We start from the raw sequence: 72,089 nt of genomic DNA, 5'->3' as shown, positions 1-72,089 counted from the left end.
ATTGCTCAAGGTCACACCAGGAGTCATGGGCTGAGTCTTAGGATTTAATTTTCAACACCCTATCCAGTAGACTACACTACAGACTCACGTTATAAGTGACCAGAGGGCTACTGTCTGGTGTAGTTTGTCTCTGTTCTGGAGGGTTCTTCATTCTCTAAAATTCAAATGAAACCAAAGCAGGAACCTTGACAATAATTAAGAAGCATCTGGATGAGATATTGGGACAGCTTCGCCATTAGCTAAACAAACGAGCTTAATGAACTGGGTGGTCTCCTTTCATTTGTCCAATTTCTTATGTTCTATAACCCATTGCATTACCAAATACCATTCCGTTTCATTCTTTCAAGTGAGCCTACAACAATTTATTCAGAGAACATTCATGATGATTACTTCTGGGGAAGGGTGGTACATTGGATTGCACAGTTGCCTCATTGATACAACATCCTAGTTCTTGCACCCAGTCTTTTTTTGTGTGGGGGTTTATATGTTCATCCTATGTCTGTGGGTTTTTTTTTAAGTGTCCTACATCCCATAGGCCTTTTTGTTAGATTGATTAGCACTTCTAAATTGGCAATCCATGAGTGAACCCTGTGATGGAACTAGAGCTCCATTCAGTGTTAATTACTACCTTGCACCTAATGCTGAAAAGATAAGGTCCAGCTCCCCCTACAGCTCCTGGATCATCCTAACCATTCTTTAATTGTTTACTTTAAAGTTGATTTATTTCCACTATGACAAATGCTTTTCAAATTCTAATACAATTGTTAAGATATGTAGAATTTTGTGAGGATAATAGCACATAAAAACACATACAGTTGTGCTTGAAAGTTTGTGAACCCTTTAGAATTTTCTATATTTCTGCATAAATATGACCTAAAACATCATCAGATTTTCACTCAAGTCCTAAAAGTAGATAAAGAGAAACCAGCTAAACAAATGAGACAAAAATATTATACTTGGTTATTTATTTATTGAGGAAAATGATCGAATATTACATATTTGTGAGTGGCAAAACTATGTGAACCTCTAGGATTAGCAGTTAGTTTGAAGGCGAAATTAGAGTTAGGTGTTTTCAATCAATGGGATGACAATCAGGTGTGAGTGGGCACCCTGTGTTATTTAAAGAACAGGGATCTATCAAAGTCTGCTATTCACAACACATGTTTGTGGAAGTGTATCATGGCACGAACAAAGGAGATTTCTGAGGACCCCAGAAAGAGTTGTTGATGCTTGTCAGGCTGGAAAAGGTTACAAAACCATCTCTAAAGAGTTTGGACTCCACCAATCCACAGTCAGACAGATTGTGTACAAATGGAGGAAATTCAAGACCATTGTTACCCTCCCCAGGAGTAGTCGATCAACAAAGATCACTCCAAGAGCAAGGCGTGTAATAGTCGGCGAGGTCACAAAGGACCCCAGGGAAACTTCTAAGCAACTGAAGGCCTCTCTCACATTGGCTAATGTTCATGTTCATGAGTCCACCATCAGGAGAACACTGAACAACAATGGTGTGCATGGCAGGGTTGCAAGGAGAAAGCCACTGCTCTCCAAAAAAAACATTGCTGCTCATCTGCAGTTTGCTAAAGATCACGTGGACAAACCAGAAGGCTATTGGAAGAATGTTTTGTGGACGGATGAGACCAAAATAGAACTTTTTGGTTTAAATGAAAAGCGTTATGTTTGGAGAAAGGAAAACACTGCATTCCAGCCAGCATAAGAACCTTATCCCATCTGTGAAACATGGTGGTGGTACTATCATGGTTTGGGCCTGTTTTGCTGCATCTGGGTCAGGACGGCTTGCCTTCATTGATGGAACAATGAATTCTGAATTATATCAGAAAATTCTAAAGGAAAATGTCAGGACATCTGTCCATGAACTGAATCTCAAGAGAAGGTGGGTCATGCAGCAAAACAACGACCATAAGAACACAAGTCGTTCTACCAAAGAATGGCTAAAGAAGAATAAAGTTAATGTTTTGGAATGGCCAAGTCAAAGTCCTGACCTTAATCCAATCGAAATGTTGTGGAAGGACCTGAAGCGAGCAGTTAATGTGAGGAAACCCACCAACATCCCAGAGTTGAAGCTGTTGTGTACGGAGGAATGCACTAAAATTCCTCCAAGACGGAGTGCAGGACTGATCAACAGTTACTGGAAACGTTTAATTGCAGTTATTGCTGCAAAGGGGGGGTCACACCAGATACTGAAAGCAAAGGTTCACATACTTTTGCCACTCACAAATATGTAATATTCGATCATTTTCCTTAATTTGTTTAACTGGTTTCTCTTTATCTACTTTTAGGACTTGAGTGCAAATCTAATGATGTTTTAGGTCATATTTATGCAGAAATATAGAACATTCTAAAGGGTTCACAAACTTTCAAGCACAACTGTAAAGCAAACACACATAAAAACGTTGATTTTCTTTTAAAGCCTTTATGAGAGTCCGGCATTTTTCATATTCAATACACTGATCTCATGTAAGCATTGAATCATCTGGCAAATGTATCACATTCTCTGTATTCCAACAATGCTGTACTGGATTAAATGGTTTTGACAAAGGATGGACAAACGGTCTCTCATATGTGAAGCAAGCCAAGCCATTAAGTTGTTGACATCTCAAAAACACACAGGCTACTGCACAGCTATATTTTTTATCATACTTGCAATTATCTCTGGGGTTTTATTTAACAAACGTTGTGCTTCAGTAAATAGAGGAGCTTCCCAATGGTGAAGAGCCACAAATACTGATGCAAAAACATATCTGAAAGAGGCATTTTTTCTGGAAGAGGGGAAGGTGACTTTAGTCTAACAACCCTACAGCAACAAAAAGGAGTTACATTATTACAAAATCTTACACATATACATATATACACATACTCAAACTCACTTGATTTATGTCAGGGTGGTTTGGTGGCTGAGCCTGTCCTGGTAGCACTGGGTGAGTGATAGGAAACAGTGCACCGGTCCATAACATCTTTGGGGAGTATCTGAAGAAAACCCCATTGAGATACAGAGAGGACAAGCCCTCCTCACATAGACAGTGGCAAGCACAGAATTCCACCCTAGGGGTCTGGAGTCATGAGGCTCCTTTAACACCATTAGCCACTGCACCATCCCTAGCTTTGTCATATTTTAGCAAATGTACTGGCCAATGTACTGGACCAAGTGAATAATGATTAAATGAGTGTGTCACAAGTACATAAATAATGCTCCATTTCATTTTTAATATTTATTTCATATTGTTACTTCTATTTTAGCAACTTCATGCTGTTGCTATTTTGAAAGGTTATTTTTTACCATAAAAGATAACATTTTGTGTTTTTGATTTTTGCATATTTTTGCATATTTTGCATAGTCACACTGATGTGTTTGGTAGACATGTGATGCACATGTACTGTGAACTGTGATATCATAACATGCATGTTATAAAAGTCTTTGTGGCAAAATAAAGGAAAAACTTAGTGACACACCTTGGTCTCGAAGGTTTTTTGAAACTTTTAGTCTTAGCGCTAGTTTTATTAACAACACTGAATACAGTGATCTGCTTTTAACTGATTTACAGACCTTTAGTGTTTCGAATTTGACTATGACTGACTTCCATTCTATAACATCCTGCCATTCCTTTGCTACTCAATTTGAAATTTGTTCTATCCGGACAAATGAGAAAGCTATTCACCATCTTTAAAGAGTGGTAAAGTAATGAACACTTCTGCCTGGGCTGCGCTAATTAAAAGTGACAGTCCTCTAAACATACAGAAGCTTTTACTTCATATTTTGAAAAGGATTTTACATATTTTACTTCAAGATCTAGTGTAATATTTCAATCAACAACTCCAGATCTGATGTTTCTGCGCCAGTACCAACATGTAAAATTTATTTACAGGTAATTTTTTTAAGTTTATTTTTTATTTTTTATATGTATGTTGTTATGTAAATCTTAATACACAGTTGTTAGAGGCAGGGGAGATATGAGGAAGCGCAGATAAGCTTTTTGCTTCACCATTGGGTTTATTTGCTCCTGTGAAGCTCTCTTAGTTTAATGTTTTTTTTTATAGTTTTCTGGAAAGATTTTCTCCTTTTCTGAGTTTGGTTAGTGTTCTGGTTCTTGTTTTGTTTACAGTAAGTCTGTTTGATGAAGGTTTCCAAATTGTTCAAAATAGTTCAAATGCAGCTACCAGATAGACATTCCAGCACTAGTATGACTTACCGTACACCCAACAGTCCAAGTGTCTTGATTTTTAAAAATTTTAGAGCAATTCAAACCACATAAAAAAGAAAAAAATGAAGTAATATGGAAAAAAGAAGGAAAGCTTATTATATTTTTTAGATAGATAGATAGATAGATAGTAGTTGAATATCTAGGTTACATTCCTTAAGGTTTTTATGGTTTGCTCTTCGCAATGGTCAGAAAACTATATGTCCTTAATACCTTTCTGTCTGACTGTTCATGTTTCCTTCCAGCTGTCTAACTTCAATCTAAAGGCTGTTCTGCTCTCACACAGAGTTAAGATTATGAACATTCCATTTTCTGTAACGTATAGGCAGTTAAAGTGAATCTTTATTACCCAAACCACTGTTGATTAGATTAGATCTTTATTGTTACATACACTGTGAGAGCATAGTGAATATCTTGTGCCACAGTTGCTTGCAGGGAAGCATACAGGCAATAAGACAATAAGATGAAGTATAAATAAATAAATACAATAAATAAGAGTAGCAGAAGAATGGCATAATGTACAAAGAGCAAAACAGAACTGTACAAACATATAGATTGTATCAAGCAGTAGAAAGAAAAAAGAAGATGACACAGTACACATGTAACATACAGCAGAATTAGACATAAACCAGCAGGTGAGTACAGCACAGGGCAGGTATGTTCAGAGAATTCAGTGATCTTATGGCCTGGGGAAGAAGCTGTCAGTGAAGCAGGTGGAGTATGTGGTGAGGTTCTGGTAGTGTTTACCAGAAGGCAGAAGTGAAAATAGGGGACAAACTGGATGGCTGGCATCAGAGATAATGGACTAAGTGCTCCTTGGACATTGGGTCGAGTAGACGGTATGATAATTATCTATTTTAAGATATTTTATTTACGTTATTTGCCTACTTTTGAATTTGCTCTTCAATTTGTACCTTGTTCAAATATGGTATACTATTTTTATTGATGCATACATTATATTATACTTTTGTTTCTTCTTTCAAATGTGCATTCCATTGCCAGGATTAGTTTTGAGGATTTTTTATTATATGAAAAACTAGAAAACCTTTACTGTTATACATGGGCATTTTGTGCATTGTTTATAAGCATGGGTGCTCCCATTTTGAATTTTCCGTGGTCATTTTGTTGTTGATTTAGGTTCCCAATGCTATCCAGTGATGAAGTAAGGACACATTACATCTGTCAGTATAAATGACGGCGGTGCAGTAGCAGCTGTATCCAACTTTGTAGATGGAATGTAAAAGTCTTTGCGATCACTAGTTACCTGTAAAAAACCTTCTTGATATTTAGGAAGTTTCCTTTTTTTAACTTTGTCTTTGGCTTACCTATTGGCTATTTCATTTTGGTTTCTCTATCTTCTTTCATTTTCTCACCTGGTTTACTTCTGAATTAAGATCATCTAATTTACTGCTTGCCCATCTCTAAATAAAATATGACTGGCATTATTCCATTTCTTTGTTTCAACTGAGAGAGACAAACTACATAAGTAACACTGAAATGTTTGTAAAATTGCCATTTTGATATGCCACTCTTTCACCTGCACTCCTGTCCAGTGCAGACAAGTGACTGTATCCTTAGCACAAAAAACCTATACTCACAAAATACACACATTTCTTAAATTATTATCTGCCATGTCTCCTTTTTGGAATATAAAAATAATATAAGAAAACTTATTTTGAATTGCTATAATATCATTTGTGAAAGCACCAGGGGCAACTTTAATGAGAAAAAATTCAGCAATACTTGTCCGATTTTCTGCCATGAGTTTAATATTAATTTTTGAATACATGCAACTGTTATTATTGAGACAAATACATTCTTACTGTGTGAGTTTTGTTTCATCATAAATACAGTGGTGCCTTGTACTTTGAACTTAATTTACTTCAGGAGACTGTTTCAGCTCTGAATTGTTCAAAGTCTGAATCACTTATCCCCACTAAAATAATGGAAAGTGAATTAACCTGTTCCCAAACCCTAAACAATACCCATATTGATAAATCCATCCATTATCCAACCCACTATATCCTAACTACAGGGTCACGGGGGTCTGCTGGAGACAATCCTAGCCATCACAGGGCACAAGGCAGGAACAAATCCATGGGCAGGGCGCCAGCCCACCGTAGGGCACACACAGGGACAATTTAGGATTGCCAATCCACCTAACCTGCATGTCTTTGGACTGTAGGAGAAAACCGGAGCACCTGGAGGAAACCCACGCAGACACGGGGAGAACATGCAAACTCCATGCAAGGAGGACCCGGGAAGCGAACCCAGGCCTCCTTACTGCAAGGCAGCAGCGCTACCACTGTGCCACCCCTATTTTGATAAACCTAAAGAGCAAATACACATAAGGTAAGAAAAATACAATTAAATACCCTAAATAATACATTTAAACATGAAAACAATATATAAAATACATACTGTATAATAAAATGAAAATTACATTTACTGTACCTCTTTGAGGAGTGCTGATGTACCGTGTGGCTGGTGGAGAAAAACAGAGAGGTTACTGTTTGGAAAGAGAGTCTCCTTCCATAAACATGTTTTGCGATAATTTCCTTTATCACCTCATTTGTTGATACTACAACCTTCCTCTTAGGCTTTGTTGCATCCACATTCTTCTTGAATGTCATGTTTAATAGATAGGGATTATATATATATAACCAAATACACCAAAAATAAAGCAAAAAAAGCACTGAAAACACACGAGCGTAACGCAGAAGGTGCTTTAACAATGAGAGTGAGAGACAACTTGGGCACACAACAGATGACGTTTACGCTTGCTGTTTCTGACGAGTTTGCATACAGGTATAGATTTGGGTGCGACTGCCGATCCAAATGTGATGTGGGAGACCTTCCATGACATGGCCCTGAAGGTTGCTGAGGGTTGTGTTGGTGTTACTGGTCTTCCCAGAAGGAAGTGTTTCATTACGCAGGGCACTCTGAATAAGTTAAGGAGTGGCAATGCACGGTTTGATGGCAACTCTGGTCTATACCGAGAACTAAGAAGGACTGTTTTAAGGTCTCTGAGAGCAGATAAGGAAGCGTTTGTTAGAGGAAGCTGTGAGAAAGTGGCACACCTCTATGGTCTAGTGACCCACATCCTGCTTACAGAGGAATCGAAGCATTACGCACATCCGAATCTGTTCCTCGGAGAGTCAGGGCAGTTGATGGAGCGGTCCTTATGGATGACACTGCAGTTGTGACCTGCTGGTCTGGCTACTTTAAGCAGTTGTTTAAAGCTAATCCTCTGGCTTGGACTTTGGACATCTCTGGGTCCACGGTTCTTGAGGCTGATCCTCCAATTAGCTGTGAACCACCCAGTCTCACTGAGATTGTGAAGTGGTGAACCAGCTGAGGGTAGGGAAGGATGCAGGAATCTGTGGTATCCGGGGTGAATTTCTCCACGCTGGTGGTAAGGCTGTCGTCCTGGTATTGCAAGCAATCTTTGCTTCCATTTGGGAGACTGCTGGAAAATGAGAATTGTTGTTCCTATCTGGAAAGGGAAAAGTGATCACCTGGATTGCACTGCTCTCGGTGCCAGGTAAGGTCCTTGTTAGGGTCATCCTCAATAGGATCCGTTATCACTTGCTCACCTACCAGCGACTGGAGGAGTCTGGTTTTATGCCTAACAAGGCTACCATCGACCGCGTCCTGGAACTTAGGGTTCTCATTGAGCGCAAACAAGAATATTGGCAGAGTTTCTTTGTAGCCTTTCTTGATTTTCGTAAAGCATTCGACTCAGTTGATTGAGCTGCCCTGTGGGATCCTGAGACTTGTCAGGATCCCCTCAAGGTTACTGGATATCTGGTACTGTGAGTGCTGTGCAGAGTGGAGGCAGAACCTCTGCATTTTTTGCAGTTGATTCTGGGGTTTGTCAAGGGTGTATTCTTGCTCCTACTTTTTTCAACGCTTGCATGTACTGGGTGTTTTGCAAGGTCGTGTGGTCCAGCGGCTGTTGGGCATCTATTGGTGAAGAAAGATTCACTGATGTTGACTTTGCCGACGATGCTGTGATCTTTGCAGAGTCAATGGAAGCTCTGATCAGGCCTCTCGGGCTTGCGAATGTCCTGGAATAAAACCAAGATCCTGGCCTTTAAGGACCTCTTAGTCACAGCCATCAGCAGTGTGTCTGTCTGCGGAAAGAGTGTTGACCTTGTTGAGAGGTTTACTTACCTTGGCAGTAACATTCATGTCTCTGATGACCCTTCCTATGAAGTCAGTAGATGGATTGGGAGATCATGGGGGGTAATAGGTCACTGGAAAGTGGTGTGTGGCACTCCCGATAGCTATGCAAAAGGACGAAGGTCCAAGTCTTTAGATTCCTGGTGGTTCCTGTCTTACTATATGGTTGCAAGTCATGGACACTATCCAGTGACCTGAGATGAAAACTGGACTCCTTTGGTACTGAATCCTTGGGTACAGCTGGTTTGACATTGTGTTGAACAAGTGGTGGCTCATGGAATCCTGAATGAGGCACATTACCTGCATTCTGAGGGAGTATCAGTTATAGCACTACGGCCAGGGTGATCTCGCTCGCAGGATTCTCATTGTTGAGGACTCGAGTGGCTGGACCAGACCAAGGGGACGCCCACATAACACCTAACTGTGGCAGATAAAGGGTCATTTCCGGAGGTTGGGACTGGACTGTGTATCTGCCTTTGTCGTGTGGTGGGTGCAACAACACGCTGTTATCAGTGCATGCTTCCCAACCTGACCTGACCTTAAGGGTGTGACCTCTTCACCTCTTGGCATTCAATTTATTGTCATTCTGATGTCACTTTAAATATTCATTTTTAAAAATAACCAATCATCTAAGATGTACATTTTGATGATCCTGTGTCACATTCATGCATCGCAGTAATCATTCATGCAGAATCCCTAGCATCAGGTGTTTTGGAGCTTTCACTAGGTTTTGATGCAATTTTAGATCACAGCTGAAAGTCTGAGTAAAACTGTCACAGGGACAAACATCTTGACACACAAGTTCAACATGAGTTGATATTGTTTCTTGGATTAGCAAGGAGCATATCCTCAGCTAAATTTGGCTTGGCTGGGGAACACTAAACAAACATGTCACAACGAGCTAGAGGTAATTGCATGCTGTGTTCATTAGACCTTAAAACCCTCTGACATACAATATGTTGCTGCTCAGAAAGCTCTTTTCCATCTGACCGGTGAGATATGTTTGAGCTCCCCTTTTTTAACTGTGCTAAACTTTTACTATCCTTTCTACATCTGCCAGGTCCATTTTCTTGATATGCTTTGAATATCTGTCACTTGGAAATGACTGCATAAAAATAACTAACTGCATTACAACTGAATTTTGAATATGTAAGACAGAGTTTTAATAATGTAATATGTTACTAAAATGAAGAAGGTTTTAGACTGCATTTTTTAACTTAATAGGCAATTGGCATTCCCACATTTGTGCTGCAAATTTAGTCCTGACTGAACAAGAGTGACAAAGTCTTGTGTTTGAAATTATTATATTGTTTCTCTTGGATCCCTGCATGATCCCAAAAGCCAATGTACACCTCTGACCTGAACCATGTGTATCCGAAGTTATTCCATGTGCATGTTATGATTTTTTAAATGACAGTGAAAGTAAAAAAAGCCCCTCCTTTAACCGCCACTTTATCGTGGTGGAGGGGTTTGCATGTCCCAATGATCCTAGGAGCTCTGTTGTCCGGGGCTTTATGCCCCTGGTAGGGCCACCCAAGGCAAACTGGTCCTAGGTGAGGGATGAGACAAAGAGCGGTTAAAAAAACCTTCTATGATGAATGAAAACTTTGGACGGCGTTTTCCCTTGCCCGGACGCGGGTCACCGGGGCCCCCCTCTGGAGCCAGGCCTGGAGGTGGGGCTCGATGGCGAGTGCCTGGTGGCCGGTCCTGCACCCATGGGGCACAGCCCGAAGAGGCAACGTGGGTCCCCCTTCCCATGGGCTCACCACCTATGGGAGGGGCCAAGGAGGTCGGGTGCAATGTGAGTTGTGTGGTGGCCGAAAGCGGTGACCTTGGCGGTCCGATCCTCAGCTACAATAGCTGGCTCTTGGGACGTGGAATGTCACCTCTCTGAAGGGGAAGGAACCTGAGCTAGTGCACGAGGTCGAGAGGTTCTGGCTAGATATAGTCAGACTCACCTTGATGCAAAGCTTGGACTCTGAGAGGCGCCGAGTGGGTGTGGGTATACTTATTGCCCCCCGACTTGGAGACTGTTCATTGGGGTTTACCCCAGTGGACAAGAGGGTAGCCTCCCTCCACCTTCGGGTGGGGGGATGGGTCCTAACTGTTGTTTGTGCGTATGCAGTGAACAACAGTTCGGAGTACCCACCCTTTCTGGAGTCCCTGGAGGGGGTGCTAGAGGGCATACCTTCTGGGGACTCCCTCATACTACTGGGAGACTTCAATGCTCACGTGGGCAATGACAGTGAGACCTGGAAGGGCGTGACTGGGAGGAATGGCCCCCCTGATCTGAACCCGAGTGGTGTTTTGTTATTAGACTTCTGTGCTTGTCACGGATTGTCCATAACAAACACCATGTTCAAGCATAGGGGTGTTCATATGTGCACTTGGCACCAGGACACCCTAGGCCTCAGTTCGATGATCGACTTTGTGGTCGTGTCGTCGGACCTGCGGCCACATGTCTTGGACACTCGGTTGAAGAGAGGGGCGGAGCTTTCAACTGATCACCATCTAGTGGTGAGTTGGCTTCGATGGTGGGGGAGGATGCCGGTCAGGCCTGGTAGGCCCAAACGTGTTGTGAGGGTCTGCTGGGAACGTCTGGGAGAGCCCCCTGTCAGAAGTAGCTTCAACTCCCACCTCCGGCAGAACTTCGACCACATCCCGAGGTAGGTGGGGGACATTGAGTCCGAATGGGCCATGTTCCGTGCCTCTATTGTTGAGGCGGCTGACCAGAGCTTTGGCCGTAAGGTGGTTGGTGCCTGTCGTGGCGGCAATCCCCGAACCCGTTGGTGGACACCGGCGGTGAGGGATGCCGTCAAGCTGAAGAAGGAGTCCTACAGGACCATTTTGTCCTGTGGGACTCTGGAGGCAGCTGATAGGTACTGGCAGGCCAAGTGGAATGCGGCTTTGGTGGTTGCTGAGGCAAAAACTCGGGCATGGGAGGAGTTTGGGAAGGCCATGGAGAACGACTTTCGGACGGCTTCGAGGAGATTCTGGTCCACCATCCGGCGTCTCAGGAGGGGGAAGCAGTGCAGTGTCAACACTGTATATGGGGGGGATGGTGCACTGCTGACCTCGACTCGGGACGTTGTGGGTCGGTGGGGGGAGTACTTCGAAGACCTCCTCAATCCCACTAACATGACTTCCAATGAGGAAGCAGAGCCTGGGGACTCGGAGGTGGGCTCCCCCATCTCTGGGACTGAGGTCACCGAGGTGGTCAAAAAACTCCTTGGTGGCAGGGTCCGGGGGTGGATGAGATATGCCCGGAGTTCCTCAAGGCTCTGGATGTTGTAGGGCTGTCTTGGTTGACACATCTCTGCAACATCGCATGGACATCAGGGACAGTGCCTCTGGATTGGCAGACCGGGGTGGTGGTCCCCCTCTTTAAGAAGGGGGACCGGAGGGTGTGTTCCAAATACAGAGGGATAACACTCCCCAGCCTCCCTGGAAAAGTCAATTGGGGAGATCTGGAGAGGAGGGTCCGTCGGATAGTCGAGCGCTACACCCTTAGCAGGGGCCTGGAGGGTGCATGGGAGTTTGCCCAACCAGTCTACATGTGTTTTGTGGACTTGGAAAAGGCATTCGACCATGTCCCTCTGGGAATCCTGTGGAGGGTACTCCGAGAGTATGGGGTACCGGAGCCCCTGATAAGGGCTGTTCGGTCCCTGTACGATCGGTGCCAGAGCTTGGTCCGCATTGCCGGCAATAAGTCTAGACCTGGCCACTACATTGCATTACATTGCAAACAGGAAGCTCTTCCAGGCCAGGTGGAATATCTCTAAAGTGGAGACATCCTCTCCTGGCAGCTCCTTCTGGCAGCACTCAAGGAACCCAGCTGACTACAGGGACAACAACTTTCAGGCAGCCTTGTGGAAGGGCATACAGGAGTCCCAACTGAGGGATGGTGCCACCAGGCGCATTGGAGAAGCAAGCAATCCTATTAACAGTCTTGTACTGTCCTCCTGCTATACTGGCCTCCTGACAGGTCCTGACCTTATGAATGAAATCTAAATGCTTTTGTCCACTAATAACTCTTAAATATAGTTTTGTGCCGTAAAACCTTAAGTTATGTCTCCCATGGTCTCTTCCGTGCATCTCCTAGAAGTGTCCATTGGACTTTCCAGCATTATGATCAGCCTAGGTACAGACACAAACCTAAAATTCATGACATTGATTCACGTGATGAAAACAAGAGAACGTGGAAGAAATCACAACAGAAACAAATGAACTGAATATAAGCTATTGGAGTCCAAAAATAAGGACACCCTAACTTTGTGACTCTATTTACCTTAGCCGGATGTCTTTGAGTTGAAATAGGAAAACTGAAGGACCTTTGCTACAGAGTGAGAACTCTGCATAGTGTGACCATCAGGTGGTATAGCAGCAATCCAAACCCCTAAACACAACTACACAACACTGTCCAGATCTTCTTTATTTACAAAACCTCCACCATTCTCCGAATTTTCTTCTGTAGTAATACAAGACACGATAAATCTCTTTTCCTCCTTCTGCACTTCCCTTGAGGCCTCATCAACACTACTCCCGACTCTGGCTTCTTTTTTGCCCGGCCCAGGAGTATTTTCGGTACCACAGCATTGCACATTGGAAGCAATTCTGGGGCAGGGAGAGGTTAGAAGAACGATCCCCTGCAGCTCCTCCTGGCAGCACCCAAGAACCCCAATGGGGCTGTCCCATGAAACTGCAATTCCCAGCCTGCCCTGTGGATATTCCTAAGGGTGTCACACCAGTGGAATGCAGCCACTGTTTGTGTGGGAGGGAGGAATGTGACTTTGGGAGGCAGATACCTCCTATCTTTTCATTGTGGCCTTCCATCCTGGCTGGGACAACCATTCATTTATCATGGCATTCATTTTTGGTTTGTGAGGTTTAAACACTGCACCCCCAAGCCACGCCCTGAATATACCTATTATATACTTTAAGAACATATATCAAATTGTTTTTGAAAGACTTTGTGGATAATATTACAATCAATTCTTGTCATACTTGCATGTTTACAACATGTCACTTTCCTGATTATCAGTATCAAAACTGGCATAAATTTATATAAGGAAGGTCGGATCATTTTGTTTCTTGGACTTTAACATAGTTATTAATTGCACCCTATGATTTTGGAACACATTTCATTTTTCCCCTTTCTCATTTAGAACAAATGTGACTTTGGATCTTAGAAGTAAATATAAAAGTACTTTTGTGCAACAGTAAATTGTTCTATAGCTTTTAAAAAGTATGCCTTATGAGCTACATTTTAACCACGGGTGTGTTGAGAGAGCAGGACAGAATGAAACTAAGACTGACAGATGTGACTTTCATTGGAGAATATACGCCTTTTAAAGATCAGTGACCCACTCTTCTATTTAAACTCACAGTTTGACCTTTGTTAAGCTGTGGCCCATTGCTCACACATCAAATATGGTCAACGGTGCCAACTTCTTTCTACTTTTTCTATATTAGAGCTTCTGATTACTTCAGCAAAGACAGATAAACTGACATACCCAGCCTGTCATTGGTTAAGACTGTGGAAGTGAAAAGCTTCACCTGTGCCTCTCAATCACAAATTTGATCCTTGTGAGGCAACGCTGCACAGACCCACTCAGTCGTTTCATCAAGCTGCTCTGAGACAGTGTTCCTCGTTTACTGGGATTATAATTTATGCCGGAGGCAAAGGTTTTCTGGGATTTTTTTTTTCTTTTTAAAAGGACACTTTCACTTGGGAATGGAAAGAGGAACTGGGAATTTTGACTGTTAGTCTTCTTTGGAAAATACATTTAAAGTCAGTAGAGCTGGATTTACTTAAATAATTTTTAACCTACGTTGACTGGGATATTTAAAAGCTGCTTATTTAGAGAGGGGTCTGTTTTTTACTTTACTAATCATGGCCTCCCAGAAAGTATGGCTGCTGGGGCTGTTACTGACCCTGCTTTGCTCGTTCCAAACACCTTTGTTACCTGGAGCCCAAGCTCTCTTTGATGACTTTGAAGATGATGATGATGATGACATTTTTGATCATGATGATGACGATGCAGATGAAGAGGACGATAAAGATGATGATGACGACAACGACGATGATGGCCAAAAACACATAAAGCATCATGGGCACAATGATAACAATGATCATGGGCACAAATACAATAAACATCATGGGCACAATGATAATAATGATCATGGACATAATGATAACAACGATCATGGCCACAAACACAAAGCTCATGGACACAATAACAACGATCATGGACATAATGATAACAACGATCATGGCCACAATGATAATAATGATCATGGACATAACAATAATGATCATGGGCATAATGATAACAACGATCATGGGCACAATGATAATAATGATCATGGCCACAAACACAAAGCTCATGGACACAATAACAACGATCATGGACATAATGATAACAACGATCACGGCCACAATAATAATGATCATGGACATAACAACAATGATCATGGGCATAATGATAACAACGATCATGGGCACAATGATAATAATGATCATGGCCACAAACACAAAGCTCATGGACACAATAACAACGATCATGGACATAATGATAACAACGATCATGGCCACAATAATAATGATCATGGACATAACAACAACGATCATAGGCATAATGATAACAACGATCATGGGCACAATGATAATAATGATCATGGCCACAAACACAAAGCTCATGGACACAATAACAACGATCATGGACATAATGATAACAACGATCACGGCCACAATAATAATGATCATGGACATAACAACAATGATCATGGGCATAATGATAACAACGATCATGGGCACAATGATAATAATGATCATGGCCACAAACACAAAGCTCATGGACACAATAACAACGATCATGGACATAATGATAACAACGATCATGGCCACAATAATAATGATCATGGACATAACAACAATGATCATGGGCATAATGATAACAACGATCATGGGCACAATGATAATAATGATCATGGCCACAAACACAAAGCTCATGGACACAATAACAACGATCATGGACATAATGATAACAATGATCATGGCCACAATAATAATGATCATGGACATAACAACAATGATCATGGGCATAATGATAACAACGATCATGGGCACAATGATAATAATGATCATAGCCACAAACACAAAGCTCATGGACACAATAACAACGATCATGGACATAATGATAACAACGATCACGGCCACAATAATAATGATCATGGACATAACAACAATGATCATGGGCATAATGATAACAACGATCATGGGCACAATGATAATAATGATCATGGCCACAAACACAAAGCTCATGGACACAATAACAATGATCATGGACATAATGATAACAATGATCATGGCCACAATAATAATGATCATGGACATAACAACAACGATCATGGGCATAATGATAACAACGATCATGGGCACAATGATAATAATGATCATGGCCACAAACACAAAGCTCATGGACACAATAACAACGATCATGGACATAATGATAACAACGATCATGGCCACAATGATAATAATGATCATGGACATAACAACAACGATCATGGGCATAATGATAACAACGATCATGGCCACAATAATAATGATCATGGACATAACAACAATGATCATGGGCATAATGATAACAACGATCACGGACATAATGATAACAATGATCATGACCACAATGATAATAATGATCATGGACATAATGATAACAACGATCATGGAGACAATGACAACAATGACCACGATCACAATGATAACAATGACCATGATGACAATGATAACAATGACCATGATGACAATGATAATAACAATCATGGCCATAATAATAATGATGACAACAATGATGATGATGATGATAATGATGACGATGATGACAACGACAATGATGATGATGATGATGATGACAATGATGACGATGATGATGACGATGATGATGATGATGACGACGATGACGACGACGATGACAATGATGACGATGATGATGACGATGATGAGGATGAAGATGATGACGATGATGATGATGACCATGACGACGATGATGATGACGACGATGATGAACGTAAGTCTTATAATTCTTAAACTGAACTAGGAATGATAAATGCTTTTTGTATATGTGTATGGACGCTTTCAGGACATTTTATTAACTTTATCACTGCATTCTTTTACCCTTAACCTTTGAATTAATAAATTCACTACAGTTGGAAATGCATTACATGTTGTTTGTCCAGAGGGGATTACTGGACTGGAATGGAATTATTACAGGAATGAGCTAGCTATGTCTGATATAAACTAGAACTTTGAACAATTAAAAGAAATTATAAACTGTGGCAATGAAAAAAATGGGTCACCCTTTACAGTAAAGGATGAAAATAGAACATACCTCCAAAACAAACTTCATCCAGACATCTTTTGCCTCAGTTTTACCCTTCTTTGATTAGATTTAACTATTTAATAACTTTTTGTCTTGCTAATTTATATTTATTTATTCAGGAATATATTTAGAATTTCACTACTAATTTTAAGAATCCTGGATGTATACTAATTTTCACCTTGATAAACTACTTGCTCAGCAAGATCAATTGATTAAAACCATAAAATGCTTCCAAATAAAATTTCTCTTAAATGTATTGTTGAACTCCTATGCCCTATCCTGTTACTCCCAGACTTTGCTTACTTGGCCAGTTCTAGTTCTTTCTAAACAAGCTACTTTTTTGTCTTTGTCCTGAATTATCTGTTGTCACCAGTGGCAATAAGCAGTATAAATTGATCAAAATGGGAGAAAAACCTCAGGATTAGTGTACATGTCATCTTAACTAATTGTAATGTGAGATGAAGTGCAGTTATTATGGTGAAAAACAATTTATGGATGTGACAAAAACCTTTGTGGTGTCTGGTTTTGTTTTGTGGTTTAGATTTAAATGTAATATTTTATGAAGAGGTATAATATTTTTTGTGCTTTAAACTAATATGTTTAATACTGTCTTATTTTGAGAAAACTTTTACAAAATGACATTTAGCATTGCATTCCTTTACCCTTAACCTTTGAATGAATAAATTCATTACAGCTGGAAATGCATTACATGTTGTTTGTCCAGAGGGGATTACTGGAATTATTACAGAATTATGGAATTATTACATTGAATATAAAGAGCTGTTTAATAACCTAAGGGAATGAAAATAGCCTAAATTTAGCTTTCAAATGTATTATTTTATGTAAAGAAAATTGTTCAGCTTACTATCAAGCAACACCAATAAATGTTAATCTTTTTAAGATATTTATGGGGGCACTTTGTGGGACATTGCTATGTTAGAACCCAGAACTGTGTGTGGTGTACCAGCGAATTGAATAGAATCCTGTCTGCAGAGTAAATGTGAAAGCAAAATGTTTAAAGTGGTTGGATTTGAAAGAATAAGTAGGTGATAATGGCTTATAAGTTTGGTTTTTAACATTAAAATGGACTACAGTTTACATGTTCTTTCCCTTTGTAGGACACGAATCATGTGCACCTATAATTCTTTTTATTATACTTGTTGTTCTTGCTGTCTTCACTTGAATTCAGTTCCCATTTAAATCCTAAAACTGTCCCTGTTTAAATGAGTGTGGATGTGTGTGTGATTGTGCCCTGTGATGGACTAGCACCCCCATACAAGTTTGCTCCTGTTGTGGATAGGCCCTACATGGATGAATAAATTAGTATCTATCAGCACTTTCACACTACAGACAGCTGTACTAATCTCGCAATACTGAATATGATGTAGGGAACAGAGTGTTAACACTGGGAGGCAGTGCTCATTACCACTATATAACAATTACATAACATACTCACATCTTCTTATGTCCAGTTTGGGGAACAAGGCATGAGGCAATCCAGGGCAGAATGCCAGTCCATGACTGGACCCATTCAGGCACACCCATCATTAGAAAATCTCCGGCCCTACCGACAATGAGAGCATTGGGGGAGCTGATTAACCCTGCCATGGCAGCCATACTGCAACCCCTGCACCCTTCAGTTCCATGTGAAAGTGAATTCTAGTTTAAAAAACTCTTCTCTACAAACAGTATATAACATTTCAGATTAATTTTAGATATATGTAAATTTAGCTGGATTTTTTTCTCTTCATACAGTTTTGGCAAAATATGATTACACAAGTAAGCTTTTTTCACTTACTGTCCTATAACCATTTCTTCTTGAAGTATTCATTTATATAACAAAATGCTTCCTTTGGATTTATCCCGTGCAATTTTTTTATACATTCACACACCCACCCACACACACACACACACATACATATTCAAAACAGGCTACTCACAAATTTGACAAATTCTGTAGGGTCAAAATAAAAGTCTACGTAGATATTCATCCATGCTCATTTTAACTTAATTTAATTCAGTTTTATTGTCTACAGCAGGGGTAGGCAACGTCGGTCCTGGTGAGCCGCAGTATGTGCAGGTTTTTGTTCCAACCCAGTTCCTTAACGAGAACTCAATTATTGCTGATGAAGCACATATTGCTTAAGTGACATTTTGATGCTTCATTTTAGTGGTCTCGCTTGTTAAGGTTCTCCAACCTTAATTGCTTATTTCAATCTTAAACTGCTGCATTCAGTGTTTTAATTGCTCCTTATTAGCAATAAGATGTAAAACAGGGGTAGGCAATGTCGGTCCTGGTGAGCCGCAGTGGCTACAGGTTTTCATTCAACCCAATTGCTTAATTAGAAACCAATCATTGCCGATCTCAGACCTTATTTAATTTTATGGCTTGTTAGTCTGTGCAATGTAAGGCTTTTATATCGTAGATTTTTTTCCTTTCCAAAGATATCATCCAAATGATTTGAAGCCTAAAACAGATCATTTTCAGTCTGTCACATTTTTCTATTAAGTGTTTTATTAACTCAAACCGTGCATGATGAACACACACAGATGTAATTGGAAAAAAGCTAGCTGGAGAACTGCTGGCTGCTTTGTCTTTTACATCTTATTGCTAATAAGGAGCAATTAAAACACTGAATGCAGCAGTTTAAGATTGAAATAAGCAATTAAGGTTGGAGAACCTTAACAAGCGAGACCACTAAAATGAAGCATTAAAATGTCACTTAAGCAATATGTGCTTCATCAGCAGTAATTGAGTTCTCGTTAAGGAACTGGGTTGGAACAAAAACCTGCACATACTGCGGCACTCCAGGACCGACGTTGCCTACCCCTGGTCTACAGCACTCATCACTGGTACAGTCAATTATTAAACAATACAACCTTCATTTACGATATTCAATCCTGGCTAAGTCAAGGGATAGCCTGCTAGCAAGTGTGGTACAGGGCTTGGAACAGACTTAACAGAAAATCTATCTATCTATCTATCTATCTATCTATCTATCTATCTATCTATCTATCTATCTATCTATCTATCTATCTATCTATCTATCTATCTATCTATCTATCACAGAGCTCTTTGAGAAAGGTAACACACTGTTTGAGTGAGTAAGTTTAAGAATGATGTTATGCTTTATATGTATATTAAATGATATATTTTATATTATATAAGCAAGAACTGAGAGAGAGATCGTAAAAGGTTGGGGTATATCCAGGCACCCTGCTTTATGAGAGTGAAATAAAAATCAAAAGGAAAAGCAAACAGAAAATATCAGGTGTGCTAGCTCTGTGTGAGCCTGTTTTCCTCAATTAGATATTTCTCCTCTTTTCAGGATAGGGCTTTTCTAATGAACAAGTTCCAACATCGTCATTCTTTAAATTGGTCCTGGGGTGGAAGAGGCAGAACCTCCAGGCAAAACCTGGAAGAGACATAAGAGTTCATGTCTGAGGAGGCTGTAACTTGTCAGGTGATTGGGTCCAGAGTTCTCACCTCACTGAAAACCTTGTAGACGCTCCCTATGCACACAAAAAGTCAACCATATATATAAGATGCTAGGGGTCGCTATTGCTCCTTTAAACCCAACAGACAGAAGCTCTGGAAACAGGTTAAAAGCAACAAGAAGATCTTTTAATTCTTTTCTTCCTGTTATAGTGCCCTCAAGCACCTCTGCCACAATAATCAGGCAATTCAACAACAATAATAATAATAATAATAATAATAATAAACAACACAAATCACTCCTCTACATCTCCCAGCAAGCTCTGTCTTACTCCTTCCCGACTCCGGCTCACCTGCTGGGTCTTCAGCAGTCCTTTAAATAGTCCTTGACCTGGAAGTGCTTCTGTCCTTCCGTCCACGTGACTTGCTAGCACTTCCGGGTCAGATGGAAAACTGGCTTTTTCTTCAGCCCGGAAGTACTTCAGAGTTTCCGTCCTCATGACTTAGGAGTACTGTAGATGAGGCATGGCTCCTCCAGTCATTTCACAGCTCCTCCTGGCGGCACCCACAGTACCCAACAGGGTTGAAAAACTGAACTCCAAGTCCCAGGATGCCCTGTGGGAATCTGGGGCACTGCTACACTCCAGGGGAGCTGCCATCTAGCGTTTTGGGGAGGCAGTGTCCTGGAAAAGCTGCCTCTCCCCATCCTTCCATTCTCAGGGTGTCCTGGCTGGGTTGAGCTGCCGGCCGTATATCACAATATATATATATATATATATATATATTATTTATTGTGACCTCAAGGGAGCATAGCAGCACTCCAAACCCATGACACAACTGACATGACAACAGTCACTCAAATATAATACAAATTTTATTCTTTCCAGGGCCTTCACAGGCCCTTCTAGAATCATCCTGCATGGTACCCCACAACTATAAGATCAAAAGTCTTCCTCCTTCTCTGTCCTACTCCTCCAAGCAATTGTTGTCCTCTGCCTCCTGATTCCGACTCAGTGAACCTTTAACAAATCAAATTAAAACTGTTTGGCAAACATTTCAAAAATATATTTTGTCATTTATTGATTTGGGATGGGGTGGTGCTTTCATTGTTACAGATCCAGACACTGTCTTTCTGGAGTTTGCTTGTCTTTTTTTATGGGGTTTTCCCTTTTACTCCTGATCTCAAAGACATGCCGGACTGGTGGGACGGGTGAGACTGGAGGACTTGTGACTTTTAGTTGCCCCAGAATAGATGTGCAAGGGATTATGCCCTGTGATATCCTCATGTCCCATGCAGGGTGGATTCCTGCCTTTCCTCTGGTACTGCAGTTCTAGGCTCTGGGTTCAACCTATAATGGAATAATGAGGTATAGAAAATACAGTAGATGGGTTATTAAGTAAAGAAAAAAAAAGATCAATCAACTTTCACTGCTTTGTTTTAGTAAGTCGGTGTACCCTCTCAGTAATTTACAGTACTCCATTGATACAACCAATCGGAATTAAATGTCATCTGAAAAGATGTTAATCTTTGACATCTTCAAGGAGGAATTCTGATCGACTTTTCTTTAGAGAAATTTGAGATGATTGAAATTTTTCTCTTATGTATGTTTGAATCTTTTGAGTACACTGGTGATGAGTTCTTTTTCTTAGTAGGTATTTCTACAGAATGATGAACTTCATTTTGCTTGGCAATGGCGGTTTACACTTTCCCAGACTGAGAGACACCAATGTTAAATTAATCCACAGTCATAAATTTCTGTTGATTTGTTTATATAGTTAACATTATACTGCAAATGCGTTGGCTCTATTAGATAACTTGTGATGAATCAAGTTGTTTATGGCACAATACAAAATAATGATTGATTGGCTAGAAATTGATCTGGACATAACCACAAAGATGGTATATTTAACCAGAATCAGCCTTATGATCAACTCCTTCTACTTAGCGTCCTAACTAATATAATAAAAAGGGTTTATTTACTTTCACATAAATTTCCTCATGTGCCTCCTTGTGTTTGAACATGGTGTTTGTTATGGACAATCCACAACAACCTCAGAAATCCAATGACAACTCATCATTCACAATAAAAATAAGGGCTTCCAATTTTGCCCTTCCAGGTATCACTGTTATTGTCAATGTGAGCACTGAAGTCACCCAGTAAGATTAGTGAGTCAGTGCCAAGCAACATAATTTCAAGCACCTCACCTTCTTTCTTTAAGAAGGCTGACTGCTCTGATGAGCTATTTAGTGCTTATGCACAAACAACAGTCAATGTTTTCCTCTCTTTGACTCAAAGGCAACTTTCTCATCTACTACAGAAAACTCCAACTGCACATCCTTCAGCTAGGGGATTGTGGGTATCCCCACTCCCGCCCAAAGCCTTTCACATATTAGAACTCTAGAGTAGGAGAAAGACCACTCATATTATAAACTTTGATTACAGAAAAACTATGCATTGAGGTGATCCCAATTATATCTAGCTCATACTTTATCACGTCCCACACCAATCCAGGCTCCTTCCCCACCTGAGATGTAATATTTCAAAACACCCAAGTTTCCAAAGCCAGTCTCTGTGTCCATGGTCTAGTCCAGGGGTGTGCAAAGCCATTCCTGGAGGGCTGCAGTGGCCGCGGGTTTTTATTCCAACCCAGTTGTTTAATTAGAAAACAATCCTTGCCAATAATTACATTTCATGGCTTTTTAGTGCTTTAACTCTGCTATGTCAAGTCATTCTCAAATCCTAGATTTTTTTTTCCATTCTAAAGATATCCAAATATTTTGAAGTGTAAAACGGATGGGTAATTCTCAATCCTTGACTTTTTTGTCTTCTCTTTCCTTCCAAGTATTTAATTAAACCAAATAGTGCATGATAAATACACACAGGTGTAAAGGGTAACAAGCAAAATGGATAACTGCTGGTTTCTTTTGTCATTTGCATCTTATTGCTAATAAGGAGCAATTAAAAACCAAGAATGCAGCTGTTTAAGACTTAAATAAGCAATAAGGGTTCAAAATCTTAACGAGGGAGATAACTAAAATGAAGCAGAAGTGTTTCTAGAGCAATTAGTGCTTCTTATTAAGCAATTGGGTTGGAACAAAAGCCTGCAGCCACTGCGGCCCTCCAGGAATGACTTTGCACATCCCTGGCTAGTCTGTCTAGGACTTTCCATTTATGCCTGCCAATAAACTGGCATTGCACTTGACCTTCACCTTTCATCTTGTAGGTGGTGAGCCCAAAAGACAGCTCCTATTATCATTTTGGGCTGAGCCCAGCCAGATTGTGTGGAATGCCTGACCATTAGGCAATTGCAAACACCACTTCCAGGCCTAGCTGAGCAGGGTACACCATTTTTTAATTTGTACAAATCACAAAATTTTTATCTGACCATTTAGCTCGATTCTGTTCACAAAAGGAGACCCTACCAAGGGTACAAAACTCCAGATGTCCTAGCTTTGAGTATTACTAAGGTGCAAAAACCCCACCACGATAACAAGGTGATGGTCTAGGGATGGCGACGTCTACATACAGTACATGCATATTTTTGTGTACTTGGTACATTTTGTAACCTGCTTATTCATTTCAGGGTGATACAGCTTAGCACAATATTATATGTTATTATGTTTTCCTTCTTCTTCTTCTTCTTCACTCACTACTACTTTGACTAGTATTACTATTAGCACAACTATCTTCGTGATGAAGCCTTGGCATTAGTATCAAAACATCATCATGATTGCCAATTTGTAGCTTGGACTGCTGTTAAAATTTAAAGTCATTCATTCTTAAATGTGAACTCCTGCTCCTGCTTGTGAGAAGGGGTGGGACCCTTCATAACTACATCTCATGTCCTACCTCATTTTTGTCAGACTTTTAGAGCAGTTACTAGGAGTAATTCTGAAATGCCTGATAAATACTTGTACTGATTGTCATTTCAAAATGTTCTTCTCTCCAGCATGTCACTGAAAAGCTTTAGCACTCTTTTTCTTCCGTCTCAGAAACAACCCAATCAACCTTAACAACTGATACACCTTGGAGCAAAAGTGCAGTTATACAGACTGTACTGCTAGCTGTTACTTTAGAACAGTTATTGTGGACCGTGCAATTTATTTAAAGGAATACAGGTAATCCCCACAAGAAGCACCATGGAAGCAACCCTTCTATGTTTGCTGTGTTGGAATGCGGTTTTCTTTTGTGAAGGGTAATTAATGAGGGAATGAGATACTGGTATGAGCAGGATCCAATCAGGAAAGGCCCTCATAATAATCACAAACCAATCAGCATGTGATTAGAATCTGCGTTTTCACCTGTCCACATTGCCGAGCTGACTTTTTCAGTATACTGCTCTGGGAAGCATTTTCAAAAGTCTCTATTTTTGGGGGCTAAATATGTTGGGGTACTGTGGATTAAAGTGAAAATGGAGAATAATTTGTGTGTTCTTAAATGAAAATATTATAGTGCAGTCAAAGCCTACAGTACGTAGACAGAGACACATTTATTGTGTTCCTGAAAAGAGGAGGTCAGAGCAAATAGAGGGGATGAACAAGAGAGAGATATACAAATTACCTTCACAAATTAAAAGCTTAAGAAGATGATTTCTTTTCCTGAAGAATCAGGTTTACCTAAACTGGCCTTTTTAAAAGCAACACTGCCATGTCAAAGCACTTTATGCTGCGGGAAATCAACCACATGTTATGCAGACAGCACCGGAACACACAAGCTATTGGCCTTCTGTTGCTTCCTATAAGCTTTGCAGCCTACACTGCAAATTTTAAAGAGTTTATTGGCTTGTTTCAGCATAATAATGTTCAGTATTAATGAAAAAATATTAGCTGGTGACACTGTGTAAATTTTACAATGCCCAGATATCTCAGCTCAAGCATATCTACAAACAGGGGAGATGTAGAAGTGGAAATGAAAAAATACAGAGACCCGAACAGAAAGAGCAGACCTTGAAATATTACTCATTTTTCAGCTAATTCTAGATATTGGTTATTGGAATGTGTTTATGCACTGTAAAGTAGTTACATGTACATTTAGAAAGAAGACACTTAATGTATAAGACTTTACAAAACTCCATTTATCCATCCACTTTGTGAAAGCACATTTTTCACTACAGGATTGAGTTAAGGAAGAAAGTGAAGCACTAAGGAAGAAAGTGAAGCACAGCACTTCCAGATACAAGTCCTTACTCAGCACGGGACATGAGACCACCCTACAGCATACTGGCACTCACTCACACCATAATTTAGCCTGAAATACACTTTTATGGGAGGTGGGAACCTAACAGAATACCCTTGACAAGACACATAGAGAGGATTCAACAACATAAAGTGACCAGGTGGAGAATCTGAACCCACGTCTCTGGAGATGAGAGGTTGTAGTGCTAACCACTGTGCCCCAATCCGAACTCATTTTGGAATAAATAACCAGGGCTCCAGGCGAAAATTCACCTCAAGGAGTCAGTGGCTCCTAACAGAAAAAAAATTAGGAGCCAATAATGTTGATTTAGGTGCCAAATAATAAAATATGTGAAAAATTAATCTTTTAATTGCTTACCTTTCTAACCTCCATATATGTGTGCACAATTCTTTTCTTTCTCCTGTACAGTGCATCCTTCCCTTGTGTTTTTGTGTCCATATTGATGATTTGGCTATCTGAATGTCATTATACAGTGCATCCAGAAAGTATTCACAGCGCATCACTTTTTCCACATTTTGTTATGTTACAGCCTTATTCCAAAATGGATTAAATTCATTTTTTTCCTCAGAATTCTGCACACAGCACCCCATAATGACAACGTGAAAAAAGTTTACTTGAGGTTTTTGCAAATTTATTAAAAATAAAAAAACTGAGAAATCCCATGTACAATAAGTATTCACAGACTTTGCTCAATACTTTGTCGATGCACCTTTGGCAGCAATTACAGCCTCAAGTCTTGTTGAATATGATGCCACAAGCTTGGCACACCTATCCTTGGCCAGTTTCGCCCATTCCTCTTTGCAGCACCTCTCAAGCTCCATCAAGTTGGATGGGAAGTGTCGGTGCACAGCCATTTTAAGATCTCTCCAGAGATGTTCAATCGGATTCAAGTCTGGGCTCTGGCTGGGCCACTCAAGGACATTCACAGAGTGGTCCTGAAGCCACTCCTTTGATATCTTGGCTGTGTGCTTAGGGTTGTTGTCCTGCTGAAAGATGAACCGTTGCCCCAGTCTGAGGTCAAGAGCGCTCTGGAGCAGGTTTTCACCCAGGATGTCTCTGTACATTGGTGCAGTCATCTTTCCCTTTATCCTGACTAGTCTCCCAGTTCCTGCTGCTGAAAAACATCCCCACAGCATGATGCTGCCACCACCATGCTTCACTGTAGGGATGGTATTGGCCTGGTGATGAGCAGTGCCTGGTTTCCTCCAAACGTGACGCCTGGCATTCACACGAAAGAGTGCAATCTTTGTCTCATCAGACCAGAGAATTTTCTTTCTCATGGTCTGAGAGTCCTTCAGGTGCCTTTTGGCAAACTCCAGGCAGGCTGCCATGTGCCTTTTACTAAGGAGTGTCTTCCGTCTGGCCACTCTACCATACAGGCCTGATTGGTGGATTGCTGCAGAGATGGTTGTCCTTCTGGAAGGTTCTCCTCTCTCCACAGAGGACCTCTGGAGCTCTGACAGAGTGACCATCTTGGTCACCTCCCTGACTAAGGCCCTTCCCCTCCCGATCGCTCAGTTTAGATGGCCAGCCAGCTCTAGGAAGAGTCCTGGTGGTTTTGAACTTCTTCCACTTACGGATGATGGAGGCCACTGTGCTCACTGGGACCTTCAAAGCAGCAGACATTTTTCTGTAACCTTCCCCAGATTTATGCCTCGAGACAATCCTGTCTTGGAGGTCTACAGACAATTCTTTTGACTTCGTGCTTGGTTTGTGCTCTGACATGAACTGTCAACTGTGGGACCTTATATAGACAGGTGTGTGCCTTTCCAAATCATGTCCAGTCAACTGAATTTACCACAGGTAAATACCAACTAAGCTGCAGAAACATCTCAAGGATGATCAGGGGAAACAGGATGCACCTAAACTCAATTTTGAGCTTCATGGCAAAGGCTGTGAATACTTATGTACATGTGCTTTCTCAATTTTTTTATTTTTAGTAAATTTGCAAAAATCTCAAGTAAACTTTTTTCACATTGTCATTATGGGGTGTTGTGTGTAGAATTCTGAGGAAAAAAATGAATTTAATCCATTTTGGAATAAGGCTGTAACATAACAAAATGTGGAAAAAGTGATGCGCTGTGAATACTTTCCGGATGCACTGTAATTACGTGGTGAAACCCAGAACCAGTGTAGCATACAAGTGATAGGTGGGGATGTTTTCTGCGCAGAGCAAGAACGCATTCAGATTGATAACAAAACAAAATTATAAATTGTAAATTAGTTGTTTATCATCCTAGAAATTATTATCGGTGTAATATTTATGTTTATTTTTTTTATTGCCTCATAAATTTCAACTGCTGTGTCTGATGCTGTCACAGAAGGACAGTCTGAAAATTATTTTTGAAGCATTTGTGGATAAAACTCTTCAAAAATTCAAAAATTTCCATCTCCGATTTTCCACAGATCTTGACATTTTAAGGTCCCTTGATACCGACAACATCAATATGTCGATGATGGGTCTGTCTCTGTGTACGTGTGTGTCTCACACTTTCTTCAGAACGATCTACACCTAGACGGAAAAATGCCAAACTCGAAATTTAACCCTGTGGCGAATAATTTTTAGTCAACTCATGCAAGAGAAAGAGGCCCTAAAGAAGACCCCCTCAAATACCGTAATTCTGCAATTAATTTTGAAATCTTCTTGTCAACCTATTTTATGATCAGAAAGATCAGCATCAGACCCGTAATTACTGATTTTTTTTCACCAACAAGATCTGAAAGGTCAATTTGGTGAATGGCAGATCATCGTGTTATCATATAGGACACATTACATTTCATTTTAGCTCTTTTAATTCTTTATCCACTGTTTTTTTCACACTCGGTACACTGCCCATGCTAACAGAGATTTCTGAGGAGTATGCCTTGCGAGAACGCAATCCCAAGCATTTTTATGCTTTTGACTGTTGCTGTGCTTTTTCATTATTTCCTTTTTGAAATGCTTTGTTCTAGTTTCCCAGCTATTTTTTCCCGCTTTGGAACAAAAATCACAGTACATCATCTGCTTTATGTTACCATACCTCAGCCAGGAAAATTCCGGAAGCCAACAAGTTCTGACATTCCAGGTCTAATTGTAGATAAATTGGTTGAAACAGGAAGGCTGAGAAATGCCACATTTGTATTTCACTGCCTTACTCGTGTTTATAGTCAAACTGGGGTTTATCGGAAATCCTACTAGTGGCTGAATGTGAGAAAGATTGTTTTAAAAAGTTTTGATTAGCCATTTTGAAATTGTGGATGAGTCCCGTGCGCAGAATAAAGTTTTCTGGTTTTTGTGGCCGCTCAGTCTAGTTATCCAGTACTACAACGGTGTTGACAAGTTATATCAGCCTTCAACACCAGGAGCGGCTATAAAAAAAGGCACCTCTGAAAAGTTAATTTCCATCTTTTTATGGCTAAAAGCCAGTGTAACCTCTGTGTCATACACCCTTTTGCGATGTGATTTATTTGTTGTTGTTAGATGCACGACAGAAGCCACACAATCATTTAGGATAGCAAACTACTAAAAGAGCATAAAATGAACTGGAATCCATTGATTCAGCAAGGGCAGGCACTGGGCAACTTACGGTACTTATGAACTGCCGCATAGCAATTTACGTGAAGTTCAAACCCCACCACAGGTCGCACGGCCATTTATTGTCAAATCACCGTGGTGTTTGAGAGCTTCCATCCAACCCATTGCTTTACTGTTACTGCGTGAAGCCTGCGTACTAACAACTGAGTGCAATTGCAGACCGCACTGCAAAGCGCGTGCTTGGTGACTTCTTGTGGGCTGTCGGATCAGCGCGATGACAGTCTCCTAGTCAGTAAGTCAAGGACGTGCAGTCAGGGGAGGCAGGTGAGGCTGTCATCATGAAAAGTAAAAAAAAAAAAACTAATAATGATAAAATAAATTTGTCCACTGGTCTGTGCTATAAGTTTGTTTTCTGTATGATTTCAATAACTTTGATAAATTTTATAGTCAAAATCACTGAATCAGAGCATTTCCTGTTCAAATAATGGAGGAAAATGTGAGGTACGGCAGCAACGAGCCGAGCCTCACCTCGGATTGTGCTATCTTACCCTCACACACAGGGTTGATGCTGTCTCTCTGTATGTTGCCAATATAATGTCAGCGGACACATTTATTATACACCCTGACATTCCAGTCTGGCTGTTATCTTTAATGAATGTGTGTGACATATTCATTCTTGCTGATTGGACATAAAACCGCAGTGAAAAGGCACAGGGTGAGGCAGACAGTACTGTGTAGCACCAAAGGGGGCGCATGTGAGCCCAAAAGGTGCTCATTGCTGCTGCACTTCTACACAGAGTCTCTAAGCGCCAATAAGTTAGTGATATCAGAAAGTCAAGTGCACTGCAACGGTCAGTTTATTTTTATTTTTTGTTCTGAGTGACTGTCAAAATGGAAGATTAAGATTTTTTTAAACTAAAGGAAAATAAGGATGACTTTTACAAGAAACTGATGGAGATTTTCGTGAAGACCATAAACGGTTTTAAGGTCAAAATTGAAATCCGTTTTTTTGGTACACTACTCAGTACTTTCATTTGTATTGAATGAGTATGAATTGTGGTATTGCAATGGCGAATTTAAAACACATGGAGGGTGCAGAACAAATGTGCTCTCTCTGCTCTCTCTTGCCGCTATAAATGTATAGTTCTTTCTTAGTCAAATGTGTACCTTACTTATCTGTGTGTGTAAAGAAATGCTGATGAGATATGAAACATAACTAGTAGTCAATGTGCATACTGCCAACTGCATAGTGAATAAACTACTCTTTTGGGTTCATATATTTGTAAATCTGACTCTGAAGGAGTCAGTGCCTCAACAGCTCTGATCCTCACTGCATGTCACTGCAGTAAGTGACAGTGTTTTGTCAAAGTCGCATAGCTAACAATGTCACAGCAGAGGATCCGAGACTGATCTTAAGAGGAAATGAAGAGGAGGAAGAGCGTCAGAAGTTACTGACCAAAAGTGGCAAAGGAAAGGCAAGTGTAATATTCTCATAAGTGGGGGGATCTACATGATTGGCAGATCTATTTCAAATGTATTGCAATTCTTCCTTGTGTTTTATGACCCGTTGCGTCATATTCAGTCCTTCGTTCATCATTTTGGCACAAGCATAACCAGCTACTCCTTGAAATTCACCATTCACTGTATAGCAGAAGCGCCGCGTATTTAATTAGAAAGATTTTTGCGCGCACATTCTAAGTGTGACGTAACTTTTGACATGCAGCCCTCACACCCGGCGTCAAGTACAAACCAGCCTTTACTTGAATGTGGCTAATCCCCACCCAGTAGTGGCCCATATGTTGTTAGCACATCTGCTTAACAATAACAAGATATCCTTTCGCATCTGTTACAATATAACTAGTTTAAAATTGCAATGATTTCAGTAGCCACTGGCAAACAAGGTAGAAATGATAATCGCCAAAAATGCGACCACTTTAGTCGCATTCTGGAGCCCTGCAAATAACACGTAATTTATCTATCTGCTTTACTGGAAAAATGCAATTTTGTCTAAACTGAGCTTGGTGAACTGGGTGAGACCTGCGTTTTGTCAGGAGAACCAAATTCTCCCAGTGACCCAGCATTAGATAGGTTATTTTGAAAACAGATGATTGGGTGAACAGTAGGGCAGCAGGTGGGCAGGTTGCTCACTTTCCACACTTTTCTACAACTTTCTTTCAAGGTCAAGTAGACCAATACAAAGGTGACCAAGAAGACATTGGTCACTCAAAGAGAATTCCTCTGCTGAAGACGGGAGTTCCCCTCAGAAAGACAACCATCTTAGCAGCACTCCATTAATCAGGTATTTATAGCAGTGAAATTTTCTGAATGTCATTTAAAGGACTCTGTGATCATTAGACAAAAATTGAAGTCTTTGGGCAGAACTCCAAGCACCATGTCTTGTGAAGACCAGTCACTGGTCATCACCTGCTTAATACCATCTCAATGGTGAAGCATGGTGGGGGAGACTGCTTCACTGGGGCAGGGAGAAAATGAGTGGCCAGAGCAGAGGGAAGGATAAATGTATTCAAAGACAAGAAAGGTTATTGAAGAAAACCTACTCCAGAGTCCACACAACCTCAGACTGGGGTGAAGGTTTACTTTTCTGCATGGCACTGGCCCAAAGCATACAGTGATGGACAACATTGGACTGGTTTAAGGGAAAGTCTTTGACTGTCCTTGAATGGCCCAGACAAAGCCCAGACTTAAACACCTGTGAAGAGACCTGAGGATGGCAGTTTGAGGGCATGTCCCATCTAATCTAACAGAGACTGAGATGATCAGCCAGGAAGAATGGAATTAACTGCTCAAATCCAGGGGTGCAAAGCTTGTGGAGACTTAGCTAAGAAGACTGAACGCTGGAGTTGCTGCCAAAGGGGCTTCTATAAAGTCCTGAATTAAAGGTCTGTATACCTGTATGAGAGGTTTCAGTTTTTTATTTTTAATGAATCCGTACACCTTTCTGAAAACAAGTTTTCACTTTGTCTTTATGGGTTTTTTAAGTGTAGACTGATGGGGGAAAATGGTAAATGTATCCAATTAAAATTAAATCTACAACACAATAAGGTGTTCAGAAAGTGAACTGGGTCTGAATACTTTCTGAATCCACTGTGTATCTTTAAATTTTGATCACATTCTATCAATTAAACCTTGTTCCAGAAATAGATCTGGCAATAATAACTCATCTCAGAGTTTCCCATCTAAGAAATTAGTTTTTACAATAATTTTATGTTTACCATTAGTCAAAAATCTAAGGCAACAAGGGGAAATAATAGCTGTTCATTATAATAAAACTATTAGTAGACAGGAGGAGGATTAGGAGGAGGCTGGGAGCAGGCACTGATACAGCGCATTGCTGCACCCACCACACGACAAACCACCTCAGGATCCCAAATTAGGACCCAAGTGTAGCTTTGCAATGGGTGACACCTCAGCACTACACTAGTCTGAATGGAGTGGAACAGTAGGAGGTTTTTTACAGTGGCTGGAGTGCCAATCCTGCCATCAACCTTTGCAGACAGATATAATAAAACTAAAATTTAAAAGAAAACGAAAACAATTTAATATAAAGGGCAGATTTCATCCATGGAGCACACAGGTGTCACTAATGCCCCATGGATCTTTACAAAATAGGAGATATTAAAATAACACCATCTTTGCTTTACTGATTAGTGATGAACTGAGTCAGGTGAACAGGAAAGACAAGCCTGGGAGCTGCCCTGAGCTTTTCTCAGTATTTCTAACTGCAAGCATTAACTGCACAGAATTCTGGGAAGAGGAATTAAAAGCATGCAAAGCCGAAGAGCAACTAAACCTACAACGGAAGCTTATGTTTGACTTCACAAATGATTGAAACTGGCTGTCACTGAAAAAGCAGCCACCCAAATCTCTGCTAAGTATGGATCAGACTGTATTTCTTTGTCATGGGGCAGGTGCAGCTATAAAAATCCACTGGTCAGAGTTATACATCTATAACTAGGTGGTCTCACATGACTAGCTGAGCTCAAAAACTGTGAGCCCATCAAGACAATTGAACAAGAAGATTCAGGAAAAAGGCAAAATGTAGCAGACCATAGCACAAGCACACAGGAAGAATCAGTAAAAGGCACAGATGTTCTAAAGAGCAATTAGAAAACACAGCGGTGGAGGCTGAATTGTGCCTGCAGTTCAGACAGGAATATCGCTACCTTCGCATGTTATTGGAAAGATGGGAAATCCAAGTTTTCCAATGGGAAATTATATGTGAACACTAATTAAAATGATAATTCCCAGCGGACAATTTGTAGTAAACTATATTACCTAAAATTGATGACCTAATGCTGAAAGATCAGTTCATTTAATAAAAGAAAACAATTTCAGACCACAGAAATTGTATTTTGTGGATGAATTGCTTTTGCAGTGATGTGATATGTCCATCCATCCATCCATTTTCCAACCCGCTGAATCCGAACACAGGGTCACGGGGGTCTGCTGGAGCCAATCCCAGCCAACACAGGGCACAAGGCAGGAAACAATCCTGGGCAGGGTGCCAACCCACCGCAGGACACACACAAACACACCCACACACCAAGCACACACTAGGGCCAAGTTTGAGTCGCCAATCCACCTAACCAGCATGTCTTTGGACTGTGGGAGGAAACCGGAGCGCCCGGAGGAAACCCACGCAGACACGGGGAGAACATGCAAACTCCACGCAGGGAGGACCCGGGAATCGAACCCAGGTCCCCAGATCTCCCAACTGCGAGGCAGCAGCGCTACCCACTGCACCACCGTGCCGCCCAGATGTGATATGTGCTTGATGAATATAGAAATCTTGAATTTCTTTGTGTGCAGACCAAAGTTCAAATCAGTAAAGGCTTTGTACTTCTCTCAAAATGTCATTTTCTACCCTGTTTAGTCCAGCTCAAGGTTGTGGAGGATGCTAGAACCGAAGCTACTCTAGCTAGCATAAGGCGCACAGCAGGAACAAACTCTGGACAGGGTACAGGTCTATCACAGGGCAAACACATACTAGGGCCAATATAGAGTTGCCAATTCACCTAGCCTGCAAGTCTTTAGACAGTGGGAGGAAATGGGAGCACCCAGAGGAAACCCACACAGACATGGGGAGGACATGCAAATGCCACATTAGGAGGACCTGAGACATGAACCCTGGTCTCCTTACTGTGAGCCACTTCTCCCAAACTGCTGACGAGAAATCAAAGTGAATTTAATGAAGTTGGTAGATGAGTCTTGACAAAGAGTAAATCCAAAAAATCTCAATTAGCACATGAATGCAGCATACTACACCAGTGACCTAAGCTCTTCTGATGTGCCTGCTACTTTAAACTGACAGAAAGTCATCTTGCAGTTTTACAGCTACAGTGACTGGTAACAATAGCGGCACAGTGGTTACTGCTGCTACCTCACAGCTCCAGATCCTTTGGTCCAGCTCCTTGGCCTTATTACTATTCATTTATTTTAATGCAGGTTTTCAGGAAGCAAGAGCCTTGGTAGATTTACAGTGCATCCAGAAAGTATTCACAGTGCCTCACTTTTTCCACATTTTGTTATGTTACAGCCTTATTCTAAAATGGATTAAATTCATTTTTTTCCTCATAATTCTGCACACAACACCCCATAATGACAACGTGAAAAAAGTTTACTTGAGGTTTTTGCAAATTTATTAAAAATAAAAAAACTGAGAAATCACATGTACATAAGTATTCACAGCCTTTGCTCAATACTTTGTCGATGCACCTTTGGCAGCAATTACAGCCTCAAGTCTTTTTGAATATGATGCCACAAGCTTGGCACACCTATCCTTGGCCAGTTTCGCCCATTCCTCTTTGCAGCACCTCTCAAGCTCCATCAGGTTGGATGGGAAGCGTCGGTGCACAGCCATTTTAAGATCTCTCCAGAGATGTTCAATCGGATTCAAGTCTGGGCTCTGGCTGGGCCACTCAAGGACATTCACAGAGTTGTCCTGAAGCCACTCCTTTGATATCTTGGCTGTGTGCTTAGGGTCGTTGTCCTGCTGAAAGATGAACCGTCGCCCCAGTCTGAGGTCAAGAGCGCTCTGGAGCAGGTTTTCATCCAGGATGTCTCTGTACATTGCTGCAGTCATCTTTCCCTTTATCCTGACTAGTCTCCCAGTTCCTGCCACTGAAAAACATCTCCACAGCATGATGCTGCCACCACCATGCTTCACTGTAGGGATGGTGCCAGGTTTCCTCCAAGCGTGATGCCTGGCATTCACACAAAGAGTGCAATCTTTGTCTCATCAGACCAGAGAATTTTCTTTCTCATGGTCTGAGAGTCCTTCAGGTGCCTTTTGGCAAACTCCAGGCGGGCTGCCATTTGCCTTTTACTAAGGACTGGCTTCCGTCTGGCCACTCTACCATACAGGCCTGATTGGTGGATTGCTGCAGAGATGGTTGTCCTTCTGGAAGGTTTTCCTCTCTCCACAGAGGACCTCTGGAGCTCTGACAGAGTGACCATTGGGTTCTTGGTCACCTCCTTGACTAAGGCCCTTCTCCCCCGATCGCTCAGTTTAGATGGCCGGCCAGCTCTAGGAAGAGACCTGGTAGTTTCGAACTTCTTCCACTAACGGATGATGGAGGCCACTGTGCTCATTGGAACCTTCAAAGCAGCAGAAATTTTTCTGTAACCTTCCGCAGATTTGTGCCTCGAGACAATCCTGTCTCGGAGGTCTACAGACAATTCCTTTGACTTCATGCTTGGTTTGTGCTCTGACATGAACTGTCAACTGTGGGACCTTATATAGACAAGTGTGTGCCTTTCCAAATCATGTCCAATCAACTGAATTTACCACAGGTGGACTCCAATTAATCTCAAGGATGATCAGGGGAAACAGGATGCACCTGAACTCAATTTTGAGCTTAACGGCAAAGGCTGTGAATACTTATGTACATGTGCTTTCTCAATTTTTTTATTTTTAATAAATTTGCAAAAACCTCAAGTAAACTTTTTTCACATTGTCATTATGGGGTGTTGTGTGTAGAATTCTGAGGAAAAAAATAAATTTAATCCATTTTGGAATAAGGCTGTAACATAACAAATTGTGGAAAAAGTGATGCGCTGTAAATACTTTCCGGATGCACTGTAGAATCAAGACAGAAATCCAGACTAGAAATGAAATAGTAACACTGGGTCAAGTGAACTGTTACACAAGAAGAACATGAAAACACCACACCTAAACAGTTCCTAGGCTGGGAGTAGAATCCAGACAAAAGAAGCAGCCACTGTACCATCTCATCACTTTTTAAAACAAAATAATCAAATTTTAAAAGCTCATAAAATGTTATTCATTTGTGGAATATCTGTTCCTTGCAGATGGAGGGCGGGCACTTAGCAGTAAATGTTGCTTTTCTTACTCAGTTTTCAGTTCTGTTGCATGGTTACAGTTGTGTTGCTTTACACATGCTACTATGTATTTTTGGCATGTCATCTCTAGGCTCTCTCTGACAACCTGAAGAAAGTGGGTTCTATTGAAGAGCCACCGCAACAAAATGTGGACATTACACTGGAATTAAGCCAGTTAATTATTTTTTTTCATTGACAAATGACCTTAGTATATGACACTTCAAAATTACCATCAGTCAGTTTGCAAATATGTCTTATACAGTTATACAGCATCAGGTACCTGGCACAAATCAAATCTGCTTCATAGCAGCTGGCATTTCTGTAACTATGGGTTCTTCAAATCACATAGATTTTCTCCTTAGCTAGGAGGTAGTGATTGGCATTTCAATTCTTTCAAACTACTTGAATAAGTGAATCAATTAATTTGATTCATCCAAAATGAAAAATATTTTGGGAGAGGGGGTCCCATTGAAAGAACGGGAAATTATTTATTTAATTACAATATACTTTTAATATTTAATAAATAATAATAATTCATATCATATAATGTTAAAATCTTAGAAAGCACAAAACATGACTGTGTAGTGAAAATGCATAATTAAACTAAGAGACTAAGTTCAAGAATCATAAGTGAACAAGAATTGTGTGACTCGTTCTCAGGTAATGATTCAGGGATTCAGTTCATGTATCAAATTAAAGAGAACTGTGTAACTCACTCATGAATCAAATGAATGAGAATTGTGTAATTTGTTTGTGAATCAAATGAATGAGAACCATGTAACTTGTTCTAGGGTAATGTGATGGTCCAGGGGCATCATGTATAATGCCGTACGTGGAATTCACACTAAAACATGGCGTACAGACAAATGTGGAAATATATGAATGCACAAAAAATTCAGATGCACAAAACCATGCATATGCCAACTTTCACACACTTCCGCTCCATAAGTCCTGGTAAATGTGAAGTGAACGCACCTCCACGCACCTGCCACCCCACCCCAACTCCTCCCAGAATTTTGCCTATTTGAATATGGTTGAGTCTTTTGTTGAAAGACGATGGCAAAAGCACGTATAAAAAAAGAAGAATTTAACCAAATGTGAAGTGGAGGTCTTATTCAGTGTAGTGGAGGAAAGAAAAAACATTCTTTTTGGTGGTTTGGGCAATGGTATGAGCAGCAAAAGGAACCTGATGGAATGACACAAAAAATGTTCAAGTTCAGAAAGTCACACAGTGCCCAAAATAAAAAAAGAAGTGGTCAGATATCAAAGTCGACATGAAAATGTGAGTCATAGCCCACCGTCTTGAGTGTCATATGGAAGCATATTAGGGCACACAGAAAAGAAAAAAGAAAAGGGACACAGTGAAAAAAAAAAAAAGGTCAAAATGTTGACTTTAATCTCGTAGTTAGTTTTGTCATTAAAGTAGAATGTCGTTAACCTCATCTTAAAATTGATGTTTAATTTACTAGAGTTTCCCAAATACCATTGTAACTAAAATAGCACATTAAATGCTTCGTATTCTGTATTCCCAGACCCAGTCATTAATTCACCATGTGCTTCTTAAATGGGCTTTATCTTTCATAGGCAGGATCACACAGACACTGATTGCCACACTGAATACATTACATTCATGATATTACAGCTCTGAACATTTTAGAATAGTAAAATGTATACTTGATACCATTTTCATGATGAAATGCATTAAAGCATGTATTAAACATGTGGGGGCACTGTGTCCAGGGATTGTTCCTGCCTCCCACAAGATGCTTGCTGGGACATGTGCGGCCCTGGATGGAATAATTTAATGTAGTACTACTGTCTCCGTCAAACATACCAACTGCCAATTCCGGTCCTTCCGTTTTCTTTCTCCACGTAACCAATCACCACCCAATGAGCTCTGTAATAAATGTAAAACCAGCTGTAAGCTTAGAACGCAGATTCTTCAAAACTTTTATGGAACATTGAAAAATCTTTGTTATATATGTTTAATTATTCCACCCATCCAGGGTTGCTCCAGTTCCAGCAAGCATCAAGCGCGAGGCAGGAACAATGCCCGAATAGGGCACCAGCTCGTTGCTACTGCTGCGCCACCATGCCCTCACATGTTTAATTATTAAAAGAATACATTATTTAAATAAAGTTAACGATTTATCTGTGAAATGTAATATGCATACTTTAATGGATTTCATCATAAAAATGATATCAAGTATACATCCTAGTATTCTAACAGCATACATCTCATGGAAATTTAAATTGACTTAGAAGCCAGTCATCATCATCTGTAAATACTCGCACTCTTCTATTGAATTAAACTGAATTCCTTTATTGTTATTGTATGGTACAATGAGATTCAATATGCAAATCTTCCATAAACTTATCTATAATAATAAAAGGCAAAGCCCTCATTGACTGACTGACTCACTCACTGACTGACTGACTCACTCATCACTAATTCTCCAACTTTCCGTGTAGGTGGAAGGCTGAAATTTGGCAGGCTCATTCCTTACAGCTTACTTACAAAAGTTAGGCAGGTTTCATTTCGAAATTATACACGTAATGGTCATAACTGGAACATATTTTTCGTCCATACACTGTAATGGAGGAGGCGGAGTCACGTATCGCGTCATCACGCCTCCTACATAATGACGTGAACTAAAAACAAGGAAGAGATTTACAGCACGAGTCAAACGCGGGAACGAAGGTAAATGACGTTAATTTTTGACTGTCTTTTAATACTGTGTAAGCATACATATTAACACATGTGCAATTAAACGTGTGCATTTACGGGGTGATTTCTCAGGCTTAAAAGCTCGCCTTTTATCAAACGCGGGAACAAAGGTAACTGACGTTGTTCACTGCCTTTTAATACTGTGTAACCATACATATTAACACATGTGCAATTAAACGTGTGCATTTACGGGGTGATTTCTCAGGCTTAAAAGCTCGCCTTTTACTAAAAAGGTAAATGCTAAACTATTTTCAATCAGTTTAATGAAACGCTCCCGTTAAGGATTGCAATAACATATTTGCGAGATAAAAGAACGAAGTAGGGGGAAATGACGTAAGAGCCGCAAACAGCGAAGAGCAAAAAATTAATTAAACAATTGAGAAGGGAGCGAGTGAAGCATTCAAGCATGTTCATAAGGGAAACAAAGCACAGTGTAAAACGTAAGTTTAAATTAAGTTTATAGAAACGCTCCCCCTGCGGATTGCAATAACATATTCGCGAGATAAAAGTTTAATGAGAAGACACGAGGTATAAACGAACCACACGCCGTGGCGCAACGTTAGGGGCAACAGTTTCAACCATTCTATGATCTGCTTCTCGCAACTGAAAGACGGCACATGGCGGATGTTAGCCGACTTGCTGACCGCAACATTAGGGGCTTCAACTCTGGCGCTGACGCCACATCTCAGTGCCAACACTTTCCACACTCTACTTAAAAGACACGCCCTCCTCACTGGACAGTTAAAAAGACCAATCAAACTAACGATGACATCAAGTATTACCCAATCAAAAGTAGGAAAGGAGGCATCTTCATAAAATGCGTGTGGGATGATTTGCATGAGACGCTGCTTTAAAAAAAATGATAAAAAAAATACGGGACAAATCCCGTCCAGTATTGATTCAAAACGGGACGCGCAATTTCATTCTCAAATGCGGCACGATTCCGTATTTTAAAGGACGGGTGGCAACCCTACAGTGCCAGGTAACCACCCATACAATCAGATTGTGATTCAGACTACGAATGGAATGAATGTAATTACCCTGATCTACATACAAGGCGAAAGTCTTGCAACATTCAAAGATGATGGTTTGGGATAAGTACACCATACAACATAAAAGAGCTTATGAAGCCTTGAACCGAAAAAAGCAACATCTCAGAGATCGTAAAAAAAAAAATAGGAGGTAATGTCGTTTTACTCGCTGTAGATTTTATTCAAACATTACCAGTTATTCCACAAGGGAGACCAGCAGATGAACTCAACGCATGTTTAAAATCCATGCTTCTCCCACGCTCGGTTATATGTCGCGTGTTCTCGGGTAGGTACACCAAAAAATGTATACATTTAAGCATGTAATGGACAAACAAAAAATGAGGTATACCCGAGGGCACTGCAGTAGTACTTAATCTAACTTTACTTCTTAAATGTTAATGTTTTACTGTTTAATAATTTATACGCTTCTTATATGTTGTTCAAATTCTTTTATCAAAATACCAGTGACAGCGCAATGCACGATAACATGGAGTGAATACACCATACACATCCGCCCACGGCCGCCCTGGTGTGCGCAGATACGAGTTGATTCTACAATAAAATAAAATAAACATAAAAAGAGTAATACAATCATCACCCATAAAGCGGATAGTAGACGTGACGTACTATATGTGTACCAGATTTCAAGTCAATAGGTGAAACGGTTTGCGAGCTACAGGTGATTTAAAATCCTGGACAGACACACAAATTGCCACGGTAGCAAATTACAGAAGAAGATTTTACTGTTTAATAATTTATATTTATATAAAATGTGCTTCTTATATATTACTTCATATTCTCATATGATAATGATGTTAATATTTATATTGATTTCTATGTTATTGAAACTGCATGTATGTGTGTATATGTATGTATTGGGTGCAGATGTGACCTTCCACTAACTCCGAGGTGTGAATGCGGCCCCCCTGACTGATTTGCCCGCTTTTGCATGTCAGTGTGTGATTATTAGTCAAGTGCTGCAATCAACCCCTGAGCAGTGCCATCAAGCCCCCATCTGTACCTGATCTGACCCTGCACTTTATAGGACACAATCATTTAGTTAAAATCTGCACAGCACAACAGACCACTTATGATAGGTAATGATTCAGCTTGAATTCAAAGCAATTAGTGAATGATCCATGAGCTGTAAAAAATGTGTGTTAAAGTAAAGTTAAAAGCAAATAATTGTTAAAATTAATACATGTGAAAGGTTCAGTTTTGTGTGACTAATTTGTTGATTGTGCAAAGAGACATAAATGAATTAGTTTAATATTGTATTTATATATATATGTTTAAAACATTTTCAGTAATGAATCATACAAAATAAACAATTACAACTTTCTAATATAAATGTGTTGTTACTCTACTGTACTTGTATGAGACAATGATCAATGATAGAGTTTCTGTTTGCTGATGATAATTTAGTTCTAACTACTAAAAAATAACACATAAATTATTTGTGATTTGCCAATCACTACTAGGAGAATGAATTTGTTTCTCTATTAACAAAGAGCCTTTAAGATGAGTGTCTGCCCTTAATTGGCCTTAGATGGTTCAGTGTTTCATCAAGAAGTATTTGGTTGCTCAGTGGCCATTGCAGCACTGCATTTACCTTCAGCAATCCTGGACACAACATGTGGGTTTGTGCATAATTGTGACCTGCAATGGGCTCGAGTGCCATCCAGAGATGGTGCTTGCCTTGAGAACATTGTCAAAATGGATTAAATGATGTTGAAAGTGGTTAGATTATTAAGTGTATTAAAGTATATTAAGATCAAATCAAATGGAAAAGCATACAGTAGCATATCTGTTAGTGCATAATGAACATGCTTTAAAGTGCACAGATAATCCTGATGAGGATTAGCATTACCCAGCCTCAGGGCACATTGTTTGCAATATGGCAGAATCTACAGTATGCAGATATAGTCACCTTTGTGCAGAATTCAAAGGCCATTAACCAAAATGGCTTACTTACTTTGTATTTACTTTAGCCCCCCAACATCCCTAAACTGGAGTAAGCAGGTCTGGGATTGTTGTGCTCTGTTACATTGTAATTAATGATGTATAAACACTTCTCCAGGAGGTAATAGTGATGTGTCATTTTATGCTCATTTACACCAATGTTCTATGGGAGCATTTCTATTTGTAGGTCTGTTGAAGTGTGTCAATGAATAAACTAAAATGAATTTCCCACTTTTTAAAATTTTTATTTGTTTACTACAACCACAAAGATGTGGAAAACATTTCTCATTCTACAAACCTTGTATAACACAGAAAATGGTATCCAAGGATGCATTTATTATAGCAGTTAAATGTACACATTTACATGTCTGAGTGCTACATATTGAGTATCTTTTTTATTGCTTGGTTTTTATTCCTCCAAACTATGCAATACTATGACATCATGGTAAATAATTATTGTCTTCCAATTTAGATGATGATGACGACGATGATGATGACAACGATGACGATGATGACGACGACGATGACGACGACGATGATGACGACGACGATGATGACGATGACGACGACGACGATGACGATGACGACGACGACGAGGATGAATATCACGATGGTTCACTTTGCCATTACTGTGCTTTCTGTGAAGTAAGTAGCCAACAGTGGTGATGTTTACATGAGACAAGTGAGACTTAAGGCCAACTCATACATTTACATTTTATATGTTTTTGCTTAGTGCTCACTTTTTATCAAAAGTGACTTACAAAAGAGGTCAACATAATCGAGTAACATCAGTTTGGGAATAAGAGTTACAGGAATATGGTACAAAATTGATTTCCACAAATGAAAAGCTTAAAAGAAAATATAAATTAGTTAGAATCTATTAACAGCTAGACAGAAATTTGCCAACAAATACTTTTTAAACAAATTGAGGAAGTCAAAGTTTCAAATAGAGGCCGGCAGCTTGTTCCACCAGCTAGACATGAAGAGAGTCTGTACTGAGATTTGACACCTTGCAGAGAAGGCACCACCAGACCCAGTTCATCAGTGGATCTGAGTGGCCGAGAAAGAACATAGGACCTCACAAGTGTCTCCATATATAAAGGTAGAGACTGACTACTGTGTAGGTTAAGCATCAAGGATTTGAATTTAATATGTGCCACTGCAAGAAGCCAATCCAATCATTTGAAAAGTAGAATGACAGGGGCCTGTCCTGGCTGGCTGAATGCCAAACATGCCACTCCATTTTGAATCATCTGCAGGGGCCTGTTGACACATGCCAGTCCTCCTGCAAGTAGAAAGATGAAGTAGTCCAGCTGTGACAAGACCAGAGCCTAGACCAGGATTTGTGGTGCATAGACTGGCAGATAAGGTCTCATCTTGCGAGTGAATCTGCAAGATCAAGAGATCATAGCAACATGGTCCATAAAGTACAGCTGATCATCAATCACTAGCCCAAGGTTGTGTATTGACTTGGCAGGTGTTAGCAATAATGACCCAAACTGAACAGAGCTGGGGAGCTGAATAGAAGAACGAGCCAAGTTGAGCTGGAGATGGTGTTCCTTCCTCCAAGCTGCAATATCGGTGATACATGCAGAGATTCTAGCTGATACCAAGTGATCATCTGGAGTGAACAAGAAGTAAAACTGTGTATCATCAGAATACATTCCGAGTACATCCTGTACATAATATAAGAGTGCATACTAGACATCATCAGGGAGTCTTTCTAATATTTAAAATTAAATTCCAGTCTTCCTTTTGTAAATCCATTTTCTTCAGTACAGGATTATTTGGAGAGGGAAATGATCTTGAATGTTCTGAACACAAAGCAGAAATCATTCCCATCTGGAACTGCTGACATTCCTTGCAGTTAGGTTAGAAAAGCATGGAGGAGGAGGATGTTTCCCTTTTAAACATGTAGTGAGAAGGTTGTTAAAAGGTAGTACTAGGGTGTTTTACTGTGTTAGCCATTATGAATGTAGTGAGAAGTCAAGCAAAAATGACACCTTTTATTGGCTAACTAAAAAGATTACAATATGCAAGCTTTCGAGGCACCTTCCAGGGGTGGTTCCTGTCTTGTGCCCAATTCTGCTTCTCTGTAACTTAAAAGTGATTAGAAAACAGATTGGAAAATAAAAGGATGAATGAATGGAAGAAATGATCAGAGGACGAATAGTGATAAGCCTGTTTCCATAAAGGGACAGAATAAATGACACAAAGCAGAAACAAGTGGCAATAGAGTCTAGTCCCTGCATTGTCAATTGAGGTTCAATTCTTTGTTTTTGTTTGACATTCAGCTCTCTGCCAATCTGTGAGAAAGAGTCATCAGCTAAGCTATGGGAAAACACTAACAAGGCATCTCAACAAACAAGATTAAATATCAGGAACATCTCACAGAAATGAAAATGGCAGCTCATGTGAATAAGAAAATGGAGGGATAACTACAGAAGAAACACAACAGATGAACAGAAAAATCAAACAAATTCATCACTGCCTCATTGTACATACAGTATCATGGCTACTCTGCTTGTCCACTTCCCTTTGTACCAAACACACACACCCTTTCTCTCAAGAGTGGCCTTTGAATTTACATGCAAGTCCACTGGTTCACAGTTTGGCTTAACTATAAACTTCCCAAGCTGCGAGAACCCACTGGTCCTAGGTCACTTTCCACCACCTTTTGGTCGGAAGGTGCAGGTCTGACCTCTTTACAGTTTTCCAAGAATATTTTTGTCACTCTTGTGTAGCTGGAATGCCACCTTCCTCCTTTCTCACATTAAATCTTGATAGATTCTTTCCATTCCCTGGGTAAGTGTAATGGCAGACTCAAACAAAGAAACTAACTTTCCTTGCATTATAATCTATTAGTCCTGTATTGCAAATCCTGTTGTAATAGCATTTACTATAAGAGATGATGTACAACAAAATAATGGCTCAAGGTTCCTGCCACCACCATCACCCATAGTGTTAAGGAGGTATTAGCCCAGTGATACTTTTCCAAACCAGGTTTGCAGATGATCTGCTCTGTGTGCCTCTCTAACTCCTCCTGTTTGTTCTCTGCCCAGCACTGCGACAAATGTGACAAGTGCCCATGTGCTAAAGGAGACAAGAGTGAGCACTGCGAAGCCTGTGACGTAAGTTATTCTTTCACATTTTCTTTATGTACAGGGCATTTTATTACCTAAGAATTTAAATGATGACGAGGACCAGTTCATGTTAATGCATTTGATCCTACAGCAGGTACTTGTTTTCTTTGCTAAATTTGTCTTTCTGTCTTCACAGATGTGCAGTTTCTGTTATGTGTGCCCTGTAATATGTGAGACTGTCTGCAAACCAGGTGAGTGAAATCTTCACTGTGTCCACATAGTTTAATGACATTTTCGGAACAAATAGAATTTGAGAGAAAAAAAAGTAGTGTGAGTACACTATTACAGGCTTCAACATACATGTCTAGCAGGACAGCCTAAGAAGGTATAGTCTCTTCACTCATGGTTTCCACTGTTGTTTTGTTTGTCCTTCTGCAGGGAGCTATGTTGATGAGCTGACGGGGACGCTGTACCAGTGAGTTCACATTCTTATTATCTAGACTTCCTGTTGAGATGTAAGCAGTGGTGATGAAAAGTAGTAGCTGAAATGAAACGGTACGCCACCTGAAGGCTAGGCAGGCTGATAAAATACAGCCGCCAGTGAGGGGGGCCAGCAGGTTGTCTGCCAAAGAACAAGTACTCGCAGGGAAATTACACTGTAACTGAAAACATGGCCTGACATGGATATTTGAATGGGTGACACTCCTAAGATTTATGTGTGTGTTACATAAAATGACAACTCTAAATTGTCCTATTGTGAATAAGCATAGCTGTGTGCATTAGTGTGCCCTGTGATGGACAGGTTCCTTTTGCATGCTTGGCTCTTGCCTAGCTCCTAATGCAACCTTGGTAGGTTTTAACCACTACAACCATGAAGTGGACTGAGAGGGGTATGAAAATGGATGAATGGGTGGGCACAAGGGTACTGGCCAGGGGCCCCAGGAGCATAGGGGCTCATGATGTTTCTGATGCCTACATACAGTATGTATCTGTTTTGGTATCAAAGCAGGGGCCTTCATGCACTACTTTGCCTTGAGGTCTATAGTGCTGTTAAGATGGCCTCGGGATGGGTGACTGCCAGTGATTGGCAGCAGCAACTACTTGGGGTTCTTCACCTTTTCACTGTGGTTGAAGCCAACTAACAGCAGACTTATAGCTGGAAATATGGTTCAGATATCTAAATATTGTTCTTTTTGTGTTGCAGGTCAGTGGCTAACATTTTTGAGTAATCCCAGAAGTAAGATCACCACCATGTGGGCAGAAGTGAAACGGCCATTTCCATCACAGCAGATTACTGTTTATTTATATAAGTTGCAAAATACAATGAAACTACTGAATTACACAGAATGCCAAGTTTTCATAATTGTCCTGTGTCAATTTATTGATTAATGTTTTGCTATGTATATCTAGCATGAAATGCATGTAACTGGACACTGCCTGCTTCCAGAAGAACACATACATTTATGAGTTGGGTGTCCATAGCTGGGAAAATCAATCAGCAACCAGAACAGCTGAATCTGAGCTCATCTTACCAAACTGACTCGGGCGTCACTCAGATGTGTACTAATAGTTCAAAGAAGCAGCTGGTTTAGGCCAGTGAAGACCACTAAAATTTAACATAGAATATATTACTAAACATCTTCAAAAGCTGTGTCACCAAGACTGTTGACTTTGAGCTATCTACAGTAGTAGTGAATCATTGGTTAATATCAGAATTTGTGTTTTAAAGAAATAATAATGATATATTTTATTTCTATCTCATAGTTATATAGTCATAGCACAGAACCTCACAATAATGAAAATAATATTTTGGCAGATGGAAGCAATATGACATTATAGTGACAATGTAGGGTCAATTTTGACCCCAAAATGTGCAACCAAAGGGGGCAAAGAAAACAAATTACCATTAAGACAGCGTTTCTCAACCTTTAAGTATTTGTTCCTATAATTTATTCCTATATTTTTTGCTGCCGATACACCACTACAAGTTTAAAATTTCCCTATGAATAGCGAAATTACACCACATATGGCAACATTCGTGCCCCCTTTTTTGTTACTTCTGCCCCACAGGTTGAGAACCGCTGCATTAAGAGTATTATATTTCACACAGGTCATTTTTATCTTATACTTTACACTTTGTGCTCCTCCTGTCACCCTCTGAGATTTTCTACTAGTCTGGCCAAGGTGCTGGTGTGCACCAGGCTTTCCCAGTTCTTCCTTTCCAGAGGAACCCACTCATCATCATATAAACACTGACAAGTTCAAGGCAAGTCTCTCTTCTTTTATATACATTTATACTTTTATGAGCAGATGAATTTTCAGGTTAACAAAAGAAATTATGCGCACAAAATGGGTAGTAAAATCTGAAAGCATTTTATACAGTTTACTAACCGGGAGGTAAGTCTTGAACAGATTTACAAGGATGTCTGACCTGTCTGGGGTTATCTCAGAAGCTTTCACCTATAATGTAGGGAACTTGTCACATTTCTCCACTATTGTCTTTCATATGCATCTTCTTCATCAAGTAGGAACAGGCTTGTGCCAAAATGAGACAATCTAACTTCTGAATCAGTAGGTTCATGGCCATTTTCCTCTAAGGACATAACAATAAAGGGAACTTTAGAACAGAAACATATTTTTGTTGCTATGATTAATGAGTAGGTTAAACAATATGTAGTGATTCCAAAAGATGTTGGAATATCAGGATCCAAAGCAGAGGTAAAACTTTTGGTGAAATGGTCGTGCAGAGATTATCGCTGCTGTGCCACTGCTTGTCAGCATGGAATTTGCATGTTCTTCTTGCGTCAGAGTGAATTATTCTCCAGGTTCTCTGGTTTCCAAATCACAACCCAAAGTCTAGCAGGTTAGATTAATTGGCTGCTGTAAAACTGGTATAAATTAGTGTGCCCTGCAATCAGCTGACATCTCATCCAGATCAGGTACCCAGGAAAAGGTGGATCATGAATGTTTTAAAAAGTGATAGATTAAAATCTATACTGACTAATTATATCTACACTGAAAGTGAAAAAAGTAAAGAATAATGAGATGGGGTAAGAAGACCAAATAATCCTGAGAGAATAGAGTCCGGGATACAATGATAGGGACACATTCAAAGGAGTGTCAGTGTGCTGCAGACTGATGGCTGAATTCAAAGCAAACAGCCTCGAGGGGCTTCTTAAGTCTGGAATGCTGATGAGCTGACAGACCAGTTGAACATGGGATTGAAAACAGGGGTTTCATTTAAAGCATGACTTATACAAAGAACATTAACAGCAGGTTTAAAAAGACAAAGTTTGAACAAACACTAGGCACGCCTTACAAAAGGGCCGTTTACTCATCTGAGCATCTTGACATCTTGAGTTGTTCCTGATGGTATACATCAGTGGTCATTAGGTTCAAACCTGGGGTCTTCTTGTGGCTGCAAGTTTTTGTCCCAACCAATTTCTTCTCCTAACTAGACTCCTGCCTTATTTCTCAGTTTCTGTTTTCTGCACCCTTTCACAAATTACACACTGGTTATGCTATATATTTGCTGAATGAATAATTCTGTGTGCTAGGTAATAAATATAAAATGTATTAAATATTTTTCTTTTAATGCTCTAGTTATTTAGAAAATTATTTACTAATAGACACAAAAGTGGGTAATACTAAAGTAGCTGCAGCTTTCAGAGTCACTTGCACTGGTGACTGCAATGATCATCAGAAAAAGTCCATCCATCCATCCATCCATTTTCCAACCCGCTGAATCCGAACACAGGGTCACGGGGGTCTGCTGGAGCCAATCCCAGCCAACACAGGGCACAAGGCAGGAACCAATCCTGGGCAGGGTGCCAACCCACCGCAGGACACACATACAAACACACCCACACACCAAGCACACACTAGGGCCAATTTAGAATCGCCAATCCACCTAACCTGCACGTCTTTGGACTGTGGGAGGAAACCGGAGCACCCAGAGGAAACCCACGCAGACACGGGGAGAACATGCAAACTCCACGCAGGGAGGACCCGGGAATCGAACCCAGGTCCCCAGGTGTCCCAACTGCGAGGCAGCAGCGCTACCCACTGCGCCACCGTGCCGCCCTCAGAAAAAGTCAATTTAAATAAATAAAAAAACAAAGTAAGCATTTAAAAATATTGACAAAAATATAAATATGTCTTAATGACCTATAAATGTAAATCTGACACTTAGGCACCTTTCTAAATGCAAAATAGGAAGAAAAAAATGGGTCAGCTAATTAAACAATAAGAACAAATGAAGGTTGCAATGACCAGCTTATTGAGAAACTGGTTGGGGCAAAAACCTGTAGTCACCGGGGGGGTCTGGAGGACTGGACTTGTGAACCACTGTTCAACATAAAGGTGACAAAGAGTGACAGGCAGTGGTTGTCTGCAACTTATCATCAGCAAAAACAAAGAACTGGTTATTGGCTTTCACCACACCAAAGAATCTCTATGTCCAGTCGCCATTCAGGGAGTGGATGTAGGGGTGGTGCACTACTACAAGTACTTGGGGTCCATATCAATGACAGATTGGACTGGTCTCATATCACAGAGGAACTATATATAAAAGGAGAGAGCTCATTCTTTTTTCATAGGAGACTGCACTCCTTTAATGTGAATGACATCCTTTACATTTTCTATAACTCTGTGATGGGCCAGGTGGGCTGTGGTAACATAACTTTAAGAGATCCCACCAAATCAACAAGCTGATTAAAAAAGGCACGCTCAGTTGTGGAATGCACACTTGACTACCTGAAGGTAGTAGTGAAGAAGTGAATGAAAGCAAGACTAAGTGCCATTATGAACAATGCCTCACATTCCCTCCCTGATACACCAACACAGGACTTCCAGCCAACAAATTATTCAGCAGAAGTGCATTAAGAAACTCTACTGGGGCTCCTTAAAAACAACAGCAACATGCCTGCCTCACTGGGACTGTAACTTTCTTTTTAGTCTTTCTGATGTTTGTTTAGACCCAAAATGTGTGTGTGTACGTATGCATGTATTTATTTATTTATATAATGACCTTTTGCAAAAAGGCCAATTTCCCCCTGAGAACAAATTAAGTCAGTCAGTTGGTCCACCAATCCATCAATCTATCTGTCTATCACTAATACAGACTCCTGGGTTCAAATCCTGGCACTTGCTCTGAAACCTGCACCTTTTCCCTGTGTTTTTCACCAGTATTCTGGAACCCTTTCAAATCCCAAAAATGTGCTGTGCTAGATGAATAGGCAGCTCTAAACTGACGGAAAACGAATAAGTGAACATGTCCATGAATGTTCGCTGTGGTGGATGCATGCCATGCCCAGTTTTGGCTGCAGCCTTGTGCTAAGTGCTGCAGGAATAGACTCAGACCTCCATAAGTCTGCACTGGACTAAACAGGTTTTGTAACATTGCACTTAAATTGCTTACATCATATGGTCAGGTTGCAAGTGTAAGCATGTCTGGTATGTGTTATTTTGAAAACAGACAGCTCAGGGTCCTTGTTTTTATTGCATTTTTGTTTTCATCTAAATTTTAGCAGGATCTGCTTCCATGTCCCTACATATCTCATCATCTTTGATCAGCTTTCTTGGAAATCCTTTGCTGAAGTCTTAAGCAGCAGCACTGAAGCTTCTGTTTGCTTTCAAAATAATATATTAATCTGATGTTGATTTCCAGTCATAAATTGATTTGTACATACTAATTTGTCAGAGTGCGATTTAGTTTTTTTAAGAAGCTGTATGTGCTAAATGCTATTGCCCTGTCAGTCTTTCTATGAGAAGCAGGTACAGAAAACAAATGGACTGATGGCTCAGTGGTCTCTGTGTTTTACATAAGGATAGATAGATAGATAGATAGATAGATAGATAGATAGATAGATAGATAGATAGATAGATAGATAGATAGATAGATAGATAGATAGATAGATAGATAGATAGATAGATAATTTTCCTCATATGTAGAAGAAAAAACTGGAATCTTTAATGTATGGTAGGCTACCTAGCAGGACATGAACAGATTAGGAAAACCTGAAGTTAGCCTGTTTGATTACATGCAATGAAAGTTCTTTTAAAATCATGAGGAATTGGTATTTCACAAATCTGTTACCATCCAGTCATAGTCATTTATACTGTATGAAGCCTGCTATAGGTCTAGAAGATCTTTCTGGATCCTTCATGTGGATAGGTCTTTAGGGAACCAAAAATGGTTTTCCCATAGCATTGTACTGAAGAACCAGTCTGGCACATTATTTTTAAGAGTATAGTTAGATAGATAGATGGGTAGATATTCATACCAGTTACATTGAGTTTAATTTGGTGATCCTCATATGTATGAAAACATCAGTAAACATATCCAACAGAATACACAAGATCATATAGAAAAAAACAACATAGGCCACAGAAGACCCTAAGGTCAAAATGTTGCACTTGTCCATCTCACAGTTTGTGGGTAAGCAATATTATGAAATCTCTATATCATTTTGATATACTTGAGCAGTTTACAAGAAACAGACTGAACAGAGGATAGAAGAAGTAACTTCTGTCAGTGGTGATCTTAATAAAATTACATTGTACTCCAGAAAAACAGAGTGATCTTCCAACAGAGATGAGACAATCAGGGACATCAGACATAGAAGCAGAATTAGATTTAGAGTTTACTTTATTGGCTAGGTTACAGTGCACACTACACTCTCCCTGGGCTCTTCTGGGTCTTGACAGAGATACTGTGCCGCCATACTATACAGTGATGAAGATAGCAAAATACATTCAACAACAGGCCTGAAAAAAGAGGCAGTACTTCCTGAGACACTCTGAAAGATTGCATCTGTGGTGACCTTTGTAAACTAAGGCAAAGGCTTTGACCTTTCATGCTATAGTGGGTGCCAAAGAACTTGAAATCTCAGTCATCTCTGCAATCCAGCAATTGATTTTTAAAGGTATGAATTAAGGTCCACCACCAGTTCTTTAGTCATTTCCTTCCAGGTTATTTAGGCTGCATTATTTGACTGGTTTTGTTACCCTAGATCAGGGGTCAGCATCCCTTCAGCGATGTCATGCCGAACCTGTGTTACAATGTTATTCTGCATGCTGACATAGTTCTACTAATTTTGTTATGTATAGTATCAAAATCGGTCCGGTTATAATGGGCATGCTTTTGAAGCCCATTATAACCAGATCTTACATTATTGGTCATTCAATATTTTAAAATACATTGGGTCATATGTGAAAAGAATGTTTTGTAAAATTTTAATTTTCAACACATTTATTAAATATTGTATCACAAATGATAAATTATAAGTTTTTTCAAAACAAAATACATAGTTTGAATAAGAAAAAATGATGAAGAATTGTAATATGATTAATCATTCTTTATTATTAATCAGAGCTAGTAATCAATTAATGCGAAGCAATTGTATAACTACATTCGTGGCTTTATTTTTGGTTCCAATTATTTGACTAAAATACGGTAAGTAGTTTGTTTCTTAAAGCCAGAAAAAGTCCTTTTTATAGCTTCACTTTTCTCATCAGAGTTTTTAAATGTGGACTGATGTTTAATTTGATAATTAAACACACAGCACGATCCTTTTGTTGTACAAATCCATATTCATTCGTCCAAGAGTCTTGAAAAAAGGGAACACCAAGTTTTTGTCTTTATTTTAGGGCAGTATATCTCTCTATTATATAAAAGAATCCTTTTGACACAAGATTTTTTGGAGATAAGACTTTTTGGAAGACAGATTTCTTTCAAGTCCCGCGAGATGAGACTTTTGCCTTGAGATTTTTTCAAATCACGCTCTCCTCTTAAACATTTTCAAACAAGACCTCTCACCTCTCATTTGTGTGAATGCTTTTGAAAGACACACTTCCTGCACTCTCAGCTCTTATACATTTTAACGTTTTCCTCACTTTAAGTTTCCAATTAAAGAAGACATATTATGTCCAATTCTAACTGAAGAATTTTATCATGAAGGGTTATCAACAGAAAAAATGAGTACACAGTCAATCTTAGCACCGAGAAACGAGCAAGGCGAATGAATTAATGCCAAAAATGTCGATCAGTAACACAGAAAATTGGTTAAATGTGTCCAAAAATGTCGATCGGTTACACAGCAAATGGGTTAAATGTATATCAATAGACTATGCTGAAACAGTTGGTGGTGATCGTGCGAAAGACAAAAACAACAACTTACAATATCCCAAAGAATATCTACAACCGTTAACAACGTCCAGTCTTACAATGCACAAATTACTGTAGAAAGTAGGAGGTATCCAAGGTAATGTAGTACATCTTCCTCAGATAACATTGGACACCAAAGGAGATCTTGATATGCCATTCGTATTAAAACATTTACAGTTTCCATTAGAATAGCTTTTGCAAAGACAATTAACAAATCTCAGAGCTAAACATTCGAAAAAGTCACTTTATTTAATAGAGAGAAAGAAACGAAAATGGGCATGCATATGTAACAATTCCCATGAAAATAAAAATCTGTTTAAATTGTACATCCGCATCCCCATACATGAGCGGCAGTACCGCAAATAGGCTAGCGTGTAGTGCAGGCCTGGGGTTTGGTGAGCAAAGCGAGCAGGGGGCAAAGCCCCCTAGTTACTTAATAATAACAAGAGGTTTAATTTAACATACCACAGCCTGCACTGAACAAATGGTTTCCCTTTACATTTGAGTCGCATGTACAAAATATAGGTGGGGACGCAAAGCACGAACGCATGTGCTGTAACTAAAATATAATAACAAAGAGGTTTCTTTTAACGTACCACAGCTTGCACTGAGCAAATGGTTTCCCTTTACATTTGAGCCGTAGGTAGCATAGGTAACGTAGGTTACGGCACGAATGCGTGCGCTGTAATTAAAATATAATTTTTTACTATATTTCAATTCAATCAGAGTGCCACTGAAGATTGTTCCATTGGCACACATGCCGTAGGTCGCCGACCCCTAGCCTAGATCATACTGTGTATGTGAATCTATCTATCTACCTTGAGCTCTTTGCTTTCCCCATAACACTGACTATGTGAGAAGGGTCTGGCTGCAGACCTTTAGGCATAGGACACTGTAACGTCATTTAGTGCCTGTAGCTGAAATTGGAAATGATATGGCTTTTGAAGGTCTGCCTTCAGTTAGAAATGGAAGTGACATTGACGTTCAGTGCTCTTGAATGCTCTTCATTGGGTTTCTTTGATCTTTTGTAAATTGCGTGTATGCCATTATCTTTTATTATCAGATTTAGTTGCAGCATTTGCCGATCAATTGTAGAGCATGTGTGAAAGACATATTCATTCGGACAGCTTAACGAGGTAAGTTGCAAAATATAATAACATTGTCTGAAGGAAAAATAATAGTAAATGTATTAAATTGGGGAAGCACGGTGGCCCAGTGCTTCATAACAAGGGGACCAGAGTTTGAGTCCAGGGTGCACCCTTTGTGGAGTTTGCATTTATTCTTTGTGTGTATGTGAGCCTCCTCTGAATGCTCTGATTTTCTTCCACATTCCAAAAGTAATACAACTTAGGTGAATTGGTGATTCTAAATTGGCTGCGATATGTGCAAGTATGAAATAGGCACCAGTTTTACCGTGCCCCTCTCGGGTTGAGAAAATTCAGTGGATGGTTGGATGCATTAAATTCTGGCATTACTTCACGTAAATAATCACAGAACATGAGAGTTTTCTAGGTATGAATTTGTCATGTTGTCTCACAAAAATATAGAATATTTAACCTGAGAGTATTCTTACATACTGGCTCATTAAAAGCACACACCATGTGACTCATGTTAAGGAGGTTTCTGCAATGGTGCAAATGTATAGAGAACTGAACATCAATGTCATTTCCATTTCTAATAGAAAGAGGATCTTCCAAACCTACATCACCTCCACCTTTAGTCCACAGGCCCTGAATGGTGTTACGGGGAGCCACGGAAGGGACTGTCACTAAAAGTCCGCAGCCAGACCCTTTTGGACTATGTAACAGCAAGTACTACCTCAGGTTTTTCCTTGTCTTTTATTTCTTGAGACCCATTCATATATCTTCATACTATTGCAAACAGCAGCCTTTAAAAGGTAATCAGGCTGTATCTGATTCCTCTGTAAATGCAGGGATCTCTAACATGTCATCTGTTGGTGTGCCATGGAATGACATGGTATTGGATAGTTACAGAAAAGGGGTCAGTACCATATTGCTCACAAAGGTCCTTAATTGAAAACACCATTATACAGAAAAATTAACGCACACTGTGTTTTTGTTTCAAATTTGAACAAGTGTGATAGAGGAAAATGTCAGCCTTAGGCACACAGAATATCACAAAGAAAAGACTAAAAATCTTGGCTAGTATTCCTGGGTTGTGGAACTGAAACATAAGAGAACTGAAAGGTATACTGTATTTACTATTTTGGAGCTTTAGGGGTCATTTCTGAGTTGAGTTAGCTGTGGACTTCTGCATCCTTATATCTCACTGTCCAGCTAGGTTTGGCTGACCAGTTGTCCTATGTAGGTTCAAGGTGAGGGTGCTTAAGCTAAATGGACAGTTGAGTCCCATCTGAAGATTGTTTCTTCTTTGCATTTGATTTGACTGTGACAATCCATATCTCTCATTAACATTTACAATTTCAATTACTTATTCGGCTGTCACCCTTAGCCAAGACAACTTACAACAACTGAGATACAACTGGTTACATTTCTTTTCTTTTTTTTTTGTTTCACATGCAGTTGAAATAACTTGGCTCACGGTCAAACAGTGTCATTAACCTTATATTACGCAAAGCACATGAATATCTATAAACACACCTGTCTGAAAATTTTGCTTTTTGATTTTATCATAATGCGACGTGAAAATAAAGACTGTACTGCAATACATTGGTAGCTTTTTTTAAAGTTAAAAAAATGCCATGCCGATTATAACTTTCGCAAAATTTATTTTAACACAGAATCCCTATTTCAAACACTACACACAAGCACTCATGTGTGATACAAATACAGTATACATGAATATTTAAATAAGTCTATTTGGACTTAAGCATGAAATTCGTATTTCTTTCCCACTTCAAAAAACAAATCATCTTCAAAAAGGGGGATCAAATCCAAAAAGATTGACTCACTGATGCTTCCAAATATTACAGCTCATAAACAACAGTAGCATCACTCCTTCTTACTCTGCAATCAATTGAAACTTCACCTTTCTTTAAAAAAGCCTTGGTGCTAAAATGTTGCATACTTAACAGCTCAGTCACAAAAAGAAACTAGTGGAGATACAGCACCACCTGCAGCTTTCTGCAAGAAATACACAAATACTACCACACTTCTGTCTTTGGGATATGGAGCTGGAAGGAAAACCAGCTTACCCTTAGAATACCCAGCCAGATATTAGGGAAACATGTCAACTCAAGAAAAGGCCGTAAACAAGCCCTGTCTTACATCAAACCCTGTCCCCTGCCTAACAAGAGTATAAGCATGTTCCAGCAGATAGGAAACTTAAGGTTTAATTTTTAAACAATTCTCTTTTGAGAAAGGAAAAATTCAAAGCTTTCTTGGTCAAATGCATATTTAATTTCCATGCAGACTGTGGTGCCTAAAAGAGGCAATAAGTTGGACATCTTCTTGTTTTGTCTGCTCCTGTTAGGGGTCGCCACAGCGGATTATCTTGTTCCATATCTTCCTCTCCTCTACATCTTGCTCTGTTACAACCATCACCTTCATGTTCTCTCTCACCACATCCATAAACCTCTCAGGCCTTCCTCTTTTCCTCTTACCTGGCAGCTCTATCCTTAGCATTCTTTTCTCAATATACTCAGCATCTCTCCTCTGCACATGACCAAACCAATGCCATCTCGCCTCTCTGACTTTGTCTCCCAATCATCCAATTTGAGCTGACCCTCTAATGTACTCATTTCTAATCCTGTCCATCCTCGTCACACCCAGTGCAAATCTTAGCATCTTTAACTCTGCCACCTCCAGCTCTGTCTACTGCTTTCGTGTCAGTGCCACCGTCTTCAACCCATATAACATAGCTGGTCTTACTACTGTCCTGCAGACCTTCCGATTCACTCTTGCTGATACCTCTCTGTCACAAATTACTCCTGACACTCTTCTCCACCCATTCCACCCTGCCTACAGTCTCTTTTTCACTTCTTTTCCACAATCCCTGTTACTCTGTACTGTTGATCCCAAGTATTTACATATATACTTATCTGCAATAAGATGCTGCAGATGTTCTATCAGACGGTTGTGGCGAGTGCACTCTTCTATGCGGTGGTGTGCTGGAGAGACAGCATAAAGAAGAGGGACATCTCACGTCTGGACAAACTAGTGAAGAAGGCAAACTCTATTGTAGGCACGGAGCTGGACAGTTTGACATCCGTGGCAGGGCGGCGGGCACTGAGCAAGCTCCTGTCAATCATGGAGAATCCACTGCATCCACTGAACAGTATCATCTCCAGACACAGGTGCAGCTTCAGCGACAGACTGCTGTCACTTTCCTGCTCCACTGACAGACTGAGGAGATCGTTCCTCCCCCACACTATGCGACTCTTCAATTCCACTCTTGGGGTGGTAAACGTTAACATTATACAAAGTTATTGGATGTTATACCTGCATTTTTATCACACTTTAATATTCTTTCTTATCAATATGCTGCTGCTGGAGTATGTGAATTTCCCCTTGGGATTAATAAAGTATCTATCTATCTATTTAAACTCATCCACCTTCGCCAACTCTATTCCCTGCATCCTCACCATTCCAATGACCTCCCTCTCATTCAAGCACATGTATTCTGTCTTGTTCCTACTGACCTTCATTCCTCTCCTATCTAGAGCATATCTCCACCTCTCCAGTGTCTCCTCATCTTGCTCCCTACTCTAACTACAGATCACAATGTCATCAGCAAACATTATAGTCTACGGCAACTCCTGTCTAATCTCATCTGTCAACCTGTTCACCATTTCAAATAAGTAAGGGCTCAGAGCCGATCCCTGATGTAATCCCACCTCCAACTTGAATGCATCTGTCACTTTTGCCGCAGTCCTCAACACTGTCACACTTCCCTCGTCATATCCTGTACAACTCTTACATATTTCTCTACCACTACCGACTATCTGAATACCACAACTCCTCTCGAGGCACCCTGTCATATGCTTTCACCAGGTTAACAAAGATGCAATGCAATTCCTTCTGGCCTTCTCTATACTTCTTCATCAACACCCTCAGAGCAAAAATCACATCTGTGGTGCTCTTTCCTGGCATGAAACCATAGTGCTGCTCACTAATCATCACCTCCCTTCTTAACTTTGTTTCCACTACTATTTCCCCTTGTAGTTCCTACAGCTCTGCACATCCCCCTTATTCTTAAAAATCTGTACCAGTACACTTCTTCCCCACTCCTCAGGCATCTTCTCACTTTCCAAGATTTCATTAAACAATCTGGTTAAAAACTCCACTGCCATCTCTCCTAAACACCTCCATGCTTCCACAGGTATGTCATCTGGACCAACAGCCTTTCCATTCTTTATCCTCTTCATAGCTGTCCTTACTTCCTAATTGCTAATCCGTTGCACTTCCTGATTCACTATTTCCACATCATCCAACCTTCTCTCTCTCTCTCATTCTCTTCATTCATCAGCCTCTCAAAGTACTCTTTCTATCTGCTCAACACACTCTCCTCACTTGTGAGTATGTTTCCGTCTTTATCCTTTATAAACTTAACCTGCTGCACATCTTTCTCAGCTTGGTCCCCCTGTCTAGCCAATCGGTACAGGTCCTTTTCTCCCTCCTTAGTGTCCAGCTTCTGGACAACTCATCATACGCCTTTTCTTTAGTCTTCGCCACCTCTCTCTTCACCTTGTGCCTTATCTCCTTGTACTCTTGTCTACTTTCTGCATCTCTATGATTATCCCACTTCTTCTTTGAAATCCTCTTTATCTGTATATTCTCCTGTACTTCCCTATTCCACCACCAGGTTTCCTTTGTCCAAATGTCACACCAAGCACCCTTCTTGCTGTCACTCTTACTACTTCTGCTGCAGTTGCTCCAGCTGTCTGGTAACTTTTCACAGCCACCTAGTGCCTGCATTACTTCCTCCCTAAACTCAACCTTGCAGTTTTCCTTTTTCAACTTCCACCATTTGATCCTTGGCTCTGCCTTCACTCTCCTCCTCTTCTTAATCTCCAACATCATCCTACAGACCACCATCCTATGCTGTCTAACTAAATTTTCCCCTGCCACCACTTTGCAGTCTTCAGTCTCCTTCAGATTGACTCTTCTGCATAGGATATAATCTACCTGTGTGCATCTTCCTCCACTCTTGTATGTCAACCTATGTTCCTCCCTCTTCTTAAAATATGTATTCACCACTGCCATGTCCATCCTTTTTGCAAAATCTACAATCATCTGACCTTCTTCATTCCTCTCCTTGACACCATATCTACCCATCACCTCCTTGTCTCCTGTGTTCCCTTCACCAACATGTCCATTGAAATCCACTCCAATCACCACTTTGTGTCCTTTGGGTACACAGATGTAATGGTATCAGTGTTGTTGTCTTACAATTATAGGAGACTGAGAATATATACTGACCATGTCTTTGAGGGATTTCTCTCAGATATTGCAGAAAAGTATGTTAGACTCGCTAGTAAATATGTCACGTGTGAGTGAGTGGCTCCTAGACAAACTTGATCCCGTCTGTGGCTGTTTTCACACCCTGTATTTGATGCTGCCAGGACAGAGTTCACCTCCCATGATCATATAATGGAATAAACTGGCCCATTAAATGATCAATTACATGAATATAACAGTTAAAAATTCATGCAATAATACTTACCTAATAGAAACTCTAAAATTCACTGACTTTTCAGAATTTTATTAAAGCAAGCACTCAGGGTAACACAGTAGTACAATGGTTCATACTACTACTTAATAGTTCTAGATACTTGGGTTCGGTTCCTGGCTGTGTCACCATTCAACCTCTGCTGTCTCATGTCTGTGTGAGTTGTGTGTCCTGTGATGAATGTGGAATCCTATCAAGGTTTGGTTCTTGCCTTTAACCCAATGCAGATAAAGCAATTAGTATTTTCATGTGGTCTTTTTAAGGTATATTCCTGAATTTCTCTTTTACTTTATCATTAATGCTGTGGAAATTCAATTATGCTGAGAATAATCTTTCTGCTTTAATTTAGAGTGATTTCATAATTTTGTGGTCTAAGATTTTGCAGGTAAGGGATACATAAATTTTGATGTGAGGCAGCTTCAACCATGGTGCTCTGTACTTATGACAGTAAGGACCTATAAACGTATTTGTGTCATCAAATATTTGAGTTTCCTTTTGAAAGACACATTTATCATATTTTTCTATTGTATTTTTGTGTCATATTTGCAGTTACAACCAATGACTTATCCATGAGATCTGCCAACCTTTGTTGAAAAAAACTGAAAAATGATTATTGAATTGCAAAAACTCATATTAAGCATACATTTATGAATTGAATGTTTTTTTTTCCTTTTTCAAATTGTTTGGATAAATCATAGTATTTTCTTACTCAATTACTCCAAGATTTAGGAGTGCAGGGAGCTTATTCTGGCAGCATTGTGTATAAGGCAGGAGTCAACCTTGTAAGTGATGCCAGTCTATGAGAGGTCACTTACTAGTTTACATAAACTTAATTAGCTTCCCAACAATCCACAATATTCGACAGTACAAGAAATGGAAGAAACTTAGAAATGTGTTTTGAAAAGTATGTAAGAATTAATTTGCACATTTGTGAGTGAAACTATACATTTTAGATTTTGCAATTTGTTTTTTATATCTGTGAATATGTCATTGAATTTGAAAATGAATATCATAACATATGACATTAATATAATAATATAATACATAATAATGGAGATGGCGTACAGAGAAGGCTTGTGGAGGTCTTTGTCTTGAGGTTCAACTCAACATCACCAAGATAAAAGAGTTGGTGGTGGATTTCTGATCTGCCAAAGAGCCTCTCAGGCCAGTCACCATTCATAGAGAGGATGTGGAAGTGGTGCAGAGCTACAAGTACCTGGGGGTTCATGTAATCAGTAAGCTAACTGGTCTGACAACACAGTGGTGCTGTACAAGAAGGGCAAGGGCAACTGTACTTCCTGAGGAGACTTGGGTATTTTGATCTATGCAGTAGGCTGATGGAAATGTTTTATGAATCTGCAGCAGTTAGTACGTTGTTCTACCTTGTGGTATCCTGGGGAAGAAACCTGAGTTCAAACAACACAAAATGCCTGAACACACTTTTCAGGAAAGTCTGCTTCATCATAGGGCTAACCCTGTATGTAATGTAAGCTGTTGTGGAAAAGAATGGTTGCAAAATTGAATGTGATCCTGCAAAATCCTCTCCAGGAGGGTCTTCTCTTGGAGCCCTTTTAGGCACAGACTCATTCCACCATGGTGTGCTAAGAAGTGCCTTTGGGGGTCTTTTCTGCCCACTGCTTTCAGGCAATTTAATGCTTCCTCCTAATGACCCAGGCTAAATACATGTACACTTTCAAGTTTACTTGTATTCATTTTACTGTTTCTGCAGAATGTAAACTTATACATCTGTTGAGTGATTGTATTATCTATCCTGTGACTCTGCATCTTTATTTTTATGTTTCTGCTGCTGTATGCATCTACATTTTCCATGGGGATCAATAAAATTTATCTAATTATGCCATTTAATTTTCATGATAATTCTAAAATGTAATAATTTCCCAAAGGCTCTATCCATTAATCTATTCATTTTGGAGAATGTGTGGAGCTGGAGAACCATCGGGGCAACAAATGACAAAAGGCAGGTGCCACCCCTCACTGGTGACCCCAGCCCCTCACAAGGCATTATTAAAGAAAGAATTTCTAGTTTGATAAATTATTTGGACTTTACTAATCCTCTGTATATTTTAATCAAAAGCCACTAAATATGACACATACACTTTCTATGCCTAAAAATGTATTTGTTTTTATTTTTCTTGTGGATTACTTCTGTTTTACAAATATGCATTTGGTTATGTGTTTAATTTCCTGAAATTTTTCACAAATTAAATACACAGTATACAGTATGTAAATATTTTTTCAGCTATCTAGATTTTAAATGAAATAGTAATGCCTACTTTGAATGGATATAATTAGATTAGTTACTAACATGGAGGCTGCATGGACGAGAATATAATACAATACAATTTATTTTTGTATAGCCCAAAATTACACAAGAAGTGCTGCAATGGGCTTTAACAGGCCCTGCCTCTTGACAGCCCCCCAGCCTTGATTCTCTAAGAAGACAAGGAAAAACTCCCAAAAAAACCCTTGTAGGGAAAAAATGGAAGAAACCTTGGGAAAGGCAGTTCAAAGAGAGACCCCTTTCCAAGTAGGTTGGGCGTACAGTGGGTGTCAAAAAGAAGGGGGTCAATACAATACAATACAATACACAGAACAGAACAAATACTCAATACACTATAAAAATAAAAATTTTACAAGTACGGAGCAGAATTTAACAGTAGATGATCTCACATAATATGATTTGGATTTGTTTGTTGGAGGATGTGTCTAAGCCCTGGCCTGGTCACTAACCACATGGTGTCTGAATGTTCTCTCAGCATTGGGCACTTTAGTTTTCTCCCCATCTTCCAAAAATGTGCATCTAAGGTAAACTGATGACTTGAAACTGACCTGGTAGTGAGTTGTCTCTGAGATGGATTGGCACCCACTGCAGCCAGTTAGCCAACCTAAATTGAATTTTGCAGGCTCAGAAGATGGATGGATTTATGGATGAACAGTTCTCAGATTGAGACTGGCTTTGGAATCAATGACATGCATGTTTAATCACTTTTTCAATATGTTGTACATGTTCCTGTTTTCATAAGACCAATTTTTTTTTACTTTCTTCAAAATCCACATATACCATGTTATACATTTAAAAAAATCACTTTACGATTAAGATGTTAATTAAATTATACTGTATCTATCTGTGAAGGTTTTCATAAATGCAGTCAGAGACCATGTATTCATCTTCATTGTTGTCTTCAGAAGCAATGCTTCCATAGAATAGCTCCTTGTTATAACCTGATGAGCAATTCCTCTTTTCTGATGAAGAGAAAGTTGTATTTGAATAGATGGGTTCTTCTGAGGTGTCCCCATCACTTTTTTGAATTTGTTGAGAGACGTACAAGTTCATAACATCTGAAAACAGACAGAGAAGGCATATTGCATTACATTTTAAATGAAGAGTGTGTACTAATTATTACATTAAAATCAATATTGGTATCTTTAATAATATTATATGCTAAACCTGGTTCTTTAAGAGTATTAAGGAAACCAGCAAGCAAGTTATTAATTGAAATAGCCATGGTGTATTTTTTTCAGTAGCAGTGTTAAGCTTTCCTTTTGGAATTAGATGGTTAATTATTGTTTAACAAATCACCACAGAAATTTTTTAATCCATCCATCCATCCATTATCCAACCCACTATATCCTAACACATGGTCACGGGGGTCTGCTAGAGCTAATCCCAGCCAGCACAGGGTGCAAGAAACCCCGGGCAGGACGCTAGCCCACCACAGGGCACACACACACACACACACACTAGGGACAATTTAGGATTGCCAATGCACCTAACCCGTGTGGACTGTGGGAGGATACCGGAACACCAGGAGGAAACCCATGCAGACACGGGGAGAACATGCAAAGCGAACCTAGGTCTCCTTACTGTGAGGCAGCAGTGCTACCACTGCACCACTGTGCCACCAATTTTTTAATGTAATATGTAAATGAATTTTAAAAACCCCTATCTGTATTATCATAGAGTGCAATGACACATTTCCAACCCAGAAAAAGGGAAGCCATAGGATTTTATTCTGTGTAGCAGAGAATTTTAGGAGGTTAAGCCTGACCTGTGGTGGATTGCTTACAAAATTAATAACTTCAATCTTTGCATTACAAAATTGTATCTGCTTCTCTAGCCTTCTCTAGATTTCTTTACTGCTTCTTACCAATGGCACAGTAAAGCTTTGCCCTGTGCTCAGTACCTTAAAGTTTTATTATTTCCTCTCTCCTCCTTGACACTTTGGAAGGAGTACTAATTTTAGACAATCCACCAGATATTTGAAGGTCACTAAATACTATGAGAATGTAGCTCTTCAGAGCCACATTCCCATTTTTCTATTTATATTCAAATTGCCATATTGGAAAATTAAGTCCAAAGGCAGAAGAGGTGGATCCATTTCTGATATAATATTTCTCCTGAAATCCACTCTTTTTAAGGTCATGCATACATCTGTACCGTCTCTAAAGAAATCTACTGCGCAAATTTATTTTTCTATACTTTTAAAAAGTATTTTAAATTGGTTCTTTCAAGAATAACTGCTTGTAATTGTACCTGAATACCCAAAAGAAGCCAAATGTAAAAATTAGCCAAGGACCATAACCATGTCCATTAATTCTGGGGGCACTGCAGCTGTGAATTGCTCACAATACATGAACTTGGGCACTGTACTCAACACAGAGAGCAAAAAGCAACAGTCTTAGTCTCTTTTGGCTAGCTCAGAACAAAATTGTCTCATTCTCTCATCCACATGATTATCAAAAGAATTCAAAATGTAATCTTCCTTTACAGGATTAGTTTGTTCTGTATACAAAGAACTGCTTCTGAGTTACTATACTGAATACACTTCTTCTTGATTTTCATCAATGTTCTTGAATATGCGATACATTCTTTTACAAAAATAGTTCTTTATATATACATTTGAGAAATTTAAAAAGCTCAATTAGTTCACTCCATAGTCCTTTTTGTTGAAAACCACAGAGATTTAATTCCCTTCAGGCCTGTTTAATAGGACATGACCTTTGGTCTGAGGAGGCATATGGTTCTCCTCTGCTTCTTATGCTGCCGTCCATTTTTTGACTTTTACTCACAACATATTCTTCTTAATTTCTTTTGCACATTATTTGGAAAATAAGATTACAGCCTAGAGGCCAGTCTCACCCATCATTTATGAATAATTGATGATCCTTTAACTGGTATGTAAGTCTTTGTGATAGTATAAAATATTTTTTAGATTTGTGCATTTTCAAAGAATATCTAGATCTTACATGATTGTTTCTGTTGACTACCTTAGTAATTGCTATTCTGTCAATTTTCTCTGTAGATTTCAGTCACAATACCCGTTATAATAACAGTATATGAGTCCTTTTAAGACCCCTGTCAAATTCTTTTCCTACCTGTAATTTTAAATTTCTGTCGATTAAGCAGATTGTAGTTCAGTATCATTCATTACCAGTGACGTCAAAGGCTTCTACCTGCTTCTGTTATGAATTAATCTTCAAGGGACTATACTGAATGATTTCTCAACGTTTATGTATACCTTGTTATAAATTGTGTTCTTATCTACTTCTTTAAAATACAGTGCTTACCATATTTTAAAATATTGTTTTCATAAAAATATAAAAAATTTAAGACAATAGAGTATTACACAAGAAAGAAAGATTGATTGGACAGAGTCACCTTTATAAATGTCATATCGCAAGATACTCGATTACTGTAATTGCTTTATTGAGTTCAGAAATTCTGTCTTTCAATCCTATAAGCGCAACTAGTAAGATCCTAATTTTTTTTCTTGATCTAGTTCTTGGAACTGGGCGGCACAGTTGCGCAGTGGGTAGTGCTGCTGCCTCGCAGTTGGGAGACGTGGGGACCTGGGTTGTCCTCCCTGCGTGGATTTTGCTTGTTCTCCCTGTGTCTGCGTGGGTTTCCTCCGGGTACTCCGGTTTCCTCCCACAGTTCAAAGACATGCAGGTTAGGTGCATTGGCGATTCTAAATTGTCCCTAGTGTGTGCTTGGTATGTGGGTGTGTGTGCATGTGCCCTGCGGTTGGCTGGCACCCTGCTCGGGATTTGTTTCCTGCCTTGTTGGCTGGGATTGGCTCCAGCAGACCCCTGTGACCCTGTAGTTAGGATATAGCGGGTTGGATGATGGATGGATAGTTCTTGGAACACATCTGAATTTTCTTCATTTACAAATGCTTGAATTTATTTTTTCTTTTGTAAAAATATTGGTGTAATTTACTTGTTTTTTCCTACTCATATTTTCAATCGCCTCGTATGGGTATAAAAGCTGGATGATGAATAAGGAAGATTGACGAAGCACTGATGCTTTCAAGTTATGGTGCTGGTGAAGATTGTTGAACATACCATGGACCGCCAAAAGAACAAACAGATCTGTGTTGGAGGAAGTTCACCCAGAATGCTCGTTACAGGTGAAGATGGTGAAACTATGGCTCACATTCTTTGGACACGTTGTCAGGATGGAGCAATCCCTGGAAAAGGACATCATGTGTGGTAAAATAAAAGGAAAGCGGAAGAGAGGAAGGCCCTGCAAAAGGTGGATTGACACAGTGACTGGAACAATGGGTTCAAACATGGAAGAAATGGCCAGGATGGCTCAGGATTGGATAATGTCTCACTCTGCTGTACACAGGATCACTATGAGTTAGAAACCGACTGAACCTAACAACAACAACTCATTTTTAGTTCTTTTTTGCATATCTCTGAAGAGTATTTAATTGCCTTTTACTACTATTTTGTTACTTGTGGTGGAGCGACATGTAGCATTTAAGTTGATGAATATTTTGTATCGCTTTTTTTTGTAATTTAGCAATTTACTTTTTAGAATTTTTTTAAAGTAAGGAAAATAGAGAAACCAATTTTTTTTTCTCTCTACCTCCAAAACATTAGGAATGCTGGTTTGTATAACTGAATTGCTGGCCACTTGTGACAGAGAGGGCTAGTTTTATTGGTTTATTTCTTCTTGGTTGTTTGAAGGATGCTGACAAGAAGCACAATTGTTTGAGGTGCGAGGCTATGCCTGAGCTATTCCACTGGTGAATGACCCAAGAAGGTGTGTGTATTTGTCAGGAGATACACAGGTTGAATAAAGAGAGAGGCTTGCAAAAGGATGCTCTCTCTCGCTCTCTCTCTGCCATGTTGCATCCTGATGAAATCAGACCAGAAGATGACCTGAAGAAAGCAGGCTGCCTTGGCCTGTGCAGATGATGAGCTAACCAGGAAGAATCAAAGGTAAGTTATCATTGCCACCTGAAACTACACATTTAGTGTTATCAGGTTGCTTGGTCTTGGTTGTATGGTTTACAAAGTCACATTCTATTTTCTTGTGTGGCACAGGCACAGTTATAAAAAAATGTATTACTTATAATATATAGTTTGGTAACACTTTAGCTTAGGTACTGCAAAAATCTATCTACTGCTCATTTATGTAACAAGACCTTAACAAAGGCTTCATTTGGTCTTCATAAAACATTAGAAGGTCAGTAATTTGTCTCTGTGCAGTGTGACATACAGTATTGACATGACGGTAACATTACTTGTTAATATTGTGGATGCTAGGGGGTGCTGTTGCCCCTTTAAACCCAGTAGACAGACATACCGGACACAGGTTAAAAGTACCAAGAACATTTTTATTTTCTTCCTTAAACAGTACTCGCCCAGCACCACAGCCACAATAAACAGGCAAATAATAACACAAAGCACAATATTCTCCTTTCTCTCTCTTTGTTCTTTCTCCTCTACACCTCCCAGGAAGCTTTGTCCACTTCCACCCAACTCTGGCTCGCTTGCTGGGTTCACAGCAGTCCTTTATATATAGTCTGACCCAGAAGTGCTTCTGTCCCTCTGGGTCAGATGGAGAACTTGAATTTTCTTTATCCTGGAAGTACTTGGTAGTACTATGAGTGAGACATGACTCCCTAGGTTCTCTTGCAGCGTCCCTTGGTGGCACCCACGGTACCCAGCAGGGCTGTGGTATTAAACTACATGTCCCATAGTGCCCTGCGGGAATCTAGGGCACCGCTGCAATCCAGGGAAGCTGGGATCTGGCGTCATGGAGGAGGCAATGTCCTAGAAAAGCTGCCTTCCTCCATCATTTCCCAGCCGGGTTGAGCTTCCGGGCATCTGTTGCAATATGAAAGACTCACAGGTCTTATACTAAATATGTAACATCAAGAGAAATGTGTTTCAATTATGCCCCCTCAGACCACTTCGAAATGAAGTTCTGTTAGTAGGTCACATTGCAGAGATGAATAAACACTTTACTGATGCTTTGTGTTAAGAAGAGTGAAAGAAGTGGATGTTAATGTCTTTTTACAGAGCAGTAAATGAGTAACAGATTCATTTTTGCAGTACCTACACTAAAGTGTAGTTCTTTGTCATGTCTGTTTTATTCACTCTGTCTAATTGCCTGATGTTATAGATAAAGAAGGGACAAAAGGGGGAAGTGCTGAACTGATGTGGTGTATCTGACCACAGAGTGGTAAGTGTATGAGATTTGAGGCATTTTGTTTTAAGTCTGTATAATAAAGAATATCACCAAGGACACTACACGCAAAACATTACTAAAAGAATATTTTGCCATTTGTCTACTCCCATTTCTGTTCACTTTTCAGTCTCTCTCCTAGTCTTAGTGTTAATTCCTATTTGATGATACTCAGCACATTTAAACTAATTTGTGCTTTTGCTTATTTATTTTCTACTTGTTTATTTTGGACATGAATCAGGATGTCTTGAATCACACCACCTTATAGTTTGAAAGCTTATTCTCTCAATATGTTTTTCTAGATACTACTTTAATTTTGGCCAGTTTGGGTTAAAATATAAAGTATAAAATATTCAATGACAAGACTGGGTACAGTATGTGCTAAAGATGTGCAAGTGTAAGACGCAATGAAAAAATCAATCTGAATAATATCAGCAATGCAGAAGATAGTTAAAGGTGAGATTTAAAAAGTCCAGTTGTAAACTGAGAGAATTCCCTTAAAAATGCAACAGGGGAATCTCTGATTAAAAGATTTTTAAATGAATTCCGTTAAAGTGTTTATTATTGACAAAATTCACCTTTAGCAGATATTCTCCAGTTAATTAATTTTTAATCTTGCATGGATGTTTTGCTGCATGAATCAACAAAAAGAAAAATGAAAATGCTATTTTAAAGGAAATCAAATTTATTTAAATTTTTCTTATTTTGTATACTGTGTCTTGTTTGATTTCAAACATGTTTACTTAATTACATCAATTTAAAAAAAGAATATTTCTGGTTTTGCTATCATGGTACAGTTTTTTTTTTAAATTGCAGTCACATTTCTCTGAAAGTCTATGTTTAACCTTGTAGAGAAAAGCCAAGCAAAATGACACCTTTTATTGGCTAACTATAAAAAGATTACAATATGCAAGCTTTCGAGGCAACTCAGGCCCCTTCTTCAGGCAAGAACGGGCCTGAGTTGCCTCGAAAGCTTGCATATTGTAATCTTTTTATAGTTAGCCAATAAAAGGTGTCATTTTGCTTGGCTTTTCTCTACATTCATAATGGCTAATATGGTACAACACCCTAGTACTATGTTTAACCTTGAAAAAGACAAATAATTTATGCATCATTTATAAAAAAGAATGATATCTGTATGTTTCATTTGTTTCATAGTAACTATCTACTGATCTAACTGGTTATTAAGAATGAAAAAATGTCCACTTCAAAATAATTACTGGGCAAAAAAATGGAAGAATTGTTCATCTATATCGTTTCGTGGCTTTCTGTGAAAGGATATCCTAAATTTGACATATTAATGTTTCGACAAATATAACTAGGGAAACAGAGTAATAAATGATTTTTACATACTGTTTGATCTGGCAATGGTAAACAGATGTTTTTCCACTTCCTTCTTTTTTCTGCGCTTCAAAACAGCCAGGATAATAATTAGAAAGAAGAGAATTCCACCACCTACTGCGCTGCAAACTGTTATGATCAGCGAAGATTCTAGGGAGGACAGTTAAGAAGAGGCAGATACATGAAACATACATTTCAGATGCATGAGGAAAATACCAAAAGACAAGCTGTTATGCATCACTAATATTACAAACCTAACATAACACCATATGACAGGAGATCAGATCAAGCATTTTTGTACTGTATTGCTGGAGAATATAATTGCTGACAAAAATGTAATAATAATATATTTATATTAGTTGAGTGGAAAGATGTCACTGAAACAAAAGAATCATGCAATTACCATATATAAAGTATTCCGACTAATTACATGTTTAAATAACAAATTTATAATTACATGATTGAGTGTATTTCTTGAAAACACAGCCGAGCACGGCTACACATCTGCCCTTTCAGAGATGCTAGTGGCTAAAGATTTGTTTGATTTGGATACAATATTAAGATGAAACCAAATGTGAGCATCTTCACCCGGTTTTCATGTTGATGACCTCACTGTCAGTGTATAATGCAACATACATATATTGTACATTAGGGTGGTCCACAAAATAAATAATAACTGCATCAAATTTTCCACAAGACAGGTTTTATAACTTTAGCATGGTAATAACAAACACGCAAAATCTTAATAAAAATAAAAACATTTAGAAGTCACTCTATTTGGCAGATTTTACATTATCTGTACTGAACAGAAGACAACTGTTCCACACTTGTAGGACAACAGCATTAGCACTGTGTTCGATGAAGCTGGAAAATTGGTTTGCAACCAGTCGAAGTATAAGCTGTTTCTGTTCCTTGTCCTTTGTCAGGATGCCATTGTACCATTTGATGAGACTGGTTTCTGTTTCAGCCGGGTTGTTCACTGCCGTTTTATGTGCCGACAGCTCACTGGATTTTCTGTTTTTTGTTTACTAATCACTTAGCCAGTTAAGAACCCTGCACAAGATGACACACATAGTAACAATACAAATAAAATGTGCAAAATGGAGTGACCTCTAAACATTTCACAATCAAGCTGAAATATTACAGGTAAGCAAATAATCTCTAATGGAGAAAAAAATAAGCTTTGTGGAGAAATCATTCTACAAACATCAACCCATTGCATTAATTTGCTAACCACCCTAAAATACGTACATATCAGGCACAAAATTAAAAGCACTGACAGGTGAAGTGAATAACATTGATTATCTTGTTAGGAAGGCACAAGTCAGCAAATGAACAGTCAGCTCCTGAAGGTGATGTGTTGTCAAGAATAAGGACCTGAGCAACTCTGACAAAGGACAAATTGTGATGGCTAGACGACTGAGTCACAGAATCTCCATAAATAGTAGGTCTTGTAGGCTGTTTCTAGTGTGCACTTGTTAGTACCTACCAAAAGTGGTCCAAGGAAGGACAACTGGTGAACCAGCGAGAAGGTTATGGGTGCCCATGGCTCAAGGATGCACATAGGAAGCAAAGGCTAGCATGTCTAGTCCAATCCCACAGAAGATACTATAGCACAAATTGCTTAAAAACAATATTGGCCATGAGAGACAAGTATCAAAACACCCAGTGATTGCAACTTGCTGAGTATAGAGCTGTTTAGCTGTAGACCAGTCAGAGAGACCATGCTGATCCCCGTCTACTGCTGAAAGCACCTACAATGGCCAAATGAGCATCAGATTTTAGATCATGTGGATGGCTGTATGAATGTGCAACATAGGAAGTAGTCACGTAAGCGGAGGCAATGTGATGCTCTGGGCCATGTTCTGATGGGAATCGTTGGGTTCCGGCATTCCTGTGGATGTTGCTTTGACACGTACCACTTCCTAAAGATTGTTGCAGAACATGTACATCCCTTCAAGGCAAAGGGGATTCCTTGATGGCAGTGGTTTCTTACAGCAGGATAATTTTCCTTGCCATACTGAAAAAAATATTCAGGAACATATGTACATAATACATTCTTTAAACATACCATCATTGTAAATGAATGGTTTTTCATGGGGGTAAAAATGTTGTCAACTTGTGAAGTCAAGCGTGCTAAAAAGGAACTTGAGATTTTAGGGTGTTTAGGATGAGAACGGGGACTGTGGATTAGGGTGGTCTGCTCTTATTATGGTTTCACATATTCTTGTTCCTTTTTATCTCCAGTATTTACTTAAATAAAATCACAAAAAGGAAACTGAGGTCAGACCACTTAAACTAAAGAGCAAGAGAAACCTTCAACAGAA

General features: G+C 39.6%; 1 protein-coding gene across 2 annotated transcripts; it reads left to right on the top strand.

Annotated features, from left to right (window-relative positions):
* Positions 1-13,979: 13,979 nt before the first annotated feature.
* On the top strand, positions 13,980-46,463 carry LOC114660706 (uncharacterized protein DDB_G0290685-like). 2 transcript variants are annotated; one of them, XM_051933873.1, is made up of 7 exons: positions 13,980-16,474; positions 42,490-42,580; positions 42,620-42,662; positions 45,080-45,148; positions 45,297-45,351; positions 45,539-45,575; positions 46,305-46,463. In XM_051933873.1, the coding sequence occupies exons 1-7, from the start codon at positions 14,296-14,298 to the stop codon at positions 46,327-46,329; spliced, it is 2,499 nt and encodes an 832-aa protein (XP_051789833.1). In that variant the 5' UTR covers positions 13,980-14,295; the 3' UTR covers positions 46,330-46,463. The 2 variants fall into 2 exon arrangements, with proteins under 2 accessions (XP_051789833.1, XP_051789832.1); XM_051933872.1 differs by having other exon boundaries at positions 13,983-16,474; positions 42,490-42,662.
* Positions 46,464-72,089: the final 25,626 nt, after the last annotated feature.

This window comes from Erpetoichthys calabaricus, chromosome 11 (genome assembly GCF_900747795.2).
Source record: "Erpetoichthys calabaricus chromosome 11, fErpCal1.3, whole genome shotgun sequence".
Taxonomy (NCBI): Eukaryota; Metazoa; Chordata; class Cladistia; order Polypteriformes; family Polypteridae; genus Erpetoichthys; species Erpetoichthys calabaricus.
This window is presented reverse-complemented; position numbering and strand designations above follow the sequence as displayed.

Bases quoted from the DNA above. Each gene is read 5' to 3' on its own strand.
- LOC114660706 (XM_051933872.1), top strand. From the start codon at position 14,296: ATGGCCTCCCAGAAAGTATGGCTGCTGGGGCTGTTACTGACCCTGCTT. The intron at 16,475-42,489 runs GTAAGTCTTATA...CTTCCAATTTAG, and splicing joins TGATGACGACGATGATGAAC to ATGATGATGACGACGATGAT. The intron at 42,663-45,079 runs GTAAGTAGCCAA...TTCTCTGCCCAG, and splicing joins ATTACTGTGCTTTCTGTGAA to CACTGCGACAAATGTGACAA.